At 36.0% G+C, this 72,089-nt stretch overlaps 1 protein-coding gene and 2 pseudogenes across 1 annotated transcript; 1 reads left to right on the top strand and 2 right to left on the bottom strand.

Annotated features, from left to right (window-relative positions):
- Positions 1 to 11,954: 11,954 nt before the first annotated feature.
- On the bottom strand, positions 11,955 to 12,808 carry LOC149826635 (uncharacterized protein At4g15970 pseudogene; annotated as a pseudogene).
- Positions 12,809 to 27,135: 14,327 nt separating this feature from the next.
- LOC149826634 (uncharacterized protein At4g15970-like) lies at positions 27,136 to 44,745 on the bottom strand (annotated as a pseudogene).
- Positions 44,746 to 55,788: 11,043 nt separating this feature from the next.
- Positions 55,789 to 68,862, top strand: LOC149826633 (cysteine-rich receptor-like protein kinase 25). Its single transcript, XM_090018917.1, has 7 exons — positions 55,789 to 56,680; positions 65,272 to 65,382; positions 65,511 to 65,680; positions 65,797 to 66,007; positions 66,089 to 66,326; positions 66,550 to 66,700; positions 68,328 to 68,862. Exons 1-7 carry the CDS (start codon positions 55,876 to 55,878, stop codon positions 68,631 to 68,633), a joined length of 1,992 nt encoding a protein of 663 aa, XP_089875043.1. The 5' UTR covers positions 55,789 to 55,875; the 3' UTR covers positions 68,634 to 68,862.
- Positions 68,863 to 72,089: the final 3,227 nt, after the last annotated feature.

Below are 72,089 nucleotides of genomic sequence, written 5' to 3'. Positions count from 1 at the left end.
GTTACAATTTCATCAAATGTCTATCATTTTCAAGCCTTCGGGTTACGATTTCATCAAATGTCTATCATTTTTAAGCCTTCGGGTTACAATTTCATCAAATGTCTATCATTGTCAAGCCTTCGGGTTACAATTTCATCAATGTATATCCTTTTCAAGCCTTCGGGTTACAACTTCATCAATGTATATCAAATTCAAGCCTTTGGGTTACAATTTCATCAAATATCCATCATTCTCAAACCTTCGGGTCACAACTCTATCAATGTCAATCATTCTTACAGTATCAAATCCTGCTTTCGAGCTGGTCGGTCAATCAAATCCTGCTTTCGAGCTGGTCGATCAATCAAAATCCTACTTTCGAGCTGGTCGGTCAATCAAATCTTGCTTTCGAGCTGGTCAGTCAATCAAATTCTAATTTTGAGCGGGTCGGTCAAACAAATCCTGCTTTCGAGCTGGTCGGTCAAATAAATCCTGCTTTCGATCCAGTTGGTCAAACAAATTCTGCTTTCGAGCTGGTCAGTCAAACAAATCCTGCTTTCGAGCTGGTCTATCAATCAAATTCCTGCTTTCGAGCTGGTCAATCAATCAAAATCCTGCTTTCGAGCTGGTCGGTCAATCAAATCCTGCTTTTGAGCTGGTCGGTCAATCAAATCCTGCTTTCGAGCTGGTCAGTCAAACAAATCTTGCTTTCGAGCTGATCGGTAAAAAAAAATCCTGCTTTCGAGCTGGTCGGTCAACCAAAATCCTGCTTTTGAGCTGGTCGGTCAAAACAAAAATCTAAATATTCTTCCCCAATTTCAACTCGAGGTCCTATCAAAATCTATATTAAGTGATTATTTCAGAAAGAATTCCCGAAAACTTTGCCAATTTGCTAAAAATATTTGTTGATTCCAATATTCTTACTACACAAAAGAATCACCTCAAATTACCTCTAGTATTCTTTCCAAAAAGGTGAAACTTTTTGCGAAAAAGGGATAAAATTCATAATCTTTTATCTGTTGATCAACCAAAAGGATGTAAGAAATATCCTCGGTATGATTAGCAAAAGAAATAGTCAATGATATTGAAAAGCCAGAAGTTAATTGATATTGATCATGGCTATGGCGCATGTTTAAAGACGGCTATCTGGCAATCAGGAAGTGGAAATATCTTAAGCTATAAAAGAATTCACCCAATCCATGTCTTCTTAACCATTTAAGTTGCAATCAAATATCTGCAAAAGGGATATCTCAATTGTCGTCAAGATGAAGACGAATATGTGAGCTAGACCCCCGGGGCCAAAGAAGATTTGGATCATCTCCAAGATGAAGGAGTTTGTGAAGGATCCTTCCAAGGAAAGTTCATATCACCGTCGAGATGAAGGCGAGTGTGATGAACCTACCGACAAACACTAAAAGATATTTGATTTCTGCTATCATCTAAAGACCCTTTGAGCCTATATCATTAATATAATGCTTGAGATAAAAGAAGGATTAGAACATCTCCGAGATGAAGGAGTTTGTGACGTACCCTTCCCTGAAAAAGAGTGAAAAGTCAAGACATCTCCAAATGAAGGATGATGTTAAAACCCGAGAAAGTTCAATGACTCAAAAAGAGTGCAAAAAGATCATCATGGGAAAACACCCAGAAATCAAACTGCCAAAGTTGCCAAAAAGTCATCTTTTCTTATGCAAAATTCTTTTATCAATATCTTTTCGCTACTTGCTTTTATGAAATTAAGAATATTTCTTCTCTTCTCATATCAGGGAAATGGATAGCTTCCTTGAAGAAAATCATCAACGCTAAAATTTTGAATTTGACTCTTAAAGACCGAGAAGTAAACCTCGTTGGAGAAAATACTCTAGGTAAAAGAGGGAATATCTTTTGCACATATTTTTAAAGAGGTTTACACGATTTTTGGAAACCCTTTGGAATTCCAAAGATCCTTCTAAAGGTATCTACACGAGTTTTGGGCAAGATTTGAAATTCCAAATGTTCATTTAAAGCCAACCCAAAAATGCGTGTAATATTTTGGGAAACGTTTTCAAAAAGGATTTAATGATTTTAATGAAACCATGAAAATCGTGTAGGGACCATTAGTTGGACGGTTTTGAAGGTCTAAGCTTTCCATTGAGTAATTAATGTAATTATGGAGGAGCACTTCATTCCAATTTCATTGATTCCCATAGAGATCCTTTACTAATTTCATAGATTGAATTAGCATTGATTAGATATTAATTAACTTAGAAAGTTGTGCAATAGTCTTAGTTTTTAGAAATCGTGTATTCCATTTAGGTAATATTTATTAGTGTAATTAACTTCCCTTTAGGTAGGTATAGTCTTTGCATTAATTGTAATTATGTTATTTCAGCTAAGGGTAGTTTATTTTAGCCTAGTAATTCAATTTGCTTTGTATTTAGTTAAGGGCATTATGGTCTTAATGATTGAGAATTTGTTTTTGGTATGATGCTAGCCTCTTTCCAATTCGAGATTTCAATTTAGGAAGGTCCTCATAAATGAAATCCAGCTGAATTACCAAGGAGTTACTTTTTCAAAGGTGGTTTGAATTCCAAAAGGTTTCTAAAACATAGTTACACGGTTTTGGCAAGATTTGACAATTTTAAATCACTTTCAAGGTTATCCAAAAACATGGATTGTGCTTTATGGAATGTTTTCAAATTGACTCTATTGTTTTTAATGAGAAAAAGGGTTGGACAGTTTTTGATATTGAAGACTTTCCAAATGAACAATTAAGGCAAGATATGGAGGAGGTGGCATATACCAAATTCGTGGATTCATCTTTTTAAGCCCTAGTTATGACTTACCTACGTTGACTAAGCATTAATTAGATACTAATTAATTTGGTAAGTATATTATTAGCTTTAGTTTGTAGAGGTCATGTAGATCTAATTAGGTAATTAACTAACCTTAGTTAGAAACTAACCTTAGTTAGAAACTAACCTAGTCGACTAACCATAGTTAAGCCTAACTGACCCCTACTAATTCTATCCAACTCTAGATAAACCCTAGTTGACCCTAGTAACCTTAATTATTTAGTCCTAACCATAGGTAGTTAATGACCCTAGTTAGTCCCTTAGCCGACCCTAGTGATTAATTAATTTTACTAACCCTAGTAGACTAAACTAAGGTGGCGTGAACCTATTCAATGCCCTATCCTAAACCGCCACCTAGATAACCCCTAACCCTAATTAATGTTAGTAACCGTAGTTAGATGCTTAACCTTTAGTTTATCCTATCCAACTCTAGTTAGGTTTAACCCTAGTTAGTTTTTAGCCTTAGTAGCCTAACCTTAACTGTACCCTAGTTCTAGTTAGACTAACCCCTAGATAGATAGTTATGTTAGTTGGAAGCTAACCCTAGTCGTAGTATTAGGATAATAGTTGTTTTAATTAAGTATTAGTAGTAATAATAGTTTAGTTAGTTAGTTAGTGACTTTAGGTTAGACTAGGTTTAACAAGTAGTCTAGATTAGAATTAATATTAGTTGTTTATGTTATTTCTTAGTTTTTATTTAAGTAATTTAATTGTTATTGTTTGCTGTAATATAACAGTATTTTAGAATATCTTAGAACTGTTTTGCAGTATTATTTAACATGTAAATGCATTTGTGGATTCAAATAGATGAATAGTGCACTGAACCAAAACCCTAATTTTTACCCGATCGTGCACTCGTCATTGCATGTGGATTTTTATCGAGTTTTCTGAAAATTATTTTTCTATTGTCGACATTGGTGTGTTAACTGTCTGCAGACTAAAATTCAGCTCGATCTGAGTTGATTTGGTCTGGTTTTTAAGCGTTTTATGAAAACAGCTTTTTCGGATTTTCAAATTTCGGGTCCTGCGATTTCCCAGATTATCCTGATTTTGAAACACTTAGATTTGGATATCCAGAATGTATTTATCAAATCTGTAAAATATGTCAATTTCTTGAATCTGTCTTTTACAGAATAGAAGTGATTTCATGAATTTTGGAAATCGTTTGATCCCTCAAATCTATAAATTGCGAAAAGCTGTCAGAGTCCATATTTGCCTTCTTTAGGGACAGAACAGTCATTTAGGTATTTGTTTAGTTTAATGTACTTTTCGTGTTTTCTAGCATTGTGGTTAGTGAATTAACAGTAGTTAGAGTAGTTAGATATAATTGTTTTAATGAGTTTAGTTAAAAGTTTTAATTGTAGTTTTCTTTATTCAATTAACTGTAATTTAATTTCTGAAATAGTTTAGAAATAGTTGTAGATGTAATTTAGATTAATTATTGATTTAGTTACTGACTTTGTGTTTTCATTGTGTAGGTTGATAAGTTAGAATAGGTTCACAGGTGTAATTCAATTATAATGTGCGACTGCACTTGCGGTGAAAAGACAGTTTTGCCCCTGGAGACCTGCTGAAGACTTACCCTCCTGCTTTAGTCATTTTCATAGTTTAGACTGTTCTTTAATGTTAAATTGTAATATTAACATAGATTGTAAACTTTGTGATATTAATAAAGTGTTATTTTAAAATTAATTCAGAAATATCCCGCTCCTTGTGGATTCGACCCGTACTCGCCTTTCTATGGAAAGTCGGATTTTTATATCTTTGGTTGACTTTTTAAAGAGGTTTACACGATTTTTGGAAACCCTTTGGAATTCCAAAGATCCTTCTAAAGGTATCTACACGAGTGAGAAATGAGCTCATTTCTGATGAAATGATCCCATTTTGGCAAGAATGGTCAGAAATGAAAATGGTTTGTTCATCATGAGCTCTAGTGAGCTTGAAATGATTGATATTCTGACTGGTCTGAACTGACCAATGAGCTTGGTTGACTCCGACTGATTGGGGGTCTGGGATGACTTTGCGGTAAAATGGTAATTTTCCTAATAAAAATGGGTAAAATGGTAATTTTCTGACTCAGACTTGGGGTTTGACTCCTACACTGACCTAACAGGGTTGGTACTGCACGAGGGGTGTGTTTGAGAATGGATGAGGAAAATTTGGGGTGTTTACAGATGCCCTCTTTGCTACTAAGCCGGTTTAGGGTCGAGCTTAGTGGCAAAGAAAAACACACCAAATTTGGGCTATAAAAATGCCCCAGTTAGAAGGATCTGACTGAGTATGAAGGAATTAGCCCTGGCAAAAATGGTAGATATGAAGTGGAGAATGAAGAAGAAACATTTGCTTCAAAAGAAGTGAGATTCAGGTTTTGCCCTAAACTTGGATGGGACGAGAAATACCTCATGTAAAAACGAGGCTCATGTTTAACCCTTAACCTGACCAAGAAATAAAATACCTCATCAGAATGAGGCTCAGGTTTGACCCTTAACCTGACCAGAAAATAAAATACCTCATCAAAATGAGGCTTAGGTTTAACCCTTAACCTGACCGGGAATGAAAATGATGGGGTTCTCGAAAAAAGAACCCATGATGGAACCTTCGGACTTCCGCACAATGAATCTGATAGGGGTTTTGCAAAAGGATGAAATTGGGGTCCCTAAAGCTTGAAAAGGGGTTTGATTTTGGGTGCCTTATTGCTGAGACTAAATAACTTTTGAAATTGATGACCTTTTGCGAGAAAATGATTGCTGGCTTAACCTCAAGCCGAAATTGGACTGTCTATGGTGGGACAGTGGGGACACAGGGAAGTGGGAATCTGAGAGCCCATGCGCTCAGATTATACCAAAGAAGGGAAGGAATCTTGAAAACTCCCGTTATCAAGTTCTAAAAGAGATAACAAATGGTGTCAGGATGCACCAAGGATGAACCTCTAGCTCTCGCTTCACGCCAGGATAGCTAGAAAATATTGTCAAAATGTTGAAAATTATTGTTGATTCAGAATAATTAAAAATGATGCACATTCATGCGAAAATATTTCCTCTTTTCTACCTGAAGTATTACCTCCGATTGGGCTTAACTCCATAGAATCAAGATTCAAATTCAAATTACTTGCCATTGGCTTTCTTTGAGGAAGCTATCAATTTCCTTGATATGAACGGAAAAGAAAGTATTCTTGATATTGTGAAAGCAATTGGTGAAAGAATATTGATAATAGAATTTCACAAAATTTAAAGCAGATTCTTGACATATTTGGCAGTTTGATATCCTGGGATTCTTTTCTCATGATGATCTTTCTGCACTCTTTTTTTTTTGGCAGAATTGAAGCTCTCTTGGGTTTTTGGGGATTACATCATCCTTCATTTTGGAGATGTCCTGACTTTTCTCTCTTTTTTTGGAAGGGTACTTTACAAACTCCTTCAACTCAGAGATGTTCTGATCCTTCTTTGCCTTAGGGATTATCTTGACGGTATTGGCTCATTGGTTGAAAATCTCTTGATGATAGCAGAAATTAAATATCTTTTAGGGTTTGTCAGGAGGCTCATCGCATTCGCCTTCAACTTGGCGGTGATATGAACTTTCCTTGAAAGGATCCGTCACAAACTCCTTCATCTTGGAGATGATCCAAATCTTTTTTGGTTTCGAGAGTCTAACTCGCATAATTCATCTTTAACTTGACGACAATTGAGAGATCCCTTTTGCAGATATTTAATTGCAGCTTGAGTGATTGAGGAGATATGGAAATTAAATGGATTTTTCTGTATCACCCAGTATATTTCGACTGCCTTATTTTTCAAGAATGATCTTTAAAAATGTGCCATTGACTGCGATCAATATCAATCACTTATGACTTTGCAACAACATTGAATTTTCTTTGCTGGCCATATCTAGAATTTATTCTTTATCCTTTTGGTCGGCCAATAGAAAGATTTTGAATTTTGAATCCTTCTTCTTGAAAGCTTTGTCCTTTCAAAAGTAATGCTAAAGGTATTCTGAGGTAAAGATTTCATGCAGTAAAATTTTTGAAATCAATAAGTATTTAATGACAAATTGGCAAAATGTTCTTGAAATCCTTGGTAAAAGCGAGCATTTGAAGTACAACTCAACGCATCCATGACAAAATTCTCCTCTCCTTTCCGCAAACGAGAAGATTCATAATTTGATAAAAGATCAACTCAAAAGTTGAGTTTTGACAAGAAAATTTGAGTCAGAACTTGGATCTCCAAAGGATAATCAGAATTTAAAGGAAAGAAAATTCGAGTCGGAACTCTAATAAAAAACATTATTGGTTCACTATGAACAACATGGATTCGGTAGGGATTCAGCCTGAGAACGACATTGGTTCACTAGGAACAACATGGGTTCGGTAGGGATTCAGCCTAAGAACGACATTGGTTCAATTGAGAACAGCATTGGTTCACTGAGAACAATATGGGTTCGATAGGGATTCGGCCTAAGAAACTTGGATCAGAAGGACTTCAACCTACCGATCACATTTATGAAAAACACTGATCCAAAAGGGGTTCAACCTAAGGACTGTAAAGAATATTGGATCAAGTGGACTTCAACCTACAGATCAAATTTTTGACAATGAGATTAGTTCCAAAGGAGTTCAACCTAAGAACCGGGGATCAGTAGGAATTCAACCCACAGATCGAATTTTTGAGAATGAGATTGGTTTGAAATGGGTTCAACCTAAGAACCACTGAGTTGAGGAGGACTTTTGGTTCACAAAGGGGTTCAACCTCTGAGCCGTATTGTTTTGACAGACGTTCAACCTACAAATCACATTGGTTTAGCAGGGATTCAGCCTACAAACTGTCAATTCCATAAGGATTTAACCTAAGGATCACATCGATTTCGCAGGGGTTCGACCTATGAATTGTCAACTCCATAGGGATTTAACCTAAGAATCACATTGGTTCCGTCGGGGTTCAACCTATGAACTATCAATTCCATAGGGATTTAACCTAAGGATCACATTGGTTCTGCAGGGGTTCGACCTACAAACTATCAATTCTATAGGGATTTAACCTAAGGATCACATTGGTTCCGCAAGGGTTTGACTTATGAACTATCAATTCCATAGGGATTTAACCTAAGGATCACATCAGTTCCGCAGAGGTTCGACCTACAAACTATCAATTCCATAGAAATTTAACCTAACGATCATATTGGTTCCACAGGGGTTCGACATACAAACTATCAATTCCACAGGGATTTACCCTAAGGATCACAGTTTAAGAAGAAAGGGTTCAACTTATGGGTTTTGAATTTGGGAAATGGAAATTTTTGATGAAAAATTCTTAGTTCATGATTTGAATGGACCATCATAGTTAGCTGCTCATTGCCTGTTTTCAGGATTAACCCCTTACCCTGAGCGGGAAATCTCAGGTTTATCCCTTAACCTGAAAGGAGAAAAGTTTGATGCAAATGTAAGTTTATGCAAATGAATGCATGCAAATGCAATGTATGCAAATGAATGTGAAATGATGTAAATGGGTGCACATGCATGCAAAATGGGAGATTTGTTTGATCCTGCCTGCATACAGAACATTTTGAAGAAAAACAAATTCTCAAGAAAAATGCCCCAGTGTAACTGGGGAATAAGATGTTGGACGAAAGAATAAGTAATTGATATTTGACGAGAATTCTATGAAGATAATGAGGTAAAAACTGACAATGAGCTTCTTGGTTGATCAGGGAGTGCGATCATCACAAAATTTTTCCTCTCTTGTATTCCTTCTCTTTTCCTTTCTAACCTCTATTTCCCCTTTTGAAGGGGAAATAAAAGATAGAGAAGAAGAGAGAAGAGAAAAGAAAGAAGAGAGAGAGGAACTCCTTTGCGAAGGTCTCACTTGACCTTAAAAAGATTTTGAAAATCACTCCCCTCTGTTTTGAAATATTTGCAGGAAAAAGGGAGAGACGGGATTCGCTCGTCGGTACGAGGTTCGACGGTTCCTGGCGCCTTTACCAGGGGTAATCGAACCAAGGATCGAATTTATGCCTTTTGCTTTGCCTAAATATTGTCTAAGAATTTATTCTACGTCTAAGAATGCACAAATAATCGTGCTTGTGCAAATGCAAAAAGATATATGCTTTTTAAGAAGAATCATTTTAGAATTTTTGCAATTATTTAAGTGATTTTGAAATGAATTTGAGAACATTTGTGAAGAAAATGACTTTTTGAAAGTTAAAGATGGACTTGGAGAAGTTAGATTTTTTAACTTGAGATTTAGAATAGATCTTGAGTTTTGAAATAATCAAAGATTGAGATGAACCTGAATTTGAAGAAGGGAGTTTAGAAAATAAGAATTGAAAGTTGAATATGGACTTTAAAAATGGAGTTTAGAATTGAAAGTCAAGATGAAATTAAAAAAAAATAGAGTGGAATTCTAGATTTAAAATTTGAAATCAGAATGAAAGGTGGTTGATATTTAAGAAATCTAGATGGGATTTGGAATTGGATTTTGAAATATGGAATTGGATTTGAGAAATCCAAATGATTTTTAAAAATAGAATTGGATTTTCGAGATCCCGATGGAACTTGGAATTGGATTTGGAAAATACAAATGAAATTTGAAGATAAAATTTGATTTTGGAAATTCAGATGAAACATGGAATTGGATCTGAGAGATCCTAAACCGACTTTTGAAATTTGAAAGGAAGGATAGAGAATGAAACTTGATTTTCAAACTTTTCATTTTTGAAGTCAGGAGATGAATGAGGAAATTTCAAAGTTGATTTGAACTTTGAAATTTGATTTTGAATATTAAATTGAATTTACAATTGAATCCTGATCCTGAAAACGAATTTGGAATTTCAAAGTTGAATTGAACTCTAAAATTTGATTTGAATTGGAATTTGGATTCTTTTGAATTTTGAAATTTCAAAGTTAAATTGAACTTTGAAATTGGGATATTGAATTTTGAAGTAATAATAGAATTGAAAATATGAAGATGAATTTGAATTTATGAATAAGAATTTGAAGATTAATTTTGAGAACTCAAGAAGATACTTGAAGGATTGTCTCAAAATCACTTGATTTTTTGAAAAAATTTGAAAATATGATGTGATTCTATCCTAAATGATGAATGAATTAAAAGAATTTAAATGTGGATATTTGAAAAGCATATTTCATTTTTTAAATGCAATGAAATAAGATTAAAGATATAATACATCTCTGACTATGGTCATAAGATGTATTATATAATAATTGTATTTAAATTCAAGTGAAGAATAAAACACATTTTTTGGTGCCTTCATAGAGTTTAAAATGAAATTAACTCTCAATATATCCTGACTATGGCCATTGATATATATTTTGAGTTAATTTTAAGTTAAACTCTTATAAAGGAAGAAAAATATTTAAAAAAATGTGATGATTTTTTAAAACGATCCAGTGTGGATCCAATGTTATTCCATAAAAGATAAAAATCCTAAGCATTGTCCACATTTTGACTATGGCTATCAATGTGGGTCATTTTCTTAGAATTAATTACCTCTTATTAGAATGGTGTACGTGCCATTCGTGTTCTCATTCGTGGATTTCTGATAAATAAAAGGAAAATAGTATGAAACAAGCAATTTTTTTTATATCTACAATGGTCATACTTTCTAATCTAATGCGAGAAATGTAAATTCTCATTATAATCTAGCTATTACAACTTGAATTGGATTTGAGATAAAAAAAAATTAATCTAGAAAAGGGAAATCAGACAATTTACATCTTTCCTGCAGAAAGAGGGTTAACTCCAAGTTAAAGATATATATACACAAAGAAAACATCATATTGCATGCAAATGATAGATTATTCATGTCTCTTTTCTGTACTCATGAAGGGTTTAATGCATCTAAGCTAGTTGGTAAACTGATGCCTAAACTAGAGGAAAGAATGAATATCATGATATACGGGATCGTGCATGTTTGTGATGCTCATATTAAACAGGAAATGCTTATGGAAGCATTAAAACATGGTGTCCATGGAAGGTGAATATACATACTGTGGGCGGAATATGTAAATATACCTACTGGAGATGGTAGCTACATGATGGACTAAGTGCAAGAGATACGCACGGATGGTGGGGGGGGGGGTACAGGTGCTAGGATGCTACAAGGTGAACCCAGCTAATGAGTGTTGACATTGTTGGTGGGGTGAAAAGGACATAAACTTGTAGTTACATAGAAATGTAGCAGCAGGTGAATGGTTCAATGACAGAGGAGTGGTAAGAAATGAAGGTGCTAGAGGTAAATGTATGCAAAGTTCAGCAAATATGCAGATGGACTGGTATGATGATGAAGCGGCAATATAGAGATGTGCTACAATGGACTTTAGCGTGAAGAAGGGACAAAGGTAAGCTGTGGTGAACAGGTATAGCAGCTGGAGGGTGGAGTACAATGAGTATTAGCATAGGTATGATGTTGTATGTTGGAGAAGATGTTAAGTGAAGATGCTGGGGCTGGGTAGTGGAGATGGATGTGATAGGTGTGATGAAACAGTGTAACGATGTTACACATGCTGTAGGTACAACAGTGTATTGCGTATATTGTGCACAATGAAATACATGCAGTGGAGTTGAGACAGCAAGGAGGATAGCTGTGAAGGAAGTGTGGATTGCAGGTGGTGGGCGACTGTAGCTGAAAAAGTGGTTGACAGCAAGGGATGGAGTTGAGCACAAATGCTGTTGTAGTTGACAATGGTAATGTATTATTTGCAAGTAGTGAATGAGTAACATGGTGCTGTGTAAGGAATGTGCCCAGGTGCAACTACTGTAGGTTGCAAAGGTGGTTGTAGTAGTGAGTTGTGAGGATGCTTATGCTGAAAGGGAAGGGATTGTGATACAGGTGGATTGTAGGTGACAATAGTGCAAGGTAGATGGATAGTGAAGCAAGTGTATGGGGTTGGTATGCGTGATGGTGATGTAGCTACTACAAACGGAACTGTAGAAGTGGAAGAAAGAGGTTGTGTGTTCCTTTCAACAACTGTACAAATCATAACTCTTGGAAGTAAGAAAATTTAAGCATCACTTTGTAGATTCCTCCTTTTAAATTTGGTATAGCATCTTTTTCTTCATTCTCTAAGCTTCGGACCATCACTCTGGTGACATGGGAACAACAGTTTGAATAGCAGAAATATGTACAACACAATTATACAAGTGCATCGGTGCTTTTCACATGCAACATAGTTGATGAGCTAACTGATCTCTGTGCTGAATGCAAACTGCAATTTTGAGGAACCCACCATGATGATAACTGGAGTCTTTTCTGTCTTGGTCGCAAAGACATGAATTTTCTCCAATCCTCTAACATTATTCTCATATCATGTAGGTTGCTACTAAGTCCCACACAACAATTTGCATGCATTGTACAGACTTTATTAAAATCTTTGCTTGGCTCAGAGAGACCACCAAAGTATGCGGTATCTAGAAACTTGATCTGTAGTCCTATTTCTTTAATAAATGGATCGTATTTAATGTAATTAAGCACATCCTGGTCATGATGTCCTGGGTAAACCTCTCTCGATGAATCCCAGAACTCATAAAATTTTATAGTTCTATCATTGGACTTCACAAAAGCAAACCCTCCATTAGGAATATTTTGAAAATTAAGTGAACTGCCAAAAAAAAGTGATCACAAGCTATCTGACAATCAGCATTTAAGTAAAAGTGTGGAAAAGGATCATGAAGCCAGAGGATATCAGCATTCGTGAAAAGAAAATTGTAGCCCATTTCAAGCACCAAATGCAAGAAATCAATCCTCCTCCACATCATCTTCAAGTAATCAGGACTCATAAAGAACTTCTATGCAGAAAAATCAACTCTTTCAGTGACCAGGGCAAGGCAACCCCAGGAACATGTGTTCCTTTCTCTGGGTATCGTACACCACCAACGAATTACAAAAGTAGAGGAAAACCAAGGCAGTTTGACAGAAAAATTGCAATCAGAAATATTGAATGAATGTCTGGAATAAGGTTCAGAGTCATGAGATATATTTCTGGCCATCTAGTATTGAATAAAATCAGCAGTGTTTTTTTTCAAAATTTCAGAGGTGCAAATAGAAAGGGTATGGATGGCAATTTCTTCAGGAATTGTACAACTCGACCTATAAACACTGCTAGGTTTTATGCATTTAGTGAATGTGTTCTTCAACTTATATTGTCTCTCCAATAAACCTGTTGGAAGAACTCATCATATCACTTACATAACCTTCTCAAGGCTACCTTGGGATGTTACTTTCACATAGAGTTGATGCAGATCTAGGGACTTTCCTCCCATAATAGGTACTGTGAACTTTATTCCCATTTTGTTGTGGGACTTCTCAAGTGTCTCCATGGAGAGGGCTCTATTCGCTATAACTTCTGAATAGGTTACAGATGGTAAGGGGTAGATATGAGCACTAGTTCATGCAACCTTGGATCCTAGACATATGTGAATTTAAACATGCATTTGAAAATAAAAAAAAAGTTGAACTGGAAGAGTCTCAGATATAATGAATAATCAAATGTAACAAGGAAGTGAACACAACACAATAAACAAGATGGATAAAAAGCAATTAGAAAGATGGTCAAGTGCAAACCAAAACAGGAAATCTAAAGTGAGTAAGAAATGAAAAAAAATAAAAATATTGTTGATGCTGGTAATAAATAGCCTGTGTTAATGCAAATGACACAATACTGTTGATGTTGTATGAACATGAAGTGGTTTAACAGAAATAAAGAGAGGAAAACAATGATTCTAATGCATGCCAATTGGTAAAATGGATTAACAGGGATAAATCTAGAACTAATGTGGAATACTAGATGAACAAGAGTTTAGCACCTGACCCAAGCAATGAGGAAATGGCATCAACGTCTGTATTTATGAAGATGGAGAGTGCAGGAGATGTGTCTATGCTTTTGTGCTACAAGTCTAGCACACGAATTTTAAAATCACATGCCTCTTATCCATCAGAGCCATCAATTACCTTAGCGTGGCTGAACGTAGGTGAGCTGGGACCCATTTGCTTGAGATGGATACCACAATCGTGGATCATGCCATTATGTCTGGATCTCATTTTGTAACAAGGTAAAAAAAAAAACCCTTTTACAGTAATAGTTGGCAGATGTTCATGGCAGATAAAGCTTTGTAACCAGTGAAACAGAAATTCGCAGTAAATGAAAATGAAAATTTACAATAAATCAAGTATGCATATCGATCCTTCAAATTTTATGCATTAAGCTAAGTAGAAGGTCAACCTCCAGTATCAAATCCTCACAATTCATAACAGTGGACTGATTCCTACTACTCAGGCGCACAGGGAAGTTCAAATTTACAATGAAAGATGTAGGAAACCAATTAATCCCGACAAAAGAAGATAGAATATAATTCCACGATGCTTTTTATCAAGTGAAGTTCGAATCTCCTCCATCATCCAGTGAAACCAAGAGAACTCGAATTCTTGGATGCTGTGTATATTGAGCCATACAACAACCAGATTTACAAGTGACAAATAGTATACATAACGGAGATAAAAAAAGGGGCGTGGACTAAAAGAGAAAACATAAAATCGAGAATATCGCTGATGATCGGGACTAATAGAAATGCAACAAGAAAACAACAGGAAATTAAAACAAAAAAAAATGGAAATCAGATGTTGGAATTGGAAAATTCCATTAATATTGCAATGAGCAGATTGATCTTGCTATATGTAGGTCGATCATGTCGTGGATGCATTTAAGATAAAGGAAAATAATAAAAAGGGAAAGAAACGAGAAGGGTACAAAACACAAAAGGAAAGAGAAAAAAAATGAAAGAATACAGCAAAGTCAGAAAGGAAATCTTCACAGAGGATTAAAGGGATGAAGAAGACGATCACTCACTTGCGATTATGCTGGAACTCTGGAGTTGGAAAGCAATTGGATCAGACTTCAACAGATTACTTGGAGCTCCTGCGGCAAGATCGACTTACTTCAGTCGACGGAGGAGAAGACCAAGGGAGGGAAGGAAAATGGGAGAAAGGAGAAAAGAGGGAGAAAGAGGGGAATTGGAGAAGAAGGAATGAAGAAGAATCGAGAAGGGGATGTGGGGAGGTGAAGAAGCGATTGATGCATGAAGAAGAGGGGTGCGGGGGTGAAGAGGCAGTCTTTAGGGCTTCCCTTCTGCGTTCATTTTATAGAGGGGAGAAGAAGGCTCGAGAAAGGGGAAGCTGTTGGAGATGAACGGGGAAGGAAGCAGAAGGCAAGCGATGGTCGATCGAGAGCTTCAGGGAGAGAGAGAGAAAGAGAGAGAGAGAGAGAGAGAGAGAGAGAGAAGTATCAAGCGCAACGGAAAACCGTTGCAGGTTTTTCAAAGGAGCCCCTTAGTTTTTTTTTCAATTTTTTTAATAAAATGCTCTTTCGAAAAGCTTTTCTCTAAAAGAGGTTTTTATGAAAAGGATGTGTTGTGAAAAATACCCGATTTTATTTTAAAAATGGGTTTCATAAATGGATCTGGATCCAGAAATTTTAATAAAACATTAGAATTCATATATCGAATTGAGATCGGACCTTCTATTGAGAAAAAACTCTGAGAAAATAAAAAAAAATTGATTTTTTTGAAAAATAAGAGATTCAGATTCAGAATTGGATTCGGATATCAAATCTGGATCCAGAATTGGGTCAAATACGGATATTAAGCATGGATTTTAGTGAATATGAGGAATGAGAGAATTTTGATCAAAAATTGACCCAGTTTATTCAGAGAGATGGAGCCAGGGGCAAAAAAAGGGAATTTTCTGGATTTTTGAAAAATTTGGGGTGTTTACAAATGGCCCTCTTTGCTGCTAAGCCGGTTGTAAGCCGAGCTTAGCGGCAAAGAAGACACGCCAAATTTTCTAAAAAATGCCCCAGTCAGAAGGTCTGAACTGGGTGTGGAAGAATTTGTTTTTGAGAAACATTATTCTCAGGTTTGGCACCTTATCCCGAGTGACTTTGGAAAGAAGAACAAAATCCTCGAGAATGAAATAATTGGATAGAAGGAAAATGAGGAAATCGTGATGGGACTTTGAGATGAAGATCACGAAATGATAAAAGGAGAGATTTTTTAAGAAGTCTCAAGGTTGAGACAAATATAAGAATTTTTTTTTTTTTGAAAAGACTCAGGTTTAGCCCTTAACCTGGATGGGACGAAGATATTTTTGAAAAAACACGATGGGACATTTTTTAAAAATATCTCGTGAGACGAGGTTCAGGTATAATCCTTTATTTGAATGGATATACAAAGCATGGATTCCTTGATGGAGAAAACCATGATGGGACTGGGAGAAATACCTCACCAGAATGAGGCGACTCTCTTTGAAAAATATAAACAACGCTAGGTTGCATCAAAATAGATATTGAGTATTTATTTCATTTTTGGATAACCAGAAAATTTTACCAATAAGATGAAATTGTAATTGATTCAAATGCTTGAAAGTGTGCACGTATGTACGAAAGATATTCCCTCTTTTTACCTAGAGTATTTCCTCCAAAATGAGGTTAACTTCCTGGATTCTATAGTCAGATTCAAATTTTTATGTTGTTGAGTTTCTTCAAGGAAGTTATTCATTTCCTTGATATGAATAGAGAAGAAATACTCTTAATTTCATAAAAGCAAGTAGTGAAAAGATATTGATGAAAGGATTTCGCATAAGAAAAGATGATTTCTGACAATTTTGGCAGTTTGATATCCTGGTGCTTTTCCCAAAATGATTTTTCTGGCACTCTTTTTGAGACATTAAGCTTTCTTGGGTTTTTTGTGAGGAGTTTATTACATTATCCTTCATTTTGGAGATGTCCCGGTTTTCTTTTCTTTTCTTCGGGGATGGGTACGTCACAAACTCCTTCATCTTGGAGATGCTCTGATCCTCCTTTTTCTCAGGAATCATACTGGTGATATTAGCTCTTTGGTAAAAAATCTCTTGATGATAGCATCAATCAAATATCTTTTAGGGTTTGTCGGGAGGTTCAACGCAATCGCCTTCATCTTGACGGTGATCTAAACTTTCCCTGGAAGGATCTGTCATAAACTCTTTCATCTCGAAGATGATCTAAATCTTCTTTAGCCTCGGGGTCTAGCTCGCATATTCGTCTTCATCTTGACGACAATTGAGAGATCCCTTTTGCAGATATTTGATTGCAGCTTAAATGAACGAGGAGATATGGATTGAGTGGATTCTTTTTATCGCTTAGGATATTTCCACTACCTGATTGCCAGAAAATCGTCTTTAAACATGCGCCATAGCTATGATCAATATCGATTCACTTTTGGCTTTTCAATATCATTGAATATTTCTTTCGCTAATCATACCAAGGATATTTCTTACATCCTTTTGGTTGATCAACAAAGAAAAGATTTGAATTTTATCTTTTTTCGCAAAAAGCTTCACCCTTTTGAAAGGGATACTAGAGGTAATCTGAGGTGATTCTTATGTGCAGTAAAATATTGAAATCAACACATTTTTAGCAGATTGACAAAGTTTTCAAGAAATCCTTTGTGAAATAATCACTCAATATAGATTTTGATAGGACCTTGAGCTGAAATTTGGAAGAAAACATTGGTTTTGATAAGAACAACATTAGCTCAATAGGGACTCAACCTAAGAGCCGCAAAGAATATTGGATCCATAGGGATTCATCTGAATTTTTGAAAAATGAGGTTGGTTCAATAGGAATTCAACCTAAGAACCATAAAAGAATATTAATCAGTAGGAATTCAATTTACAGATTGACTTTTTGAAAATGAATTTGGTTCAATAGGAATTTAACCTAAGAACTGCAAAAGAATATAGATCCGTAGGAATTCAACCTACAGATTGACTTTTTGAAAAATGAATTTGGCTCAAAAGGAATTCAACCTAAGAACCGCAAAAGAATATAGATCAGTAGGAATTCAACCTACAGATTGAATTTTTGAAGAATGAGTTTGGTTCAATAGGAATTCAACCTAAGAACCATAAAAGAATATTAATCAGTAGGAATTCAATTTACAGATTGACTTTTTGAAAATGAATTTGGTTCAATAGGAATTTAACCTAAGAACTACAAAAGAATATAGATCCGTAGGAATTCAACCTACAGATTGACTTTTTGAAAAATGAATTTGGCTCAATAGGAATTCAACCTAAGAACCGCAAAAGAATATAGATCAGTAGGAATTCAACCTACAGATTAAATTTTCGAAGAATGAGTTTGGTTCAATAGGAATTCAACCTAAGAACCGCAAAAGAACATAGATCAGTAGGAATTCAACCTACAGATTGTATTTTTGAAGAATGAGTTTGGTTTAATAGGAATTCAACCTAAGAACCGCAAAAGATGATAGATCAGTAGGAATTCAACCTACAGATTGAATTTTTGAAGAATGAGTTTAGTTTAATAGGAATTCAACCTAAGAACCGCAAAAGAATATAGATCAGTAGGAATTCAACCTACAAATTGACTTTTTGAAAAATGAATTTGGCTCAATAGAAATTCAACCTAAGAACCGCAAAAGAATATAGATCAGTAGAAATTCAACCTATAGATTGAATTTTTGAAGAATGAGTTTGGTTCAATAGGAATTCAACCTAAGAACCACAAAAGAATATAGATCAGTAGGAATTCAACCTACAAATTGAATTTTTGAAAAAATAAATTTGGTTCGATAGGAGTTCAACCTGAGAACTGACAAAAGAATATAGATCAGTAGGAATTCAACCTACAGATGGAATTTTTGAAAAATGAGATGGGTTAAGAAGGAGTTCAACCTAAAGATCGACTAAAGGAAAATTGGTCCAAAAGGAGTTCAACCTAAGGGCCTTGATCAACATAAATTCAACCTAAAGATCGACTTTGAATGATTCAAAAGAGGTTCAAAATGAGGACTACGAATCAAAAGGAGTTCAACCTAAAGATCGCGGATCAATAGGAGTTCGACCAAAAGATCAACTTGGAATGGTCTGAAAAGGGTTCAAAATGAGGACTGCGAATCAGTAGGAGTTCAACCTAAAGATCGCGGATCAGTAGGGGTTCAACCTAAAGATCGACTAGAGGAATGGTCCTAAAGGGGTTCAACCTAAGGACTACAGATCCGTAGAAGTTCAACCTAAAGATCGCGGATCAGTAGGGGTTCAACCTAAAGATCGACTTAAGGAATGGTCCTAAAGGGGTTCAACCTAAGGACTGCAAATCAGTAGGAGTTCAACCTAAAGATCGCGGATCAATAGGAGTTCAACCTAAAGATCAACTTGGAATGGTCTGAAAGGGGTTCAAAATGAGGACTACGAATCAGTAGGAGTTCAACCTAAAGATCGTTGATCAGTAGGAGTTCAACCTAAAGATCGACTAAAGGAATGGTCCTAAAGGAGTTCAACCTAAGGACTGCGGATCAGTAGGAGTTCAACCTAAAGATCGCGGATCAGTAGGAGTTCAACCTAAAGATTGACTGAAGGAATGGTCCTAAAGGGTTTCAACCTAAGGACTGAGGATCAATAGGAATTCAACCTAAAGATCGCAGATCAGTAGGAGTTCAACCTAAAGATCGACTGAAGGAATGATCCTAAAGGGGTTCAACCTAAGGACTGCGGATCAGTAGGAGTTCAACCTAAAGATCGCGGATCAGTAGGGGTTCAACCTAAAGATCGACTGATAGAATGGTCCTGAAGGGGTTCAACCTAAGGACTGCGGATCAGTAGGAGTTCAACCTAAAGATCGCGAATCAGTAGGGGTTCAACCTAAAGATTGAAATTTAAGAAGGAAGAGTTCAACTTGTGGATTGAAATAGACCATCATAGTTTAGCTGTATGTGACCTGATTTTCAGAATTAACCCCTTATCCTGAACGGGGAAGAATAAAATTTGAGAAGAACTGATGAAAAGAGATAGAAATTGATGAAAGATTTGACAAAAATAAAGAGAAAAATCAAGGAAATTGATGAAAATTGTCTTCTAAAAGAATTCTCACAGGTAGCATTGTTGCTCCTATGAGTGGTTTCAGGATTATCCCTTATCCTGAATGGGAAAAGAATAAAATTGGCAAATTTGACAAAATTGATAAAAGGTTGAAAAAGAATTGATAAAGAATCAATAAAATTGATAAAATTGATAAAAATGATAAAATTGATAAAGAATAAGAATTAATAAAGAATTGACAAAGATTGGCAAAGATCTAGTAAAAATTAATAAAATTTGGTAGAAAAACTAAGGATACTTGAAAGACGATGAAAGACTTTAGAATTATCCCTTATCCTGAAGGAAGAAGGACCTCGCAGGACGAGGTTCAGGTTTGTCCCTTATCTTGAGAGGGAAAATTCAGGTTTATCCCTTAACGTGAGTGGGAAATTAAAGAAGAAAGGAATACCTCATGGGAAAGAGGCATCAGGTTTATCCCTTAACCTGAAAGGGTAACTGAAAATAAGAATTGACAAGAAGAATTAATAAAATTGATGAAAAATCAATAAAATTGATAAAATTGATAAAGATGAATAAAAATTTGATAAGACTGATAAAGATTGACAAATGAAAAGAATTGATAAAAATTGAGGAAGAGAGTTTGTTTGATCATGCTTGCACGTGGGATCTTTAAAGTGAGATGATAAGGTTCATTTGAGTGAAAAATCATTTTTAGAAAGAGGATCAACTGCGAGGTTGATCTACACGAGAGCTGATCTTTGAAGAAGAATCAACACGAGGGTTGATTTTGAAGAGAGATCAACATGAGGGTTGATTTTTGAAAGACAATGGTTCGAAACCGATTTTGAAAAGGAAGATCAATGCGATGGTTGATTTTGGAAAAAGATTGGACCGAAATTTTGAACTTTTGGGATCATGCCGAAGATTTTGCAGAAAATTTCATGATTTTGAAAAACCCTCATAAGTAATTTCATTTCTCTCGTGGATGATGTCGGGATTGTCCCTCATCTTGAAAAGAATAGGAATTTGATGGCAAAAAAGATTTTGAAGTGTAAATGTAATTTTAACAATAAAAGATATCCCAATATGGCGAAAGAAATAAGAATTGAACATCAAAGATATGAAGGAGATTGACATTTCTTTTATAAGCAAAACTGATAACAAAGACTAAAATATTTACAAGCATCTTAACCAAAAAAGGTCGCAAAAGACTCGGGCTGACTTGCCCTTACAAGATGGTTGGTAAAAGAAATGGAGGAAAGCATAAAGACTCTAGCATCATCAGCTCTTTAAGTGATTTGGGAAAGGCTTGGTTAGGACAGTGGGCTGCTCTTCGTCTTCGTCCTCTATCAGAAGGTTTTTATCAATGCAGTCCTGGATGATATTTTTGAGAACGAAGCAGTGCTCTGTGTTGTGCCCCACTGCTCGGTGAAATTTGCAGAATTGTTCCTTGAATTTGCCCAAGATTACTGGAGGATCGGCAACTTTTGGCAGACGAATCATATTTTTTGTGAGCATATATTCCAGAACCTCCTCGAGTGTCTATTCCAAAAGGGTGAACTCATGGTCGGGACTCCAGTCCTTGCGCTTGGGTTTTTCCTGATCTTTCTCTCGCTGCTGAGAATTGGATTGAGAATGCTTATTATTGTTGAAAATCTTCCCCTTTTGACCTCTGAATCCTTCTGAATTATTGCCATGATCATTCTTGTTACCCTTGTTGTCGGATAAGGAACAAGCAGAAAGAGTGAAATGGGCTTTCTTCTTCGCATCTTGACTGCTCCTTGCCAGGGTGATACCGTCATAGACTCCATTATCCATTCCCATCTCGAGCCATTCAGCCCGTTCAATAAGTTCGATGAACGACTTTGATGGGTAGATAGAAATAAGGCTTCGGAGAGGTTGAGAGAAGTTGTTCAGGATAATCTGGAGTGCATGCTCCTCTGATATGGGGGTTTTCATTTTGTTGCATGTGTCTCTCCATCTGCGAATGAAATCTATGGCCTTTTCCTTGCCATCCTATTTCAGATTGTACAAATGATTGAGGGTGGGCAGTGCCTTAGTGTTGAACATGAATCGCTCCACAAACAGATTAACCACTTTGTCAAAATCTCGTAGCTCAACGGGGTTGACATGTTCCGCGTACCACTTAGCCGCTACGCCTTCGAGACTGCGCGAGAAGCACAAGAAAAGAGCAAGGTTGTCTTCACTAAATCTGGCACACTTCGCGAAGAACATTGCAAGATGGGCCTTTGGGTTGTCGGATCTATCAAATTTAATAAATTTTCTTGAGAGGTCTTCCAAGCTGTTGTTCCCATCTAGACCGAGGTAGAAGTCTTGCCTGGTATATACTTTCTTTCCCTTATCTCGGATTTGCAGATCCTTGACCATCTTAGTCAGTGCTTGAATTGAATCTTCTGTCGGGACCCCATCTCTAGGCTTGTTCACTGATTCAGGCTCTTCTGCCACCTTCTTGGGCTATCGTAGATGTCTTGGGACGAACACGAACTGCTCTTCTTCGGAGTCCTCTTCTGCCGATTTTGTACCTTCAGAGGTGTTGTCTTGTTGGATCCTCTTCTTGCTGATCTTGACATGCTTTTTCACCAGCTTTCTCTTGATCTTGTTTTTAGAGGATGTTTTCTTTAAACCTGCCCCAGCCTGTTCGGACATCATTTTTGCCATCATTTTTTGGAATATCTTGTACATTGTCCGGTCAACATCATCTTCCTCTAAATCATGTCTTCGGGATAATCTGAGAGAGTTCACTTCCTCCACTTCACTGTCATTGTCTTGCTGAGTTGCTCTCCTTCCTACTCTCGTTTGAACCATGATAGAAATCCTGATATTTTCGTAGAATAAAGGAAGGGTTCAGACCTTGGGGAATTTTTGAGAAAAAGAGAGACGATGAAGGAGATTTTAAAAGATTTGAGAAGAGATCTCTTAATAAAAGAGATCTTGGATGAAGAAATAAAATTTGAAGACGTATTTTGAAGATGGATGACAAGACCTTGAATATTTTGAAAAATGGCAGGCAAGATCAAAAGAATTGAATAAATCAGAAGAGAAAAGAAAAATATGCCTGGACTTTTGAAAGATAGAGGAAGACTTAAAAGAATGTCCAGGGTTTTAAAAATTTATGAAAGAATAAAGAATGAGAAATATACAATCCTGGATTTTAAAAAATAGAGAAAATTTTGAAACAAATATCCAAGGTTTTGAAAAGATGAAGGAAAATAGGATTTTACAAGATAATATCTACAAAAGAATCAAATTATACAAGCAATGATGCACAGAATAGCACTCCCTAGAAGCTGACTCTGAATGCAATATTTTGAAATGGCTCGTAGGACTTTAATCCTAACTCTATGGTTCAGATCATCTGATTTTGATCAAGGTACGCCAATATACTCAAGCCGAAGCTCGAAGTACGCGACATAGAAATATCTTTGGTTCTAAGGTAATGGCTTCCTAACATCCTTGAGCACCTACCAATATACCTCGGACTATGGCCCTTAGGTACGTGGTAGGGGGGCACTAACCCAAATAAGTGGTCCAGTTGTGAGGCTCTCTCCCGAACTATGGTTCAGTGAGACAGTCCAGCAACGTGAAGACCAGGACAATATAGGTAGGGATGTTTTTGAAAACATGTTCAACATGTAATAAAACCAGATGTTTCTAATGCAAGTCCTAAAGAGATAGAATTTAAATGAAGAGAAGCATACACTTGCATACATTGTTTGCATTCAATCCCTGGAATTGAGGAGAGTTGTATTTCAAACCTAAGTCTAAGTGAGCATAAAGAAATTCTCTTCAATATGGTCCTACCAAACCATACTTAGATCATATATGCATTATGTCAGCTAGGACAGAATCTAGGCTCCTAAGGTTGCATGGAAATGAAGCTGACATTTGTAGAATAAAGACATAGATAACATCAAAGCAAAGCAAAAAGGCATAAATTCGACCGGACGAAGACGAGTCCCATCACGGTCGCCAACTTCTGTGATCATCGCAAAAAATTTTCTCTCTTGTATTCCTTCTCTTTTCCTTTCTAACCTCTATTTCCCTTTTTGAAGGGGAAATAAAAGACAGAGAAGAAGAGAGAAGAGAAAAGAAAGAAGAGAGAGAGGAACTCTTTTGCGAAGGTCTCACATGACCTTAAAAAGATTTTGAAAATCACTCGCCTCCATTTTGAAATATTTGCGGGAAAAAGGGAGAGGCGGGATTCGCTCGTCGGTACGAGGTTCGACCGTTCCTGATGCCTTTACCAGGGGTATCAAACCAAGGATTGAATTTATGCCTTTTGCTTTGCCTAAATATTGTCTAAGAATTTATTCTATGTCTAAGAATGCACAAAGAATCATGCTTGTGCAAATGCAAAAAGATGTATGCTTTTTAAGAAGAATCATTTTAGAATTTTTGGATTTATTTAAGTGATTTTGAAATGAATTTGAAAACATTTGTGAAGAAAATGGTTTTTTGAAAGTTGAAGATGGACTTGGAGAAGTTAGATTTTCTAACTTGAGATTTAGAATAGATCTTGAGTTTTGAAATAATCAAAGATTGAGATGAACCTGAATTTGAAGATGGGAGTTTAGAAAATAAAAATTGAAAGTTGAATATGGACTTCAAAAATGGAGTTTAGAATTGAAAGTCAAGATGGAATTTGAAAAAAATAGAGTGGAATTCTAGATTTAAAATTTGAAATCATAATGAATGGTGGATGATATTTAAGAAATCTAGATGGGATTTGGAATTGGAATTTGAAATATGGAATTGGATTTGAGAAATCCAAATGGATTTTGAAAATAGAATTGGATTTTGGAGATCCCAATGGAACTTGGAATTGGATTTGGGAAATCCAAATAGAATTTGAAGATAGAATTTGATTTTAGAAATCCAGATGAAACCTAGAATTGGATCTGAGAGATCCTAAATCGACTTTTGAAATTTGAAAGGAAGGATAGAGAATGAAACTTGATTTTCAAACTTTGAATTTTTGAAGTCAGGAGATAAATCTGGAAATTTCAAAGTTGATTTGAACTTTGAAATTTGATTTTGAATATTAAATTGAATTTGGAATTGAATCCTGATTCTGGAAATGAATTTGGAATTTCAAAGTTGAATTGAACTCTGAAATTTGATTTGAGTTGGAATTTGGATTTTTTTGAATTTTGAAATTTCAAAGTTAAATTGAACTTTGAAATTGGGATATTGAATTTTGAAGTAATAATAGAATTGAAAATATAAAGATGAATTTGAATTTATGAATAAGAATTTGAAGATTAATTTTGAGAAATGAAGAAGATACTTGAAGGATTGTCTCAAAATCACTTGATTTTTGAAAAAATTTGAAATAATTTGAAAATATGATGTAATTTTATCCTAAATGATGAATGAATTAAAAGAATTTAAAATTGGATATTTGAAAAGCATATTTCATTCTTTAAATGAATTGAAATAAGATTGAAGATATAATACATCTCAGACTATGGTCATAAGATGTATTATATAATAATCGTATTTAAATTCAAGTGAAGAATAAAACACATTTTTGGTGCCTTCATAGAGTTTAAAATGAAATTAACTCTCAATATATCCTAACTATGGCCATTGATATATATTTTGAGTTATTTTTAAGTTAAACTCTGATAAAGGAAGAAAAATATTTAAAGAAATGTGATGATTTTTTGAAAAAGATCCAGTGTGGATCTAATGTTATTCCATAAAAGATAAAAATCCTAAGCATTGTCCACATTTTGACTATGGCCATCAATGTGGGTCATTTGCTTAGGATTAATTACCTCTTATTAGAATGGTGTATGTGCCATTCGTGTTCCCATTCATAGATTTCTGAGAAATAAAAGGAAAATAGTATGAAACAAGCATTTTTTTTTATATCTACAATGCTTATACTTTCTAATCTAATGCGAGAAATGTAAATTCTCATTATAATCTAGCTATTACAACTTGAATTGGATTTGAGATAAAAAAAAAATTAATCTAGAATAGGGAATTCAGACAATTTACATCTTTCCTGCAGAAAGAGGGTTAACTCCAAGTTAAAGATATATATACACAAAGAAAACATCATATTGCATGCAAATGATAGATTATTCATGTCTCTTTTCTGTACTCATGAAGGGTTTAATGCATCTAAGCTAGTTGGTAAATTGATGCCTAAACTAGAGGAAAGAATGAATATCATGATATACGAGATCGTGCATGTTTGTGATGCTCATATTAAACAGGAAATGCTTATGGAAGCATTAAAACATGGTGTCCATGGAAGGTGAATATACATACTGTGGGCGGGATATGTAAATATACCTACTGGAGATGGTAGCTACATGATGGACTAAGTGCAAGAGATATGCACGGATGGTGGGGGGGGTACAGGTGCTAGGATGCTACAAGGTGAACCCAGCTAATGAGTGTTGACACTGTTGGTGGGGTGAAAAGGACAGAAACTTGTGGTTACATAGGAATGTAGCAGCAGGTGAGTGGTTCAGCGACAGAGGAGTGGTAAGAAATGAAGGTACTGGAGGTAAATGTATGCAAAGTTCAGCAAATATGCAGATGGACTGGTATGATGATGAAGCAGCAGTATAGAGATGTGCTACAATGGAGTTTAGCGTGAAGAAGTGCCGAAGGTAGGCTGTGGTGAACAGGTATAGCAGCTGGAGGGTGGAGTACAATGAGTATTAGCATAGGTATGATGTTGTATGTTGGAGAAGATGTTAAGTGAAGATGCTGGGGCTGGGTAGTGGAGATGGATGTGATAGGTGTGATGAAACAGTGTAATGATGTTACACATGTTGTAGGTACAACAGTGTATTGCGTATATTGTGCACAATGAAATACATGCAGTGGAGTTGAGACAGCAAGGAGGATAGCTGTGAAGGAAGTGTGGATTGCAGGTGGTGGGCGACTGTAGCTGAAAAAGGGGTTGACAGCAAGGGCTGGAGTTGAGCACAAATGCTGCTGTAGTTGACAACGGTAATGTATTATTTGCAAGTAGTGAATGAGTAACATGGTGTTGTGTAAGGAATGTGCCCAGGTGCAACTACTGTAGGTTGCAAAGGTGGTTGTAGTAGTGAGTTGTGAGGATGCTTATGCTGAAAGGGAAGGGATTGTGATACAGGTGGATTGTAGGTGACAATAGTGCAAGGTAGATGGATAGTGAAGCAAGTGTATGGGGTTGGTATGCGTGCTGGTGATGTAGCTACTACAAACGGAACTGTAGAAGTGGAAGAAAGAGGTTGTGTGTTCCTTTCAACAACTGTACAAATCATAACTCTTGGAAGTAAAAAAATTTAAGCATCACTTTGTAGATTCCTCCTTTTAAATTTGGTATAGCATCTTTTTCTTCATTCTCTAAGCTTCGGACCATCACTCTGGTGACATGGGAACAACAGTTTGAATAGCAGAAATATGTACAACACAATTATACAAGTGCATCGGTGCTTTTCACATGCAACATAGTTGATGAGCTAACCGATCTCTGTGTTGAATGCAAACTGCAATTTTGAGGAACCCTCCATGATGATAACTGGAGTCTTTTCTCTCTTGGTACCAAAGACATGGATTTTCTCCAATCCTCCAACATTATTCTCAAATCATGTAGCTTGCTACTAAGGCCCACAAAACAATTTGCACGCATTGTACAGACTTTATTAAAATCTTTGCTTGGCTCACAAAGACCACCAAAGTATGCAGTATCCAGAAACCTCATCTGTAGTCCTATTTCTTTAATAAATGGATCATATTTAATGTAATTAAGCACATCCTGATCATGATGCCCTAGGTAAACCTCTCTCGACGAATCCCAGAACTCATAAAATTTTATAGTTCTATCATTGGACTTCACGAAAGCAAACCCTCCATTAGGAATATTTTGAAAATTAAGTGAACTGCCAAAAAAAAGTGATCACAAACTATCTGACAATCAACATTTAAGTAAAAGTGTGGAAAAGGATCACGAAGCCAGAGGATATCAGCATTCGTGAAAAGAAAATTGTAGCCCATTTCAAGCACCAAATGCAAGAAATCAATCCTCCTCCACATCATCTTCAAGTAATCATGACTCATAAAGAACTTCTTTCCAGAAAAATCAACTCCTTTAGTGACCAGAGCAAGGCAACCCCAGGAACATGTGTTCCTTTCTCTGGGTATCGTACACCACCAATGAATTACGAAAGTAGAGGAAAACCAAGGCAGTTTGACAGAAAAATTGCAATCAGAAATATTGAATGAATGTCTGGAATAAGGTTCAGAGTCATGAGATATATTTCTGGCCATCTAGACTTGAATAAAATCAGGAGTGTTTTTTTCAAAATTTCAGAGGTGCAAATAGAAAGGGTTTGGATGGCAATTTCTTCAGGAATTGTATAACTCGACCTATAAACATTGCTAGGTTTTATGCATTTAGCGAATGTGTAAGTCATCTTATATTGTCTCTCCAATAAACCTGTTGGAAGAACTCAGCATATCACTTATATAGCCTTCTCAAGGCTACCTTGGGATGTTACTTTCACATAGAGCCGATGCAGATCTAGGGACTTTCCTCCCATAATAGGTACTGTGAAATTTATTCCCATTTTGTTGTGGGACTTCTTAAGTGTCTCCATGGAGAGGGCTCTATTCGCTATAACTTCTGAATAAGTTACAGATGGTAAGGGGTAGATATGAGCACTAGTTCATGCAACCTTGGATCCTAGACATATGTGAATTTAAACATGCATTTGAAAATAAAAAAAAAAGTTGAACTGGAAGAGTCTCAGATATAATGAATAATCAAATGTAACAAGGAAGTGAACACAACACAATGAACAAGATGGATAAAAAGCAATTAGAAAGACGGTCAAGTGCAATCCAAAATAGGAAATCTAAAGTGAGTAAGAAATGAAAAAAAATAAAAATAAATGATAATGATAATGATAATAATAATAATAATAAATAAATAAAAATATAACCGACAATTGAAATAATCAAAGATTTGTAAAGGTAAATGCCATGGACAAGAACGTAACTAAGGGGAAATAGGTGAGAAACAATATTGAAATTGAAACCTTGATGATTGGGGAAATAAATCAATGTACAAAATAAGATGTCTAAATGATGGACCAACCTACTGAAGGTAAAATGCAGATGTGAAAATACAGAGATGATGCAATACCAAACAAAGGACTGCTGGTAATAAATAGCCTGTGTTAATGCAAATGACACAATACTGTTGATGTTGTATGAATGTGAAGTGGTTTAACAGGAATAAAGAGAGGAAAACAATGATTCTAATGCATGCCAATTGGTAAAATGGATTAACAGGGATAAAGCCAGAACTAATGTGGAATACTTGATAAACAAGAGTTTAGCACCTGACCCAAGCAATGAGGAAATGGCATCAGCGTCTATATTTATGAAGATGGAGAGTGCAGGAGATGCGTCTATGGTTCTGTGCTGCACGTCTAGCACACGAATTTTAAAATCACATGCCTCTTATCCATTAGAGCCATCAATTACCTTAGCGTGGTTGAACGTAGGTGAGCTGGGACCCATTTGCTTGAGATGGATACCACAATCGTGGATCATGCCAATATGTCTGGATCTCGTTTTGTAACAAGGTAAAAAAAAAAACTTTTACAGTAATAGTTGGCAAATGTTCACGGCAGATAAAGCTTTGCAACCAGTGAAACAGAAATTTGCAGTAAATGAAAATGAAAATTTACAATGAATCAAGTATGCATATCGATCCTTGAAATTTAATGCATTAAGCTAAGTAGCAGGTCAACCTCCAGTATCGAATCCTCACAATTCATAATAGTTGACTGATTCCTACTACTCAGGTGCACAGGGAAGTTCAAATTTATAATGAAAGATGCAGGAAACCAATTAATCCCGACAAAAGAAGATAGAATATAATTCCAGGATGCTTTTTATCAAGTGAAGTTCGAATCTTCTCCATCATCCAGTGAAAACAAGAGAACTCGGATTCTTGGATGTTGTGTATATTGAGCCATACAACAACCAGATTTGCAAGTGACAAATAGTATACATAACAGAGATAAAAAAAAAAGGGGCATGGACTAAAAGAGAAAACATAAAATCGAGAATATAGCTGATGATCGGGACTAATAGAAATGCAACAAGAAAACAACTGGAAATTAAAACAAAAAAAAATGGAAATCAGATGTTGGAATTGGAAAATTCCATTAATATTGGAACGAGCAGATTGATCTTGCTATATGTAGGTCGATCATGTCGTGGATGCATTTAAGATAAAGGAAAATAATAAAAAGGGAAAGAAACGAGAAGGGTACAAAACACAAATGGAAAGAGAAAAAAAATGAAAGAATTCGGCAAAGTAAGAAAGGAAATCTTCACAGAGGATTAAAGGGATGAAGAAGACGATCACTCACCTGCGATTATGCTGGAACTCTGGAGTTGGAAAGCAATTGGATCAGACTTCAACAGATTACTTGGAGCTCCTGCGGCAAGATCGACTTACTTCAGTCGACGGAGGAGAAGACCAAGGGAGGGAAGGAAAATGGGAGAAAGAAGAAAAGAGGGAGAAAGAGGGGAATTAGAGAAGAAGAAATGAAGAAGAATCGAGAAGGGCATGTGGGGAGGTGAAGAAGTGATCGATGCATGAAAAAGAGGGGTGCGGGGTTGAAGAGGCAGTCCTTAGGGCTTCCCTTCTGTGTTCATTTTATAGAGGGGAGAAGAAGGCTCCAGAAAGGGGAAGCTGTTGGAGATGAACGAGGAAGGAAGCAGAAGGCTGGTGATGGTCGATCGAGAGCTTCAGGGAGAGAGAGAGAGAGAGAAAGAGAGAGAGAGAGAGAAGTATCGAGCGCAACGGAAAACCGTTGCAGGTTTTTCAAAGGAGCTCCTTGGTTTTTTTTTTCCAAATTTTTCAACAAAAGGCTATTTCCAAAAGTTTTTCTCTAAAAGGGGTTTTTATGAAAAGGATATTTTGTGAAAAATATCTGATTTAATTTTAGAAATGGGTTTCAGAAATGGATCTGGATCCAGAAATTTTGATAAAACATTAGAATTCAGATCTCGAATTATGATCAGACCTTGTATTGAGAAAAACCTCTGAGAAAATACAAAAAAATTGATTTTTTTTGAAAAATAAGAGATTCAGATTAAGAATTGGATCTGGATATCAGATCTGGATCCAGGATTGGGTCAGATATGGACATTGAGCATGGATTTCAGTGAAATCGAGGAATGAAAGAATTTTGATCAAAAATTGACCCAGTTTATAAAGAGAGATGGAGCGAGGGGCAAAAAAATGAAATTTTCTGGATTTTTTGAAAAATTTGGGGTGTTTACAGGGAGGCACTCTGAAAAAGGTTACTCCTTGTAAGAAAACATTAAACATTTGTAAAGGAGGAATATAAAAGATGGCGCCAGACCACGAGGAAATTGACAAATTTATTAGTGCATTGAAGAATGAAATAACAGATTGATAGAAGAACTAGGACTGCATTGTCCCTTCAAAATGACAAAATCATGAAAGTGACAGTCACGACACTATCAATTTTTTAGAAAACTTGCTCAGGATGGTCGACTGGTGTCTTCCTCATCTTCAATAAGGATATTCTTGTCGATGCAATCTTGAATGACATTCTTCAGGACGAAACAATTATCAGTGTCATGCCCTACTGCCCGATGAAATTTGCAGAAATTTTCTTTGAATCTACCCATGATTGTTGCGAGATCAACTGCTTTGGGTAAACAGATTATATCTTTTGCAAGCATGTATTCCAGAACACTTTCGAGTGTCTGGTCCAGAGGGGTGAATTTTCGATCCGCACTCTAATCCTTGCACTTTGGTTTTTCTTGATCTTTCTCTTTATGTTGAGGACTAGATTGAAGAGGCTTATCATTGTTGGAGAACTTTCCTTTTTGGCCCTTAGATCCCTCTGAATAGTTATCATGATTTTTCTTATTGCTTTTGCTATCATTGGCAGAAAGAGTGAAGTGAGCCTTCTTCTTCTGATCATTCTGATTGTTGCCCTTTATAAAGATGAAGCCTTCATAAACTTTATTTTCCATGCTTAGCTCGATCCACTTGGCTCATTCTGTCAGTTCGATGAAGGTTTTTGACGGTGCAGTGGAAATGAGACCTCTAAAGGGTTGCAAAAAATTATTCAAGATCAGTGACAATGTATGCCCCTCTTGTAAGCTGACCTCCATCATTTGATAAAATCTCGAGCCTTCTCATCTTCTTTCTGCTTGAGGCCGTAGAGATGGTTGAGGGTTGGAAGTGCCTCAACATTAAATAGAAATCTTTCAATGAACATATTCACCACTTTGTCAAATTCTTTTAATTCAATCGTGTCAACATGCTCTAAATACCACTTAGCTGTGGTTCCCTCCAGACTGCAAGGGAAGCAAAGAAAATGAGCCCGATTTTCTCGCTTGAATTTGGCGTATTTAGCAAAGAACATGGCGAGATGTGCCTTAGGGTCGCCAGAACCATCAAATTTGATAAACTTTCTGGGGAGATTGTCCAGATTGTCGTCCCCATCTAGACCATCATAGAAGTCTTCACTGGTGAAGATTTTCTTGCCTTTGTCGAGGGCCTGTAAATCTCAAACTGTCCTGACCATATCTCTGAACTGTGGTTGGTCAGAATCATTGATAGACTGATCTTTAAACTTGTGGGTTGACCCTTGTCCCTGGGTTGATTTCCGAAATGCCTGCTGGATCTCAAATTCTTCATTTGTGTCTTCCACTGATTCCTCTTTATCAGTTGTATCAATATTCTGAATAAGCTTCTTAGACGACTTCAAAACCTTTTTTACTACCCGGCCTTTTGCCTTCTGCTTGACCTGGGTCTTTTCTGCACTGGCTTCAGCTTGTTCCGCCAACATCTCGCTCATCTTTTTAAACATGGCATACATCTGAGGATTGATGCCATCATCTGCTTGCTGACCCTGACTTTGATTGATCGGGGTGAATCCATTTCTTCTTCTAAAGCGGTTGAATATACAATGCCTTCAACTGGTGCAGTTTTCTTTCCTGACTTCATCTGAACCATTAAATATCATGAACGCTCTCTGCAGGGCAAAGTTGATGGTTAGGCTTTTGAGAGAGATTTTGATTAGAAGAAAATATTTGCTGAGAATTTTGGTAGACAATTGAAAGAGTATCCCATTACTAGGGATTGAGTCATCCCTGGGATCACGACAATTGCGTTGCCATTCTTTTGCAAAGAAAACAACTAAAAATTATGCCTTGTTACCTAGGTGAGGTCGTCAAACCAAGAATGAAGAATTTGAAAGATTTTTTTATTCATTGAAGGAAAAACATGATTGCATCAATAATAAACTTGAGAAAGATGGGGCGGACAGACAGTTTGCCACCACTCTTGATAATCAACAAAGACACGAGGACCGGGAAAAAGTGAAAGAGTAACAAAAGAGTCCTAGCCATATCTGGTAGAATAGTATGTTCTGGACCACTGTGTTGATGTAAGGTCAAACTCTGGCACAACTCCTAATAACAGCCGCATCTCCACATGCTTCTGTCTCTGAGAAAACTGTCGGACACACCACTCTGGATGATAGTAAGCGTAGAAGAATGGACCAAGTAGCTTGAACTGCTTGCCGTATGTATCTGGGAGGTGATAGCTCTCGATCAAAATAGTCCCACACCACTTCTTCTCCCTGCAGATGATCAATCAGGAACCAATACCATGCAACTGGCTAATCTTTCAACAATGCGAAAAATGACAAAGGCTATCCTTTCGAAGAGAAGGCTAATCTTTCAACAGTGTGAAAGATGACAAAGGCTATCCTTTCAGAGAGAAGGTTAATCTTTCAACAACGCGAAAGACGACAAAGGCTATCATTTTGGAGAGAAGGCTAATCTTTCAATGATGCAAAAGACGACAAAGGCTATCCTTTCGGAGAGAAGGCTAATCTTTCAACAACGCAAAAGATAACAAAGGCTATCCTTTCGGAGGGAAGGCTAATCTTTCAACGATGCGAAAGACGACAAAGGCTATCCTTTCGGAGAGAAGGCTAATCTTTCAACGACGCGAAAGATGACAAAGGCTATCCTTTTGGAGAGAAGGCTAATCTTTCAACGATGCGAAAGACGACAAAGGCTATCCTTTCGAAGAGAAGGCTAATCTTTCAACGACGCGAAAGATGACAAAGGCTATCCTTTCGGAGAGAAGGCTAATCTTTCAACAATGCAAAAGATGACAAAGGCTATCCTTTTGGAGAAAAGTGAGGCAAATCTTTCAACAACGCGAAAGATGATAAAGGCTATCCTTTCGAAGGAAAGGCTAATCTTTCAACAACACGAAAGAAGATGACAAAGGCTATCCTTTCGGAGAGAAGGTGAGGCGAATCTTTCAACAATGCGAAAGACAATAAAAGCTACTTTCACAAGGAGGCAAAAGGTGATGCTAGAATGTGTCAAGATGGGTATTGAGCTTTTTACTTCATCAGGATAGCTAGAAAATATTGCCAAAATGTTAAAAATTGTTTGTTGATTCAAAATGTATATTGGTATGAAAATATTTTCTCTTTTCTACCTAAAGTATTACCTCCAATTGGGCTAACTCCGTAGAATCAATATTTAAATCTAAATTGCTTGCAATTGGCTTTCTGCTAGAAAGCTATCAATTTCCTTGATATAAACAAAAAGAAAGATATTCTTGATATTGTGAAAGCGATTGATGAACAGATATTGATAAAAGAATTTCACAAAATTAAAGAAGATTCTTGGCAGATTTGGCAGTTTGATATCCTGAGACTTTTCCCATAATGATCTTTTTGTACTCTTTTTAAGATAGAATTTGAGCTCTCTTGAGGTTTAGCGAGAATTTTATCGCATCAACATACAACTTGGAGATGCTCTGATTTTCTCTAAAAGGACACGTCACAAAACCTTCAACTTGGAGATGATTTGAGTCTTCATTAGTCCCAAGGATTATATTGATAATATTGGTCTTTTTTTTATTAAAATCTCTTTTGATTATAGCATTGATCAAATATCTTTTAGGGATTGGCGGGAGGTTCATCGCATCCACCTTCAACTTGACGATGATCTAAACTTTTCCTGAAAGGACACATCATAAACTCTTCAACTTTGAGATGATTCGAGTATTCTTTGCCCTCAAGAACCTGACTCATCCATCGTCTTCAACTTGACGATAGTCGAGAGATCCCTTTTGCAGATATATAATTATAGCTTGATATTTATAAAGATATTGAAATTGAGTAGACTTTTCTTTATCGCTCAGGATATTTCCACTGCCTTATTACCATAAGAATGGTCTTTAAAAATGTGCCATTGACTGTGATCAATATCAATCACTTATGGCTTTGCGACAACATTGAATTTTTCTTACTGGCCATATCGAGGATCTGTTCTTCGTCCTTTTGGTTGGCTCATAGAAAGATTTTGAATTTTGAATCTTTTTTTGCAAAAGCTTTGTCCTTTTGGAGAGAATACTGAGGGTAATTTGAGGCAATTCTTTGTGCAATAAAGGTTTTGAGATCAACAACTATTTTTCATGACAAATTGGTAAAATATTCTTGAAATCTTTGGTGAAAGAAAATGCTTAATATCCGAGTTGACACATCAGTGGGATTCTGGATGAAAGTCCAACACGAACATGAACTCTGAAGGTAAATTCAATACGAAATTGGAATTCTGAAAATAAGTCCTAGCGCAATGCTGAATTTTGAAGATAAGTCCAACTCAAAGGTTGGTTTTGAAAGAACGACCGAGTCGAAACTTAGATCTTGTTAGGAAAACTGGAAAATTCGAGTCGGAACTCGAGTCTTGAAAGGAAAATTAGAAAGTTTGGTTTTGAAGGAAAGAAAATTTGAGTCAGAACTCAAATCTTCGAAGGAAAACTAGACCCATTCAGATTTAAAGGAAAGGAAATTCGAGTCGGAACTCAAATCTTTGAAGGAAAATATATCAATTGAAAGAAAGAAAATTTGAGTCGGAACTCGAATCACTGAAGGAAAAACTTATCCAATTCAGATTTAAAGGAAAAAAATTCAAGTCGGAACTCGAATCTCAAAGGAAAAACTTGGAAAATTCAAAAGGAAAGGAAATTCGAGTCGGAACTCGAACCCTAAAGGAAAAACTAGACCAGTTTGGTTTTTAAGGAAAGGAAATTCGAGTCGGAACTCGAATCTCTGAAGGAAAAACTAGACCAATTTGGTTTTCAAGAAAGGAAATTTGAGTCAAAACCTGAATCTCTGAAGGGAACACTAGACCAATTTGGTTTTAAAGAAAGAAAATTTGAGTCAGAACTTGAATCTCTGAAGAAAAAACTAGAAATTCAGAAGAAAAGGAAATTCGAGTCGAAACTCAAATCTTAAAGGAAAAACTTATCCAATTCAGATTTAAAGGAAAGGAAATTCGAGTCGGAACTCGAATCCTAAAGAAAAAACTTGGAAAATTCAGAAGGAAAGGAAATTCGAGTCAGAACTCGAACCCTAAAGGAAAAACTAGACCAGTTCAGTTTTTACGGAAAGGAAATTCGAGTCGAAAATCGAATCTTTGAACGAAAAACTAGACCAATTTGGTTTTAAGAAAAGGAAATTCAAATCGAAACTCAAATCTCTGAAGGAAAAACTGGAAATTTAGAAGGAAAGGAAATTCGAGTCGGAACTCAAACCCTAAAGGGAAAACTTGTGCAATTTGGATTTAAAGGAAAGAAAATTCCAGTCGGAACTTGAATCCTCAAGGAAAAACTGAAAAATTCAGAAGAAAAAGAAATTCGAGTCGGAACTCGAACCCTAAAGGAAAAACTTATCCAATTCAAATTCAAAGGAAAGGAAATTTGAGTCGGGTCTCGAATCCTAAAGGGAAAATTGAAAAATTCAGAAGGAAAGGAAATTTGAGTCGAAACTCAAACCCTAAAGGAAAAACTTATCCAATTCAGATTTAAAGAAAATAAAATTCGAGTCAGAACTCGAATCCCAAAGGAAAAACTAAACCAATGTGGTTTTAATGGAAAGGAAATTCTAGTCGAAACTCGAAGGAAAAAAACTGAACTAATGTGGACATTGAATTTTAAAATGCACTAGCACGAACACTGGGTTTTGAAAAATTATCAACACGAACATTGGGTTTTAAAAAATTACCAACACGAACACTGGGTTTTGAAAAATTACCAATTGATTGTGATGGAAAATTTTCAGCCTTCACCCTCACGATGACTTGGACAACTATCGGTGTCTCAGGATTTATCCCTTACCCTGAATGGGTAACTGATGGATAAGAATTTATTGGAAATTGATAAAGAATTGTTGGAGATTGATGAGAATGAATGAAATTTGATGAAAGATTGATAAAATTTGACAAAGATTGACGAAGACTTGGTGGAAAATTGATAATGCTTGAAAGACAATGAAAGATTTCAGAATTCTCCCTTATCCTGAATGGGGAAGCTCAGGTTTATCCCTTAACCTGAAGGAGAATTGGATTTGATGCAAATTGATGAAAATGAATGTGTGCAAATGCAAATGAACGCAAAATGATGTAAATGGGTGCACATGTGTGCAAAATGAAAGATTTGTGTGATCCTGCCTACATACAAAATGTTTTGAAAATAAATTTAAAAAAATGCCCCAGTGTAATGGGGGTAGAAGATTTTGAACAAAAGAATAAATGATTGTCATTCGAAGAACGCTCTCTGAAGGTGACAAGGCAACTGACTTTTGATTGATTCATGAGAGACTCTGAAGAGGGTCATTCCTCATGAAAGGATATTTTGCATAGAAGGAGAACAAAAGGTGGCACCAAGCTTGTGAGAAAAATTGACCATTTTATTGATGCATTTGAAGGAAAAATGACAAATTAAGGAAAGCTAAACGGGATTGCATCATCCCTTTTTAAAATAATAAAAGCGAGATGAAAAAATGGGAAAATGCTGGTATCGTCAGCTTTTTTTGAGTGATTGAGGAAAAGCTCAGTCAGGATGATTGGTCATCCTTTTCATTTTTAATGAGAAGATTCTTGTCAACGCAGTCTTGAACGATATTTTTGAAGACAAAACATCGCTCAGTATTGTACCCCATAGCTCAGTGGAATTTACAGAAGTAATCTTTCCATTTTCCTAGGGTGACCAGAGGATCAACAATTCTTGAAAGTGTAACCATTCCTTTGCTCAGCATGTATTCAAGGACCTTTTTGAGGGGCTGATCTAGAGGAGTGAACTTGCGGTCATAACCCCAACAGTCACGCTTTGACTTTTTTGAGTGCTTGCTTTCTGCCGAAAGCAGGATTGATAGGGTTTTGCCAGGACGGCCGACTGGTCTACCATTTTGTTCTCCCCAGAATATTCTTATCAACGTGATCCTGGGTGATGTTCTTGATGATGAAATAATCTTTTGTGTCGTGTCCTATTGCACGATGAAACTTGCAAAATTGTTCTTTGAATCTACTCATGATTGTCAGGGGATTAGCGACTTTTGGTAAATGAATCATGTCTTTTGCGAGCAAACATTCTGGAACAGTCTCGAGTTTCTGGTCCAGAGAGGTGAACTTTCGATTAGTGCTTCAATATTTGTGTTTTGGTTTTTCTTGATCTTTCTCTTTATGCTAGGGACTGGACTGGAGAGGTCGGGCATTCTGCTTGAAGTTGCTCCCCTTTTTGCCTTCATTGGTACTTCTGCTGAGCTTAGACCCTCTCATATTACTATTGTCATTGTTGCCTTTGATGTTCACCAGGAGTGCGAAAGATATCATCTCCTCGACTGGCTCCCTTTTTATGCTTGACTCAGGTAGCTCCAATAGCATCTTTGTCATCATCTTTTGAAACATTCTGTACATGACTGAATCAATGTCATCTTCACTTGTCTGGTCCTGCTTCTTGACTGATCTCGAGGAACTCATCTCTTCGACACTGCTTGGTGATGTTCTCTTTCTCGACCTTGTTTGAACCATGGTGAAATGCTAATGTTCTCTGCAGAATGCAGGGATGGTTTAGACTGAAGAATTTTTGGGAGAAAGATAAATGATGAAGGAGATATTGAGGATGATGAAAGAGATGAAAATCTTGAATAGAATTTGGAAGACATATATGAAGAAAAGAAGTTTGAAAATAGATGACAAGATTTGAACATTTGAAAAATTGCAAGCAGGATAACAATAAGGCTGAAAATTCGAGATCCAGAGGAAAGGTAGGAAAAGGGAAATCGCCTAGACTTTTTGAGGAAAAATATGAGGTTTTTGAAAATCGTCCAGGGTTTTAATAAAATTGTAGGAAAACTAAATGAGAAATGATGTAAAAGGCAAATAAAAGGGAAATTAGAAATAAAGGAGAATGTATTCAATCACATCATGCACAAACAATTATGCACATACAACATTCCCTAAGAAACTGACTCTAAATGCATCAATTTTCAAATGGCTGTAGGACCTTAATCCTGACTCTAGGCTCAGATCATCTGTGTCCAATCATGCTATGCCGATATACTTGAATTGAAACCCGAAGTACGTGGCATAAAAAATTCATCTCCTGTTCTAGGCTTGTGTTTTCCCAACATCCTTGAGCGTCTGCCGATATACGTTGGATTATGACCCTTGGTACATGGCAGGGGGGTGTCAACCCAAATAAGTGGCCCAGTTGTGAGGTTTTATCCCGAACTATGATTCTGGAAGAAAACCCAGCAACATGAAGACCAAGTAGAAATAGGTAAGGTGGTTTTTGAAATATGAGCACATGCAAACAAACAGAGGGCTCTAAAACCTAAAGAGATAGAGATTTTTGAAAATTTTGAAGAAGCAAACATTGTTTACATACAAATCCTAGATTGAAGAGGGTTATATTAGACCTAGGTCTATGTGAGCATAAAAATTTCTCCTTAATTTGGTCCTACCAAACCATGCCTAGTCCATATGCAGTCCATGTCAGCTGGGTTCAAGTCTAGGCTCCTAGGTTCACATGATATCAGAAAATAAAAGTTGACATTTTATAGAACACGATTTTGATAATTGAGCTAAATCAAAGCACACAGTTGATCAGGCAAAGACATGTCCCATCACAGTCGTCAAACCTGTTATCATTGTAAAAAAATTTCCTCTCTCTGTGAGAGCGAGAAATGATTCTGCGAGTCAAACTCGACCAAAGTTTTGAAATTTGGCTTTTAAAAATTACTCGCCTCTGTTTTGAAAATTTGCAGAAAAATTCTATGGAATGGGATCCGCCTATCGGTATGAGGTTCAACCGTTCATGGGGCCTTTACCAAGGGTAATCGAACCAAGGATCAAGAGTGTGCTTAGCTAGGTTCAAATATCTAAATCATGCTTTATTTCTTAAATGCACAGATAATCAGACATGTGCTATGAAATTTTTAAAATGCAAGTTTGAGAAAAATGATGTTTGCTTGGAATATTGAAATGTGCTTGGAAAATAATTGGGAAAGTGATGATTCTGAGAAAATCATGAATTTTATTGGAAAATAACTTTTGAATGAAAAATGGATTCTCAGGACAATTGGAACTTTGAGAAAATCGATTTTGAGATTTGGATTTGAAATTGAATTGATTTCTCAAGTAAATTTGGGAATTCTGGGAAAATCAGTTTAAGAAATAATTCAAAGATTTTGGGAAAATCAAATTTTGAGCTTTGAACCTTGGAAGTGAGAATATTAAAACATCGGAAAAATCATGATTTTAACTTGGAAAATGTTTGAAATATCATTTGAAAACTCAAAATTCTGAGAAAATCAATTTCTGAGAAAGACTTAGGAAATTTTGAGAAAATTGATTTCTCTGAAATGCAATTGGGAAATGAGTTTAAAAATGATTCTATTTGAATGAAATGAATGAATGAATGTGGATTTGAAAGATATTTTTTTGAGGAATTGAGAAAATCCTTTTGTACTTTTGAGAAATGCAGTGCATTTTTGAAGTTAGCCTATGAGTGTAGGCTGAATGTGGCTAATATGAAGATCACAAATCTGAGTTTCCTTCGTATTCTGACTATGACCATAAATACGAATTTCACCAAGTTTGTCAACTCTCTAAGAGCTTGTGCACGTTCCATTTGTGTCAACCATAGTGGATTAAAAAGAAAATGCATGAAACATACATCAGATATTGAAATTATATGAAAGCAAACTATATGCAATGCATTCTATTCTAAGCAGAAAATGTAAATTCTTATTCCAAATTATTACATATGATATTAAATTGAAATGAAATAAAAGAAAATAAATGTAAGGGCTAAGTCCTCCACTTGAATAATCCTGCAAAACTAGAAAACAAGTTAGCACAAAAATGTTGGTTTATCTAGATTTATCCAAAAATATTAGAAAATTATCAGATTTTATCCAGATGTAAACCTTAATTCATACCTCCTTGATATAAACATGAGAAATATATAATGAAAAATCAAAGAATAAGACTTGGAAATTCGAAATTTGAGTGTAAATGACCAAAATACCCCTAATAACAAGACTATGGCCTTGAAATCAGGATTTTTCAGAAAGATATTTAGTAAAAATAAGATTTTGAAATTCTAATGAAAATAAATCAAACATAAGATAATATGATATGATTAAAATATGAAAATTAAAGTTTGAAAATTTGAAATTGAGGAAAAATGACCAAAATGCCTCTGATAGCAAGACTATGGCCTTGAAATCAGGGTTTTCAAAAATAAATTTTGTAAAATAGGGATTTTGAAATTCAAATGCATGCAAATGACATGGAAATCAAATATAACATGATATGAGATGATGATATGCATGTTAAAATCTCAAAAATGTAAAAATATCACAAAACACTAAATTTTGCTTGAGTTTCGCTTCTATTTTGGCAATTTAACTAACATACATGGCAAATGAATTCCAAATTGCACCAAATTCGGTATGGACACCTAAATTAACTTTAAGAACAGAATAGAATCTGAAAACTATTTTTTTTGGTATTTTCCAATATAGAAATTCAACAAAAAATCCTAAATTACAAGGTTTTTGCCTAAAAGCCCAGACCTAGCCTAATGACAGCAGAGTTTTGGGTACTAACCTACCATGGAAATCTCACAAATTTCTTGGGTGACAGAGGATAGTTAGGCAAGAATTTTTGTCTTTTACAGATTTGGGATTTGACTTATGGTCGGAGATTTATAGCTCCGACAAGTTCAATCGGAATATGGTGACTCTAGAATTGGGGGTAGACGGACAAGTTTTCACACAAAATCGAGGAAAATTGACAAACAGTGGCCAAAACCTCTAAAATTTTAGGGGGAGGTCGCTGACACAAAGAGGAACAAATCCTATTTTGACAGTTTCATCATTAGACCTATGGATTGGGAGGACACAGAGGATTATCAGACCTCTAATTTTGATAAAATTGAATTAACAAGGAATTGATAGGCAGACTTCTAAAATCTAGAAAAAATAAAAATCTAAGTCTAAAAAGCTTAAAATTTTGGGAAATGACAGAGGAGTTTATGAGAAACAACTCCTCATTTGATGGTTTTGCCATTGGACCTATGGATTGATGTGCCGCAACAAATTAGGGTCGGTCTAAACCCTGACAAGGATATAACCAGATTTTCACAAGGGTCTGAGAAATCTGATTTTTGACAAAGAACAAGGGTTGTTACAAGGGGTGGTTGAAAGTTGTAATGTGTGAAAGAAGATGGCAAAAAGGAGCTGGGCGTGAGAAGGGAGAGAGAGGGAGTTAGGAGAGTGAGAAGCTAAGAGGGGAAGATAGGTTATGCGTAGATGATTAGTTAAAAAAAATAAAAACTTAGGTCTTAATAGAATTAGGGCTAGAATGGGTGTGAATTGGAAAGAAGAGCCCTCAGCCGTATGTGGTTATGGGATTTAGAAAGGTAGCAAGGAAGAAAAGGGAAAGAAGGAAGGGAAGGAAAAGGAAAGAAGAGGAGAAAGAAGGAAAAGGAAAGAAGAAGAAAAAGAAATAAAAAGAAGGGAACGAGAAAGAAAAAGAGAGGGAAGAGAAGAGGAAAGGAAGAACAAAAAAAGGAGGAAAAATGGAAAGAAAATGGAGGGGAAGAGTACAGGGGGTCGACCCCCTTGTGGGTCCCACCTCTTTTAAAAAATGAAATAAAAATAAAGATGAAAATAAGAGGGAATAAAAGAAACAAATTATTATTATTATTATTTTAATAAAAAAGAAATGCAAAATAAATGGTGATGCCACCTTGGTATGGATTTAATTTTGAAATTCATTTTGAAAATTAGAGGGGTAGAATGGTCTTTTAGAAAAAATTTGGATGAAATAAGCTATTTTTTGCAGTTTTTGTGAGCGCAGAATTTGAAGTTTCATACCCTGTTGCAGAGCAAATCCAATTTGGAATTTGAAAAATCAAGTTCGAAAAGAATCCGGATTATTTTCTTAGGAAAATATTTCCAAATTTAGAATCTTGGGGGTAAAAATGTAAATTTTGGAAACCCAGGGTTCGAAATTGGTTTTTGAAGAATTTAAAACTCAAATCTGGATTGAAATTTTCAAAACTGGAGTTCTGGATCTCGAAAATGAAATAAAATGTGATGAAATGTTATGAAATGATAAAAAATGATGAGAAATTATATGAAATGTCATGCAAAATGCTAACCCCGAATGAAGAAATTTGGATATTGGACCCTGATTGACAGTTATACCAGTTCAAAAAGTGATAATTTTGACAAAAATGGGCAAAATGGTGCAAGAAATGATTTTTTTCTCTGTCGGGCCACAATGACACTTAAAACTGTGGTTTGAACTGGTTTGAACTAAAATGAACTAGATTGAGTTGGGTTCTAGGGTTTCAGAACTCAAAGGGACTGACAAGACACTGACTCAACTGAACTCCTAGACTGAATTGTAAGAAAATATTGCCATTTTTAGAAAAATGGTGAGAAATGGTCACTGGAGTGAAGTGAGTTACAGACCAGAACTGGGTTTGAGCTGGAACAAAGGTCAGTAATACTGAGATGAACTAAAATTGAAGCTCAAACACTAGCTCAACTGACTAAATTTAGCTCAATTTCAGCTAAATGAGCTGAAATGGGCTCCTAAACACTTGGAAGTGGATTTGAACTGAAACTAGAGCACTTGAACTCCTGGTGAGCTTGGGCTAGACTTAGGGGAATATGATTGACTGGGAATGACTGACTCATAGATAATTGACTTGGATTTGAGTGAGAAATAAGCTCATTTCTGAAAAATGATCTCATTTTGGCAGGAATGGTCATAAATGAACATAGCATGCTCACTGTGAGCTCAGGTGAGCTAGAAATGAGTGACATTCTAACTGTTCTGAGCTTACCAATGAGCTTGGTTGACTTTGGCTGACAAGGGTTTAAGATGATCTAGGGGTAAAATGGTAATTTTCTTAGTGAAAATGGGTAAAATGATAATTTTCTAAGACAGACTCAGAGTTGGGCTCCTACACTGACTTATCAGGGTTGGCATTGCATGAGGGATGTGTCTAAAAATGGATGAGGAAAATTTGAGGTGTTTACACTATACTTCCTTATTTCAATTCATATCACTGCATCAATATTCACTGCTACACCTGTATGTGCATCTACCATCTACTAGAGCTTCGCTATGCTCCACCATTGCCTTCCTAAATCCTCTTACCACAACATCCTCTAAATGCTAACTATTGTTGGCGCAGGTATAGCTATCACCACTCCCATCAGCACTTTCACGCCTCCTTCACAGCACCACTTGTTGTATTCATCACAACAGTAGCCTCCAGCACACCTTACACAACTACATTCCCTGCAAGCAATCCAACATTTGCTACAACCCTTGGTGTGTCGAGCAGTCCTGTGTCTGGTATAACAACCTGTTCATTGTCTATTGCCACAAGCATTCTAGCATTTGGGGTTATAAACAGTCTTGCACCATTTGGTACCACAAGATCTTCATTGGATGTTATAGCTTGTGCAACAAGTAGTCCTACATTTAGCACAACAATTTGTTCATTACTTGGTGCCACAAGCATTTCATCATTTGAGTTTGCATACCCTCTTGGACTTGATATCATAAACTCCTCACTATGTGGTGCTATAAACAACTCTCCACCACCATCGAACCCCATCGCATTTCATGTGATCCATATTGTTTACCTTTTGTTGACATCCAATTTACTGTTGGTCATCCATAGTGTAAATTTTCTGTAATTACATTTCCGGTAACTACCACCACACTTTGCACTTACTACACTTGTCCACCCCCACTATGCTTTGCACAACACTTTCTCACATGCATTTACATTTCCAGCATTACCATGCTTACATTCTATTTGTTGTTTTCACAGCAGAACCTCTGTCACCTGTGTACCCCAATTCTCGCCAACACTACTTCACCACTTATCCTGTTGTGCCTGTGTATATAACACCTTCATTTCATGTGTTAACCAACATACCATTTCCTATATCCTTCACAGTAACACTTCTGGTGTCCAGTATCAGCAAAGCATTTCACTTGCTGCACTATGTAGCACATCACCTTCTCCTGCAATTACACTCACATTGTATATCTCTGCTACACCTTTGCTCTTTAGCATCACATTCACACCTCCTCGCCTGCACACCACTTGCAACACACCCTACGACACCTGCTGCATGACATCTCCCTGCCACACGCTGCACCTTCACTCAATATCCACCCAACACCTCACTACACTGCTACATCACCACCCACTTCACCCTTCACTTACCCACTCCACCTGCATGCATATGCTTTCCCCATCTCTTACAGCAGCATCACTTCACCTTCACTACAACCCTCCATTTGCCATTGTACCTTCAACCCTTTTTGCACAACATCTCAACTCACCTACTATCTCCAGCATATGCGTTTGCACACTTTCACTATCTTGATTTTCCAGCACTTGCACTTCACCAACACACAACATCTCCATGCTTTCTTGTGGCTTTTGCCTTCCACGGCAGTCCATGGATTACTACAACCCCTTATATACACACCTCTTCATAGGCATCTTTCATTTGCATAAGATATAACAGCTTAGGCAAATACATGTAGATTTGCATTTAGCCTAAGGCACTGCATCTGTCCTTCTCATATAGATATTCATTATACCCATGTACATTCTAACATTCATCTTCTTATTAGCTTAGGATATTATATATGCATTTTAATATCCATTTCATCATTAGCTTAGTGCATTAAAAATATATTCCAATATATATTTTTTTCATCAAACATGATGCATTGAACTTTTATTAGCATAAAGGTAGGTGCATGAACATTTCATGATTTGCATTCTAAATTCAACATGATATTTGTAATTTCTTTCTATATTCATCTGTTATCTTGTGCTAACTCAGTTTTTGTAGGAAATATGTAGAAAATGCTGCTTTTCTTCTTAGATTAGGGATTTTAATTTCAATTTAAAAGTTGTAATAATTAGATATTAATGAAAATTCTTTACTTTCCAGTTTAGAATAGAATGTATGAGCATGTAATTCTCATAAATTACTTGTTTCATCCCATTTCTACTTTTATTTCAAAAAACCACAATGGTGAGACACGAATGGCATGTGCACTTTTTCTAATAAGAGGTAAATAATTCTAAGTAAATGATTCACATTTATGGCCATAGTCAAAGTCAAAATGTGAACAATACTTAGGATTTTTATTTTTTATAGAATAACATTTGACCTCCACTTAGGTCTCTTTTGAAAATCATCATATTTTTCTGAAATATTCTTTCCTTTATCAGAATTTAATATGTGAATTAATTTGAGATATATTTGTGGCCATAGTCAGATATATATTAAAAGTTAATTTCATTTTAGATCCTATAAAGGCACCAAAATTTATTTTATTCTTTATTAGAATTCAAATATAGATTATATTATAATATGTTTGTGACCATAGTCATGAATGTATTATGATTTAATCTTATTTCAATTCTATTAAAGAATGAAATATGCTTTTTAATTCCAATCTTTAAATTCTTTCAAAGCATTCATCATTTAGGATAGAATTGCATTTCTTTTCAAATCATTTTTCAAATTATTTTCCAAATTCCAAGTGATTTCTAAGAAAAAAATTCAAATATATTTCTCATTTCTAAAATCATTTCAACCTTTATTTACCAATTCAAATTTATCTTTCATTCTCAAGTTCATTTAGCTTTAAATCTTATTTCAAAAATTCCAACTTTCAATTCTCATTTCTGAATTTCGCATTTTAAAATTCCAATTTCATTCAAATTCTTTATTTCTATTTCCATTTTCGAATTCTATTTCAAGTCCTGAATTTTAATTCAATTTTAAATCAAAGTTTTGAAATTCATTTTGAGATTCCAAATCAAATTTTGAGATTTACTTTGAAATTCAATCCAATTTCCAAAATTTCCTTTTGATTTCAAATTTCAAGTTTAAATTCAAGTTTTATTCTCCATTCCCATTTCAAACTTCAAAATCTCCAAATTCTATTTAAATTCTGAGTTTGATTCTCAATTCAATTCACTTTGAAATTCAAAATCAAGTTTTAAGATTGACTCCAAGTCTCAAAATCGATTTTTGCAAATTCAATCCTGATTTCAAGAAAAGTTTCAAAATCAATTCAGGATTTCCAAATTCAATTGAGTTTTTAAATTCAATTCTGATTTCAATTCCCAAGTCTGAATTCCATTCTTAAATCCAAGGCTCATTCTGAATTTTCAATTTCTAAATTCCTTCTTTAAATTTCAAATTTCAAAATTCAATTTCAATTTCAGATTCTAAATTTAATCTCAATTTCCAAATTCATTCCCAAATTCAATTTCAAAATCAATTCAATGTTCTAATTTCAAAGTTCAATTCAACTTTGAAATTCCCTTTTGATTTCAAATTCTATTTCTAAATCCAATTTCCAATTCTATTTCAAAGTTCAAATCTCAATTTCAGTATCAATTCTAAGTTCAACTCTTATTTTTCAAATTTCATTTTCGATTTCAAGTCTTCCTTCTTCAATTCAAATTTTAATCTATCTTTGATCTCAGTTATGATTTCAACTTCAGAATTCCAAGTTTTCTTATCATAATCTCAAATTCATTTTAAAATCCAAGTTTAAATCCAAAATTCAACTTTTCCAAATCAAGTTCAACTTTTTGAACCATTTCTCTAAAAAAGGTCTTCAAACTTATTTCAAAATCAGTTGGAAAAATCCAAGATTTCTGAAGCACTTCTCGAAAGCATATATCTTTACATTTTCATTGCACAAGTTTGATTTTTTGTGCATTTAGAATTTTAAAATAATTACTTAGACAAATTTAGGCAAAGCAAAATGCATGAATTTGATCATTGGTTTAATTACCCCTGGTAAAGGCGCCAAAAATGGTTGAATCTCGTACCGACGAGCGAATCCCGTCTCTCCATCATTTTCCCGCAAAATATTTCAAAAACAGAGGCGAGTTAATTTTTCAAAATATGTTTTAAATAAAGTTCAAGTGAGACCTTGCAAAAGAGTTTCTTTTCTCTCTCTCTCTTCTTTCTTTCTTCCTTTATCCCCTTCAAAAAGGGAAAAAGGGCTAAAAAGGAAAAAGAAAGAAAGAAAAAGGAAAAGAAATTTTTTTGCAACGATCACATGTTGCTCTCACATTCTCTGATATAAATTCTCTCATGCTCTTATGTTTATGTGTTTCAACAAATACATCCTTGTAAGACACAATGTCTCCTTTTTCTGCTTCTTGTAATGTTAAATGATAAAAAAATCAATTAATAAGTATGTAAAAATACTTACAAATTTGACAATATATATATATATATATATATATATATATATATATATATATTGATGTATTACCATTTTCTTCTGGTGGCTCCCAAAAGTCCTAGATCCACCTGTGTGTAGATGGGCATCGGGCATCGGGCATCGTCGCTCGGTTTTGTGCAGTCTTTGCTGAGCAGTTTCGAAATTCATTGCTCGCCCACTTGTCGCACATGCCCTCCTAATAATCTCTCCTGATAGTAGAAGACCCATGGCCCTTCCACTGCAGTGGATCATCTATCCCACCAGCTATTTTTTTTGTTGCAGTCTCCATATTATGCAGCATGTCGGCAAATCGATTGACAATCACCTTCTGTCACACTATCCTCGCGTCTTTCTTCTCGTTCGCAGTCGCGAAGCGATGAGAAGCCTACAAATACTTTCAGAAAGTTAGCACACATGAGTATAACAAAAAAATAAATATGAAATACATTAGTTATGATAAACGATTGCATACCATGAATGAGGACATTAATCTGTCCAACACCTCTGTCAAGTATTCTTTCTATTGCGCAATCAGTCCTAGAAGATGCTGCAGTAGTGACTTCCTAATTTCTCATATTACTTCTAGCTACTCGAACTTCGCACTGCACATGAATTGATACACATTAACAATCGATTGTCGATATACACTATTTATAAGATAAGTATTGGACAAGTGACAATTAAATACTTACGGTCGACTATCGATATACACTATTTGAATGAGTTGTCATGTGTCACACTGAGAAGACCCTACATCCGGCATTGTCTTGTGATGTGTATGAGTAGCTGGTGTAGGTGGGTCATGTGTAGGCGAAACATCACCTACAAAACAATGAGTTAGAAATTCACACAATGGACATTTAAACTAATCAAGTATATAATTATTTAAATAATATACTTATCGAAGCATTGCGTGAAGACGAAGGCTGAGACTGCCTATCACTGAGCTGGGATCCTATAAAGACGATTAACAAGTAATAATGTTTATATCAATATACAAGCAAAAATATAATGAATGCCTATATTTAAATATAACACAAAGACATTTACCTAATGATGTCCCACGGCCTCCACTTGGTCCTCGACCACTGTGACCTCCATGAACCATATTCTAATAAATAAAAATGTTATTTGGATCAGTTACATGATATGCAATTCCATGGATACATATTCAAATCGAAAATAACTTCATGCAAGTATGGATACAGTCACATCAAACATGACAATACATTCAAATCATTCATAGCATATCAATGTCAAATATGTACCTGCAACAAACATACTTCAATATCCCGCTAACTACTACCTCATAACTACTACCTCATCAAACATGACAATACATTCAAATCATTCATAGCACTCAAACATGTATTTTACTAGATCGAGTATGCTTCCTCATCAATTGTTTCACTTTCACATTCTTCTTCTTCCTCCTCCTCTTTGTCCTCTTCGTCTTCTTCTATATTGAGCGCCCATCCACTTGGTATATCATTTGGATCACATTCTTCCATACGTGTGCCATCGGACAATAGAGATGTGACATGCAGATCATGTGTGGCATCGTGATCATAAGAGAAGTCATACATATTATTCGATTGATAGTATTCAACCTCTTCAACAATCTTGTCTTCTTGTAACTGATCATACTTGGGGCATAGTTTAGACTTCACCATGCAAGCTGCTCACCATTCATTTCTATCTGACTTTCTTGTATTTAGATATAAAGTATAGTAAACTTATTGAGCTTGCGATGTTAATATGAATGGTTCATATGTTTTAAACCTTGATTTATGATTCACCTCCACAATGCCTGAGGCTTTGTCGACTCTTGTTGTTGTGGGATCAAACCAATGACACTTGAATAAAGTTAACCTGTTATTTATGCCTAAGTAAGTAAACTCCATTATTTCTTCTATAACACCGTAGTAGTCAAGTTCATTTTCATCGTAACTGCTACCCTTGACATACACACCACTATTCATCATTGACTTGTTCGCACCATAGTCGTTTGTATGAAATCGATAACCATTTACGATGTATCTGTTGTAACATTGCACAACTTTGTCAGACCATTTTATAAATCACATATACTTTGGTCATTAACACCACCATAGCTGACCTATAAGCATAAACAATGACTGTAAACACGACCAATTAAGTAACTTATTGTTGTTCACACAGAAAGAATGCATATCATCGTCCTTACCAACTCTTTTATCCATGCCACAAACTTATTTTCATGTTCTTTTTGTAATTCTGAATCAGTTAGATATGATAGTTCTCTTTGCAACTCTATATAAAATCGTTTGCATTTAACAAATAATTATATTACCAAAACATATACGTAGAGAACCAAGTGTAACATATTATGTATACTTACTCGATGTAGGGGTCGATCTCTGAGCAATTAAAAAGGATATAGATTTGTGATGCGTCTTGCTCTCGATCTTCCAAATATCTTGATCGGCAACTGCCAAAGGCCTTCCCAAGTAGTTTAAATATCGATAGTTTGTCAGCTACAATAACTTGTTCTCCATCATCATTATGAGGTGGGCAAGTGTAACGTGTTGGAATGTGAGGTTCAAAGTACATAGATGAGAAATTTAAAATCTCTTCTAAAGTATATGCCTCACAAATTGAACCCTCCACTCTTGCTTTATTTCGAATCTTTTTTTTTAGGTCAAACATGCATCTGTCAACAATATACATCTCGTAATACAATAAATTCTCAATAGCATTAGAGAGAAAAATACAAAATAAATTTTACCTTTCAAATGGGTACATCCACCGATATTGCATAGGACCACCAACCCTAAGTTCATATGGCAAGTGTATGATCACATGTTGCATAACGTCGAAAAATGCTGGAGGAAATATCTTCTCTAGCTGACAAATACTAGTGACGACAGAATCCTCGAGATTCTTTACCTCAGCTACTACAACTTCCAATGCACATAATGTTCTAAAAAACCGACTCAAGTCGGATAATACCCCTTATATAGGTTTGTATAACAAATCATGAAATGCTAGGGGAATCAATCGTTGCATGATAACATGGCAATCATGGCTCTTCAACCCATATAATTGGCCCTCGTCTATCTTCACAGCCCGAGCAATGTTAAAAACGTATCTATCCAGAAATCTCGACTGTCTCAACCATTGGTATACCTGCTTTACTTGATCTGGTTCAAGTACGTACCTTGCCTTTGGTTTCAATAATTTGCCATTGTACTCTTGGAGTTCCAATTCTGGTCTTTTACATATTACTTTTAAATCCATACGGGCCTTCAAATTATCGTTTGTCTTCCCTTTGACATTCATTACCGTATTGAACACATTATCAAACACATTTTTTTTCACATGCATCACGTCCAAATTATGTCGTATCAATAAGGTTGGCCAATATAGTAGTTCTCAAAATATAGATTTCTTTGTCCAATTGTGATCCTTTTCAAATCCAAGGAAGGGCCTTGCACTACGGGCATCTGTCAGTTCATATAGAAAGTATCACAATCGTCTTAAAATCTCTATGCTCGACAACCGTGCAGATGGACCTTTTATTTCAATTGTGCCTGCTCAAAACACATTCTTTTGTCGTCGAAACACATGATTGCAGGGTAGAAATTGACGGTGACAATCAAACCAACATGACTTTCTTCCATGCATCAATCTAAAAGATTTTGTATCCTCTATGCAGTACGGACATGCCAACCTTTTATGTGTGCTCCAACCAGATAACATACCATATGCAAGGAAGTCACTAATTGTCCATAGAACAACAGTCTTCATATTGAAGTTTTGTTTTTTGTGGGCATTGTACGTGAGAACACCGTCATCCCACAATATTTTTAGTTCATCAATCAATGACCTTAAATATACATCAAGATTTTAACCCGAAGAAGTCGGATCAGAGATCAATAGAGACAAGCAAAGATTTTGAAGATTCATACATAAGCTTGGAGGAAGGTTGTATGAGGTGACAAATACCGGCCAACACGAGTATGGGGTTAATCTACCCCCAAATAGATTAAATTCATCTGTACATAAACCAAGCCTAACATTTTTCACTTTCATTGCGAAGTTCTGATGAGTACGATCAAAGTGCCTCCAAGCTTCCGCGTCAACAGGATATGTGATCTTGTCTTCATCATGTCGAAGTTTATTTGTATGTCATATCATGTGTTTAGCTGTCCTCGAAGACATATACAGTCGTTGCAATCTAGGGGTGAGAGAGAAGTAGCAGAGTGACTTCAATGACACTTCTTTTGACCTCGTACTACCATTGCCTCTTGTCTTTGACTTGAACCAAGGATGCCCACACGACGAACATGATCTGCTATTTTCTTGATCTTTGAAATACAACATACAGTGATTTGGACAAACATCTATTTTTTGATAGCCCATACCTAAAGTGTTGACCATAACCTTCGCACAATAGAGATTTTCTGGCAATTTCTCATCTTTGGGCAACATACTCTTCACAATAGAGCACATACGGTCAAAACATGATTGACTCAAATTATACTCTGACTTCAAATTTAGTAGTTGAAGAACTGCATACAAGATAGTGTGACTCTCGCAATCATTCTACAGTGGCTCATCAGCATCTCTAAGTAAGTCATAAAATCTACTAGCTGCATCGTTTGTTGCTTCTTCCTCTACCTCAGTTGGTATATCACTAGGTCCCATAGTAGAACCCATTTATGGTTCTGCAATATCAAATATCAAATCCATATATGGATTATCGTGCACCATATCCACCCATGCATCAAAATTATTCCAAATTTCTTCACCATGAAGCATCCAATTCTGATAACCACTAACAAAACCCTTCCTGTATAGGTGATGTCTAACGCCATGAGGTTCTACAAATTGATTGTTCTTACACATTGTGTAGGGGCATCTGATTTGACCGATGAAATCCACTGTACTGACACTTGCCATTGCAAATTTAATAAAGTTGTCAATACCCTCCATATATTCATGTGACACCTCATTATCAACTATCCTACGGTATATCCATTCACAGTTTGCAGCCATTTTGTCTTATAATGTTACAGATATTATCATCACCAGTTAAAAGAGAATCATAATAATGCTATGATGAAAAAAATATCTAATTAATCTATTAATTCTTGTTTGGTGATTGTTTGTGAGCAATTTTTTTGTTTCAGTTAATGCATAAATTTTCTTCTCCTCTATACCAGAAACATGCTTAGCATAAAATGCAATTCCATGAACTATTATGCATGCATTGATAATTCAATATTTTTGTGTGTAACACCATCACATTATATTTATACACATCACGAGGATATTTAGAAATATGAAATCACATTTAATAAAATGATATATTCATTTGAAGCATGTTTTCATGATACAATTTTACATGAAAGGCATAATCAAATGAAAAATAACTTCATACAAGCATGGATACCGACACATCAAACATTGCAATATATTCAAATCATTCATATGAAAACAATGTCAAACATGTACCTGTAGCAAACACACTCTAATATCCCGCTAACTACTACCATGCCTAGCATGGAATAACCCTCCAAAAATAAGAACACTTCTGTTTTTATACATTAAAATCATTCTCAGCATGATCTTTAAACTTCATCAAAGCAGTCCTAGATATCTACAACTAAGTGTGTGTGTGAACAGAAAAGTGATGCATCCAAGAAATTAAATAACATGTGATGCACTTGCATCACTTACTCACCATAGGTATTTACCTGATTTGCATTGCTTTTGCCTTTGCATTTTTTTTATTTATTTTTGCATTGCATTTTTAGCCGCATGTGACGCTTAGTACTAAGCATCGCACAATTAGCTCAACAACGTATCTGCAAAGCACAAATATACAAAACAATACATGAAGGAGGTTTGACACCTCCCTGGCGAAAAAGGAAACAGGGAGGGGTCAGAGTCCCTCCCTCGCATCGCGTAAGACAGGGAGGGGGCTCGACCCCTCTCTGGTGAAAAAAAAAACATAGAGGGGGCTCGACCCCTCTCTTTCATCCCATAAGACAGGGAGATAGGGAGGAGGCTCGGCCCCTCCCTGGAGAAAAAAAAATAGGAAGGGGGCTCGGACCCTCCCTGGCAAAAAAAAATAGGGGACGGGGCCGAGCCCCTCTCTCGTATCCCGTAAGACAGAGAGACAAGGTGGGGGCTCGACCCGTCATTGGCGAAAAAAAAATAGGGAAGGGGGCCACGCCCCTCTCACGTATCCCGTAAGACAGGGAGACAAGGAGGGGGCTCAGCCCCTCCCTGGAGAAAAAAAAATAGGGGAGGGGGTTGAGCCCCTCTCGCGCATCCCATAAGACAGGGAGGGAGCTTAGCCCCTCCCTAGCAAAAAAACACAGGGAGGGGGTTGAGCCTCTCCCTCGCATCCCGTAAGACAGGGAGATAGGGAGGCTCGGCCCCTCCCTGACGAAAAATGAAACGGTCATCGAGAAAGGAAGGAGAGAGGGGAGTCAGGGGTTACCTGAGCCGAAGGGGGAGGTCGGCGGGCGACAGGCGGTGAGCGGTGGGCGACGAGCAACAAAAAGAGAAAGAAAGAGACTCAAATTAGGAATTTATGAGAAAATTAGCGACGAATTAGCAACAGAAAAATTTCATCGCTACTCCATCGCTACTTGACGATGGGGTAGCGATGAAAATTTTTTGTCGTTGGTCCGTCGCTAAGTTGTGATGGATCGTGAGACAGAATACATTATATTGCTAATCCATCGCTATTTAGCGACAGATTACCGATGAAATGTTTTCGGTCGATAATTTTGCAAATAAGTGAAATTTTAGCGACAAATAGCTTTCTTTCGCTAATTCGTCGCAAATTTGCGACAAAAAAAATCTGTTCGCTAATTAGCATTTTTCTTATAGTGTACACTCTTCCTTATGATTTATGAAAATGTGACTTTACCATATGAATCATTCAACCCCTTACCAATGAAAGAGTTAGAGTCAACCTAGAAATAGGCATATATATTCTAGAATTGAGAGAGAAAGAGTACACCTAGTAAATAGTAAAGTGTTGCATTTAATCAATAATGCATGATGGTGTAGGAAATTAATGAGAGGTGTTAGTTTAATGGAAGAAGGAAGAAGGGTGAGAGTGAACAAGGGGGTTGGCTAGTTTGGGGAGACAGAGGTTTGGAGAAGGAGATGGGTAGGCCAGATTGGGTTCGGTATGATTGAGATTTGATGTTTCACTTATTATTAAATTTGTGAGGCACACAAACCATTTCACGGTCGTTGTGTACAGTGAGGCGATTCTTTTGTCAATTTTCACTTCTTCATTCCGCCTTATCAATAATAGTCCACTTGTTCCCGGAGACAGATTTCATAAATCTGGCACTGTTTACTAGTCAAAGTAGTCATTTCTTTTTTTGAACATATCTGCAAATGACTAAATCATATACCACAAAAGCCACCCGAGAGAGAGAGAGAGAGAGATATGCATCCCTGCAGGATGATGGTGCTGCAATTGGCCTTGGCTGTCCTCCTAGCAGCCGGGATTCACTGCACCATGGCTCTTGAGCTCATCAACATCGACAATCTACATGTCAGATGCTCCACACAATCAAACTATACGGCCAACAGCACCTACCAACAGAACCTGAACACTCTGCTCCGATCCCTCACCTCCAACGCCTCACTCATCAGGACCGCTGCCGGCAAAAACCCCGACAAGGTCTACGGCCTAGTTCTCTGCCGCGGCGATGTCTCCAGCAAAGAATGCTGGAACTGCACATCGATCGCCGCCACCATGATCCAGGACATCTGTCCTGGCAGCAAATCAGCGATCATATGGCGATTGAAGTGCGAATTGCGCTATTCTAGTGACAATTTTCTTGGCACCGTGGACATCAACTTCTTCTCCATGAGCAACGTCAACAATGTATCCGATCCCACTTACTTTAACCAGAAGTTGATGCAGCTCCTGAGGAATCTCTCTTCTTCTGCAGCGGCCCATTCGATTTCCATGTACGCGAGCGGCCGCACACAGCTCACCGATTTTCAGACCCTGTATGGGATGGTGCAGTGCACAAGGGACCTCTCCGCGGCCAACTGCAGCACTTGCTTGGTTCAGGCAATGGGTTATATTCATGGTTGCTGCAATCAGAGACAAGGATCGGTGATTGTGAGTGCTACTTGCAGTCTAAGGTATGAAATATATCCATTCCTCTTAGGTTCAACAGCAGATGCGCCACTCCCATCCACATCCGATGCCCTTCCGCCGCCGGCTCCTAATGCAACCAGTGAGTTTCTCTCTCTCTCTCTCTCTCTCTCTCTCTCTCTCTCTCTCTCTTGTGTTTGTGTGAAGTTACGAAGATGACTGATGCACAAAATGGTGGTATTGGGGTGCAATGAAACCCGGTTCATACGCCCTCTAGGATTTCATTGATGCCACTTGTTTTGATCAAATCTGCTCGCAAGATGGAATCAGCATGATCGATTTAATAAGAATCGGCAGTGTTATTTAAAAAAAAAAAACATGATTTTTAAAATCCCAAACTTTTTTAATTTTTTAGAATCACCAAAACTCCTCCACACAAGTTGGATTTTAGCAATTCAAATGTTGATCTTCACAAAATGGATGACCTAGATCACACTTACAAGGTATGGTTTGATGAAAGCAACTCGCATCAATGAGATTCCACGGAGGGTATAACGATAAGGATGACTTCGGGGATGATTGAAGTGGCAGCCCACGTGATGTCGGAAGAGAGCATTTAATGCTTCCTTTTTAAAAAAAGAGAGAGAGACTTCGGGAATCATTTAAACTGAATCGGGTGCATAGGACCACAAAAGTGCTTATCCATCTTAAAGATGAGTAGCTTTAGTGAGGCTAAATTGTTAAGTATAATAGAAAAATGACTCCTGTATTTTTCCAGACCGTGTGTCCTAATAGAGTGTGGCTTTTGATATTTCATTAATAAAATATAGTTGAAAGCTCAAAAGACACCCGAATGGCTATGTGGGCACCTTTGGCACCTTTGGAAGTGAGAAAAAGACAAGAAAATTTTACATAAAATATGAAAAGCTGAGCCCTCCCACCTTGGGTTCAAGTTGGAGAATGTTTTTCGTCCATAAACTTTCTTGTTTTTTCTCTAATTTTCATGTCCATACATACTAAAAGTTATCCACCAAAATCAGTGGAGCAATGGTGGTGAAATCTCTCTCAGCCGTACGATCACATGCTTTTCATATGATAAGATTCAATTTTTATATCAAGTTTTTACCATTATCAAACTTGGTGATAAAGGTATAGAATTATTACAAATATGGCAATAAACCCAATTCCATGAAATATGACATGCTATTCGGATTGACGAATAGGTTCATTAGTGACCGACTCTAGTTTATATAAATATTATGTCAAGTAGGTTTCAAATGCATGTTTTTCATTTTTTTCATGTTCTTGTAAATTTTCTTGGTCTAAATCATCTAATCAATGCAGGTTCGGGTTCAAAGAAAAAAACTAGTGCCGCCATAATTGTTGTCTCTATATTGATTCTTTTACTCTTGGACTCTTGTTAAGAAGGAAATCAAAGAAGCAAACTTATAAAGGGATAAACAAGCTTAATTAAGAAATTGAGGACATGGAATCATTGATTTTTGACTTGGCATCATAAGAGATGTCACCAACGACTTCTCCGAAAAGAACAAGCTTGTGGAGGGTGGTATGGTCTCTTATAATCTTTAGGGTATTAGGGTTGTTTGGTAATCAAAATCCAAGGGTCAGAGCCTCAAAAATGACTTGTCTCTTGTTATAGTTGCAAAATTTTTGTTATTTTGCAAGTCAAAGGGACCTTTTAAAATTTTTTGAAAATAACTTGTCTCCGTTTTAAAATACGAAAAATTTTTGTAAAATGGGATTCGCTTATCGGTGCGAAGTTCAACCGTTATTGACGCTGTAATCAGGGGTAATCGAACCAAGGATCAATGTTATGCTTTCCTTTGTTCAATTGTCTAAACATTATTTTATTTCTTAAATGCATAAAGAATCAGGCATGTGCTATGAACTTTAGAAATTTTTGACAGAAAACATGATCTATGCATGAAATATTTTAGAATTTCTTGAAAAAAAGAGATGTTTTGAAAATCGTAAGTCAGACTTGGAAAACGCTTTGAAGAAAGAAAATTGATTTTCAAAAAGGGAAATACTTGAAAAATCGTGAGCCTCTGCTTTGAATATTGAAAACTCTTTGAAAATTGAATGTCTTGAGAAATTGATTTTGAAGAGAAGGCTTAGAAAACTGGGCATGTAGCCTTATGATGCACACTAACCTACATGATAATTGAATATGGTTTTTGTAAAAAAAAAATTTAAAAAAAAAAATTGAAAAATCATTGAGAAATTGCTTTTGTTTCAGAAGTTAATCTTTGTATAAAAGAAAAAGGGGTTTTATGTACCTTATAGAACTCGAACATGACGGATTCTCCATATATAACTGACTATGACAGCAAATATGTTTTGAATATATCTCATTGACTCCTATTAAGTCGGTTTTCAAAAAATATTTAGAAGTACTTTGAAATATGCAATGATTTTTTAAGACAGCCTAAGAGTGTAGGCTGACTGTAACTTAAGAGAGAATAATAAATCTGGATGTCTTTCGTATTTTGACTATGACAACAAATACAACCTCAAATGAGTTTATTAAGTTCCTAAAAGAAGGTGCACGTGTCATTTATATTGACCATTGTAATATTTGTAATATGTTCATGAATGACAAACAATAGCAGTTAATATCAAAATTAAACTATTTGTAAATGCATCCTAAGCTAATCAAGAAGAAAATTTATATTATTATTTTAATATTATAATTATAACTTATATTAAATAAGTGAATAAATAAAAGAAAATACAATCTTTTCTTTAAAATTAGCAAACTTGTTAGTGAAAAAATGTAGGTTTTTCTGGATTTATGTGACAATATCTAAAAAATGAAGGATATTTTTCAGAAATTAGCCCTTTCTTTGCTTCCATGAAATAAAAAATCATAAAGAAAGCTATAAATGGATGCATGATTTGATAAAATATGAAAATGAACTTGTTTTGGAAATTATAATTTTGAAATTAGAGGAAAATAACCAAAATACCCCTTAAAGCAAGACTATAGCCTTGAAATCAAGGTTTTTCGAAATAATTTTTTGAGAATATCTCCAATTTGGGTATTCCAAAATTGGTGAAATTGTTTGAGAAGCTTGTTGACATGATTGAGAATATAAATGAAATTTTGAAATATGAAAATAATGCCCAAATTTAAAAATATAAAATAAAAATAGCAATTTTACCCTTATTTTGGTGAAAATTAAGGTTTTGAAAAGACTAATTTTGGAAAATTGAATGAATGAGATGCCAAACGACTTTGGAAAAAATCTCAAATTTAGTTTGAAAACTCCTAATAGCCTTAGGAGCATCCTAGAATTGAAAATTTAGGAAAACTATTCAGGAAAAGTAGGAAGTTAGGTTTTGAAGGTAGATTTTGCAAAAATAAGACTATTTTTTACAAAAATAAAACAGTTAGAAAAACTAGTTGGGTTTTTTCATCCAGAAGAACTTCTAAAAGAACTCAATTTAAGCCCAAATTGAGTCCAAAGACTCAGTACATGTTTTAGAAACAAATCCTTTTTACAGAATTCAAAAATAATTTGTAAAACTTGAGTTATGATCAAATCATTTGAGTTAAAAAATTTTGAAACGGGAAATAGGGATTAAGAACAGGTTTCTGTATTTTGGGTGTTTCGGGAGGTAAAAAGATTCAATCTTTTCCAAATTTTTGGGATAAGATGCTTGAAAAATAAAAAAAGATACTCCAATTTATAGATTTCAAAAATCAATTTTGGTTAGGGCTGAGTGACTTCGGGAAGTTAGGGTTTCTGTTTTAGAAAATAGGCTTATTACAGAATCTAGATTTTGTAGCAATAATGATTTTTTATGAAAATAGGGTATCAAATCGACTCCAAAAATCATAAATTTTGGTGAAAAAATACTCGACAAATAAATAAAGAAATTTTTTTTTATCAATTTGGAAAATCATTTTCCGTTAGGGAGATATGACTCAGACAAGTTGGTCCTGATTCTGCAGTCGACCTGATAGTGTAGAAAAATAGGTTCCAACTTTGATTTTTGAAAATAAGGTTACAAAACTCAAAAAAATCTGATTTGTTTATTGGAAGTTGTAGACATATGCATGATTTTACCATAAAAATTTTAATTTTAAATAAGAAATATAAATAGGTAAAATAACTTCATCATGAGACGTTCATAATTCAAGACTGAGAAACTAAAATACCAAAGCAAAATATGCATTTCAACTATTAACATAAGTACAAATCATACATATATGCATTATAAAAAATTATACATGGATGCACATTTTGAAACCCCATTCTTATATATAAAATAAACATTATACCTTATAAAATCCATATGAGAAGTGTTTAGACCCTACCTTGAAGATGAACACAAGCATAATGCTAAGATATAAGAAATCTCTTTTTAGTCCATATAGAGTGGAGTTCCAATGGCACCGAACCCTACACTTTAGGAGAAAGGGGTGTCATTGCCTCTACACATGCCAAGCTTTAATGGTTATCAAAGAAAAATAATATGGACCAGGAGAGAGAGAATATGAGAGAATAGGAGAACGAGAGAGAGCCAAATATTAAAATAGGGAGGGGGATGCTTGACCCCCTACTCTAAAATCGAGTTTTCATAGAGCAAGATTAGGGTTGGACCAAGATGGAAGGTGGAGAGTGAATGTAGGAAGATGGAGAGAGGAGATGGTTCAAACCCACCTACTTTTTTAAGTTTCAAAGAGCGACTTTTCTTCTTTCAACAAAATGGAAAAAACAACTTTTTGAAATTTTGCTTTGTGTGATCCATTTATGGACAAATCTTGAGAAGTAAGGCTCCTTAGTATTTAAAAAATGAACTCTATTTTTTCAAATTCTTTTATTTTTATTATTTATTATATTTTTTTTTACTTAGTTCACTACACAAAAGTTGACTTCTATGTGGGCCCCACATTTGGATCCAAATTTGGTTGGGTACAATCAATCCCAACTTGGATCCAACTCCAAAAAGAAAAAAACCATATTTTTTATTTTTAAATACTTGAAAAATTATACATTACATTAAATTCCAAATTTAATTTATAAATCATATGTAATAATCCACTTAATGCTAATTAAGCATAGTTTCATCTAAATTCTAGTCAATTAGGAATTAAACTCTAATTTAATTATAATTAGTAAATGAATGCTTAATATTGACCAATTAAATGCTAATTAATTATAGTTAGCCAAGAAATTACTATGCCACTATAATTGACTAAAATTCTCAATTAATATAGATTGAACTATATAAAAAATTTCTTTATATTGATTAAAAAATCATAAAATTTATGGATCTTATAGATTGGCTGCTCCTTTAAGATCAAACACAAGGTTTTGATCGACTGCACGACAAACCTCATATGAGTCCTTGGCAGCACTTATAACGGGATTTTCTTGTTTTCTAGCTCATGATTTGCAAGGAAAAAGTTCCAAGATGATAGTAGGTACTTCTTCTATCAAGTGGCACACTTAATGCGGATTTTCTCCTAGATCAAATATTACATGGACTTTGAACTCCACACAGACTTTCAAGGTGGGAACCTGATATGGATCTGACATAAGTCTCCTTCTTTAGGGCTTCATGACCACATCTAAGCAAACTTCATTACCTTTATGTTTTGTCTCATCCCTGACCATATGATCTAATTCAAGGTGCTCTTTGTAAAGACCCCAGTAACATTTTTCTGAATAGAACTTTTTTTGCTCCTCTAGAAACAAGTGTATCCACCCGATGACTTTGCACCTTATGATAGATCTACATAGAATTTGGTGTTGTCACGCTCATGAGAGTATCATAGGAGAGGTTGTGAGGTGATTCCATTTTTGTGCCTTCAATAGTAGCTGATTCTTCGTTCGATAATGTCAAGTCACTAACTGATTTCTGAACAAGTTTATTGGTGGGCGGGTTTAACGTTGCTCATCATGGTGTTCTTAGCAGGCTGGGGTGTCTGGTCTGATTGGACATTCTCTCGATTCATGGTGCATTATTGTGACATCGGTGATAGCCTTGCTGAGAAAGGAATCACCACTTATGGCAAGTTTGTCAACAAAGTATTCAATTGTGTAGAACTGTCATGAAGGGATTGGAGCCTCCAATAGCAACTATTGTAGATATCGAATCTCTCTATGATTTTGTCATCAAAATCAACTCATATGAGCTTTCCATGTATGATGGCAATCAACTTATACCATCAAAGGTTGCCACATTCACGGGGGGCTACTTCTTCGACAACACATGCCTTTAGGAGTATATTATTGCAGATAAAAAAGCGCTTGAGTTTAAAGATCTACTATAACACATTCTCACCCTTAAAGGTATAGACTTCAAGGTGAGATTTCTTACCCATTCTTCAAGCAAACTAATGCAGTGGCTCCTAGGAATGAGTTCAATCAGGTGTGCCTTTTGACACTGTTGAAGTCGGCACCCTGATCAGTGCCATGCTTTCATTTGTGGAGAGAGTTCAACCGATCTCCTTGGGCTTCTACGACCCTCTCAATATGCTCCAAGCAGTTATTTTTTTGGCACTCTCTTGCCTTCATCAACACATCTCAAATTGGGTTCACTCCGCAATCCCTGGGCATTTTTGGCATGTCAGTGAATCTCTTCAACTTTATCATCACAGAGGGATTGAGATCACTCTTTGGTATGTTCTTTGCTTGGATACCACTTTGTTAGGTGCTTCTCAAGGACCGGTTTGATCGGTATGGAGTTTGGACCAAAAGTTTGCCCTGGGCTAGCAAGAGATAGGTACTCTAGTTTGAACCCAACACGAGAGATCAAACCAGAGGTTCTTGGCCCTGAGGCTGGGATGAATTTGTTTGAGGTGCAGTTCCTATTGGACATAATGGAGCAGTGGTCTAAGGGCAATCATAGTGAAGGTTTTGGGTGATTTTGGGAAAATCCCTATAGAAACGAGAAAAATGGGTAAGCTAAAAATGACCCTAGAGGATAATCAGAAGCGAGTGATAGAGTTAGGATAGACTAGATCAAAGGTTTGTTGGTCACCTAGGGATGTGTTAGGGTTAGAATAGACAGCTATAGGTTAGGAAATTGTAAAATAGGTCATTAGAAGGCTGGAAAGATCTAACAATAAAATCAAGGCCTTTCAGGTTAATCAGGTAGATGCGGTTTTGGTTCTAGGGCTATAAGAAACAAACTAATGCAATCTAGGGTTAAGTTATATGTCTAAAAAACTAATATCAGAGGGTTAGTGGACTAAATGCTTGAGTTAGGCTTCGAAGAGGGAGGTATAGCAGAACCATAGTTGTTGAGGCTTGAAATAGCTTTTTCGGATAATATAGCCTTCTTGAATTTCTGAAAGAAACTAGTGAAGGGCTTGAACCTTTTGTATAGGCCGAATCCACCACCTCACATGTGGTGCCAAATGAGATCAGAGGGATAGTTGAGAAGAAGACGTTAGAGAAGTAGGGATATCTAAGAGCGAGGAGAGAGAAAATAGGGCGTCTAAGGATTGGGATGCCAAAGAGACAGAAGGAAAAAAGAAGAAGAGGACTACAGGGCTTTATGAGAAAACTCAATGCATTAATCAATTATTCATATGATTTTACGAAATCTCCTTATATAGATGGAGCTTGGGTTAAGTCCTACTTACATAAAAAAAACTACATTAGTACTTCTTGCCAAATGACTACTCAAAAGAACCCAGCAACTAAAAGACCATCTTATAATTAATTAACTCTAATTAATTTTGTAGAACTAGGAGATGTCCTCTATGATTCTTTAGCATCACACGCCCCCTAGGTAGACCCTGCTCTTAATTATCATGTCTTGGGGTCTTGACAAGTGTTCCACTTCTGCTTTTTACTGAGACTCTAGATCTTTGACTTGTCAATCATTAGGCAAGCCATGTCAGTTGTCACGTCTTTATCCTGAGACACACTATGTTGGTTGACCCCATTAACCTTTGAAGGATCTGGATTCTAGGCACGAGATCTTCACTATCTTCTAAAATTCAAGCCGTAATCATTTTATTCCATTATAATGGGCCTAAATCACCCGGTTTTATTGTCATAACAAAAAGAAGAAATAAACCACCGGTCTTCAGCTGCAAACTCTATCAAGTGTCCTTAGAGGCATACACTTTTTGGTATACAAGTTTAAAACCTTTAGAGCATTATGTGCTCCATTTGACTTTTGCGTGGCATCTGTTTAGCACACTTGAAACCGAGCTCTTATAGGGAGAGAGACAAAATCTTAAACTGACTGATCAAGTGTGATCAAAATGCCCCAAGGGGGGTTGGGATAGTCGGGTGGGGCCTTTGCTGCTAGACGGGCCATCAAGGTTTAATTTTCATGGGCGTTACCTCTTTGTGCAAGTCAATGCATAGCATAAGCCCTGAAAGCAGGGTCCTAGCCTTGGAGTTTTATGCAGCTAACACAATGACTATAGGTATGGCAGGCTAGACAACGTGACTGGGTCTTTGTGTTGGGTGCGATTTCTTCGTGTTATAAATTAAAAAAATGTGTGATTGAAACCCAAGTGACTACAATTAGGACCTCAATTGATATATATAATTTCATATTCTTATTGCACCAATTTTGTGACCTGTATCTATTATTTTATAATCTAAAGTTGCTCATTCTGACTATCATAAATATTAGTAATGCCTTTACCTAACACTCACAAGAACATTAATTGTTCTCTCTTTTTTAAAAAAGAACTTCATTTGACAATATGATGACGGTTAACTGTCAATGCAGGGCATAAGTTGAGTTCCGTAACAATTGTTATTATCATCACCTCCGCAACGTGTGGACTTCTCTCTATAGCTTGTGCCATATTTGTGTTCCTCAAGAGGCAAAGACATATAGGTATTCAATGTTATTTGTATATTTGTAGCTTACTTTAACTTGTTCTATCTTGCTTTAGTTCTTAATGTCAATTTTATTCTCTTACTAAAAAGTAAGTGTCCCTATCTATAATCTTATTTATATGACAGAGAAGAGAAGATATAACAATGAGATCTCCCTACTTGATATCGGTAGCCCCAGTAAGCAGGAGAAAAGCCAGGAGCTACCACAAATCAGCCTAGGGACCATCCAAGATGCAACAAACAAATTCAGTGAGGAGAATAAGCTGGGACAAGGTGGATATGGACCTGTTTACAAGGTACATAAATGCATTACCCATGATTTTTTCATTTTCTTTTTTTTTCCTTTTTTTGAGGAAGGCTTTTTCCAATTTAACTCATGGGGCGGTATATAATGAGGCGGTACTTCAATCAGGGAAGGCTTCCTAATGGACAAGAGATTGCAGTGAAAAGGCTTTCACAAAGATCTGGGCAAGGATTAAAAGAGTTTAAGAATGAAGTCAACTTGATTGCAAAGCTTCAACACAAAAACTTAGTCAGGCTCCTGGGTTGCTGCATGGATAGGGGAGAGAAGCTGCTCATATATGAATATATGCCAAACAAAAGCCTTAATTTCTTTCTTTATGGTTGTATCTCTTGCTCTCATGCTCATACACACACACACACACACACAGGTCATTAAACAATTTTATTGAAATGATGTTTAGATCTAAAGAAGCGTACGCTGCTGGATTGGGGGAAGCGGTTCAATATCATCATGGGGATTGCCAGGGGCATGCTTTATCTCCATCAAGATTCTCGACTCAACATCATCCATAGGGATCTCAAAGCAGGGAACGTCTTGTTGGATGAGCAGTTGAATCCCAAAATATCTGACTTTGGAATGGCAAGGATTTTTAATGAAAATCAGGGTCAGGCAAATACCAACGTTATTGTGGGAACATAGTAAGTATAAGATTAATTACTTTGTGCAATTTATCCCTTCATTACAAGTTTTGGATTAAGATGCCATTATCAGGCGTGCTAAATGTCAAACAATATATTTATGCCTTTTCACAATTTGCTTTAACCTACAATTATATAACAATTTCTCTAAATCCAATAACATTTATTGCATGGCATAATTGCTAAGAAAATCAACCAATGGCGTTGCACCTTTTTCTTGTAGTGGATACATGGCACCAGAGTATGCTATGGACGGGCTATTCTCTATAAAATCTGACGTCTATAGCTTTGGTGTTCTACTATTGGAGATTGTTAGTGGCCAATTGAACAGGGGATTTCATCTGTCCGAACAATCTCACAGCCTTGTTAGACATGTAAGTTTACCACTACCAAGGACTCTCTCTCTCTCTCTGCTTTGTTTGGGTGATTTTTATACTAAAAGTCAACTGATGGCTTTTCACACCTAAGGGAGAAGATGATGTATAAAATCAAAAGCATTGTATAATGTTTTGAAGCCTTTTTACATGCTATTGTGTGAAGCAAGCACAGGGCTGTGTTATTATGTAGACTGAAGCTTATTACTGAGTCTGGGAACAAAATTCTCTTTGTCAAGGTTGACATACCTATCTTGAGTCAGCATTTTAGGCAAAAGCACCATACTACTGACCTAGGGCTTGTTTGCAATCCCTTGTGAGTCTTGGATCCATATGACAATCATAATACTTTCTTAGGGTTGGTGAAACATGAAAAGGTACAATGATTGTCCGCTGTGATTGTTCTTTCTTGTTTCTTGTGAAAGTTAGTCTTGTGACCAACAATCACAACTTACACTTTTTCAAGCTTTTACTTTCTCACCTGTGACCAAAGCAAACATGCACCTAGTCTCTCACCAGGATGGGCTATCTAATGCAATGGGGTCATTTCCATTCAAGGTTATGATCCTCATAGTGAACTATTGGTCGTACGTTGGTTACACTCAGGCAACATTGTTCAGGTAAATGCCACAAAGTTTGTCTTAGCACTACATAAGTAGGAGTTCCGCTTCCCAAACCCCCCGAAAGATGGACAAATAGGATCCATCCCAGAGAAAAGCCTTGCCTAGATTGAGGGCCCCCCTTCGCAACCCGGATATACACTCTTTACACCATGTTAAGATTTCAATGAACATTGTTAAGCATGAATCGTAGATATATATTAAGCAGATTTTGGATTAGGATAGACTTGTATCAGCTTCCCCTAAGTATGCTAAGTAGATTTTCTCAAAACATCCATCATAAACAGCAGTGATGATTCATGCGGCATGAGGCAAAACCTGAACATACATTGAAAATTCATCTTGTTCCTTCAGGCCATGCACACCTCTCAAATGTCCATCATATGATTTTGCAGAACTTTGTCCCCTCTTTTCAAATGCAGGACAAGTCTGGCGTCGGGTCCCTTTGTCCCACAGTTGGGCTTGTCCCAAGAATCAAATACGCTCTTGAGGAAATCATGAAATTAATACTTAACATATTTCTCATCACACGGGCATTTCACTCAGAATGTGCTTTTTTTGTTGACACAACACGACAGTGAACATGCCATGACACTTATTCAACCTTTGATGGGTGCCTTCAACATCATGTATCTATCTTTATTCTTGTATTTATAATATTCCTTTTTATGTTACAGTTACTTGCATCTCTTATTTCACAAGGTGCCATTAATTACATGTGTTTCAATTTTTAACTTTGATTTTTGTTGAATTTTTTATTGATGTGGCTTAAAATGGTCCTTCAAGCTGCATTGTACTGGATCAAAACTTTTGAATGCACATAATTAAACATAACACATACACACACGCACACACCCCTTCAACTTGGATACTTAATTTTGTCGTGGTTCCAGTTCTATTTTTAAATCAAATTACCTCAGCTTCAACTTGCATCTTGGTCGCTGCGTGCTGAACTTTATACACTAAACAAGAATCTCTGTTTATCTTAAAATGAAATTGACCAACAGGCGTGGAGTTTGTGGTGTCGAGGGGAAGGTATGGACTTTATGGATCCAATGCTTGGGGACTCTGCTCTGACAGGTGAAGTGCTAAAATGCATCCACATCGGTTTGCTATGCCTTCAAGATGATGCTGCACAAAGACCAACGATGCCATTCGTCATTCACATGCTTGGAAGCGAGTCTTTGCCACTCCAGGTACCCACAGAGCCCACATTCTCTACTCGAGCTATGACCAAGTCCAACCAACCGTCAACAAGTGGCAGCAATATTTCTGCCAATATGGTTACCAATACTGAAATTTTTCCAAGGTAAACTGTGCCCTCCTTGGGAAACAAATATTGCCTATTCAATCAAACCTTTTAGGAAATACATTTGGCACGGAAACTATTCAGATACTCTTACCCAAACCACCGCCTTGCAGATTGGAACAAGTCGTTTTTTTTTGTTGTTTTGTCGTTTGTTGTGGTGGTGATTATGGCATATGAAAGCATGTATATCTTCTGTCAATTAATTTTTACCAAGATACAGTACTTGAGATCGATGAATAAGCTCGAACAATGGATACTTTGAATGTAGCTGCTACAGTTTTAAATTAGCAAACGATGCAATGATTTGAGTAAAGTTCATTTGCTTGTTGAAATGGGATGTCTTTATTTGGTGTTCGAACTTTTGCAGTACATCTTGGGACAACTTGCGTGTGGTTGCATTCATGTAAAAGATCAAGATCATTCAAAACCCTGAATTCTGACAAATTAAGTAATTGTTTCCTGCACATCCAAAAATCCTGGTAACACGGAAACGCCAACTAATTTGGATGTGCGTTAACCATGTTGTAGTCCCACACAAACAATGAAACTTACTGGTGGATTTTTGAAGAAAGAAGCCCCAAATTACTATTCATGTTTGTAAATTTGACCATGTATGGTCTCAAGCAGGTTCCGTCGGCCTGGTATCAACACCTCAGTTTCTACTTGGTTTCTCATGATTTTATTCTCTCTAAATCAGATGCTTCACTTTTTATTTTTGAGCAGAGTCGTCTTATTATTTATGTTTTAGTCTATGTGAATGATATAGTCATCACAGGCAACTCCTCGACCAAAATCTCTTGTCTTATTTCGCGTTTTGGTGTGGCCTTCTCTATCAAGGATCTCGAGCGACTGAGTTATTTTCTTGACATCGAGTTGTTTTATTGTTTGCGGGCATGACTCTCTCTCAACGACTATATACTCTAACTTTACTTCAGCGGGCTCGTATGGCTGATGTCAAACTCGTTTTTATCCAATATGAGCTCATCCTCTAGGCTTTTCAAAGACAACACACAATTTTTTCAGAATCCTACACTCTATTGCAACATTGTTGGTGATATGCAATATCTCTCTCTTATTTGTCTAGACATCTCCTTTGCAGTCAACAAAGTATGCTAGTATATGCATCAACCGACTAATGCTCATTGGACGGCTGTCAAAAGAATCTTGCGGTACTTAAAGGAGACTTTGCATCATGGCCTACTCCTTCAATCCTTTCCCTCTCTTCGGCTCATGTTATCATTGCAAAATTTTACTTTTGCAAGTCAAACTGAACTTTGAAAAAGTTTTGAAATAACTCGCCTCCGTTTTAAAAAGTGAAAAAATTATGAGGAATGGGACTCGCCTTTCGGTACGAGGTTCAACCGTTCTTGGCGCCATAACCAGGGGTAATCGAACCAAGGATCAATTGTGTGCTTTACTATGCTCAATTCTCTAAACCGATGTTCTATTTCCTAAATGCACAAAGAATCATGCATGTGCTATGACTTAGAAGTTTTTTTATTGAAAACATGATGTATGCTTCAGAGATTTGAAATACTTGAAAAAATCTTGGAAAATAGTACACTTGAAAATCATGAACCATGTTTAGAGAACATTTCTGAAGAAAAGGAAACTGATTTATGAAGAAATCCTGATGTTTTGAGAAAATCGATTTCTGAGAAAATCTAATAGCTTTGAGAAGGTTGATTTCTCTGAATCTGAACTTGGAAATTGAGAAGTATTGATACTTGGAAAATCGTGAATTGAACTTAGAAAAGCATTTGGAAATTCCTTGAAAAACCATGGGTTTTTGAGAAAATCGATTTTAAGGAAAATCAGGGCAAATTTAAGAAAAATCGATTTTTCTGAAATGAAGTTGAGAAATAAATCAAAAGAAGGGGTGTGTAACCCTGTGAAACTTTTATTTTCATGATGCACTCTAACCTAAATGATGCATGAATGCTACTTGAGAAAATATTTTTCTGAAGAATTTTGAGAAAATTATTTAAAAAATGAAGTTTATGTGCCTTATAGAATTTCAATGAAATAAATCTGCCTCATATCCCTGACTATGGCCACAGATATGGATTAAATAATATCTCATTTGATTCTAAAAGAGAAAATATTTGTAAAAACTTTGAAATATGCAATGGTTTTTTAAGATAGCCTAAGAGTGTAGGCCGACTGTGGCTTAAAAGAAGATGATAAATCTGGATTTTGTTCGTATTCTGACTATGGCCATAAATACGAACTCAATCCAGTTTATCAACTCCCAAGAAGCTAGTGCATGAGCTCTTCTTGTAGACCATTGTGAGTTCGAATATGTATGAATCATTCGTCACATAATTAACATTTATATAAAGCAATAAACTATATGCAATGCAAACCCTAATCTAAGCAGGAAAAGTAAATTCTTATTCTAAATTTATAATTAATTTACATCACTAATTGAATTAAAATAAAAAATAAATAAAAGAAAATACAATCTTGAAGGTCCCTTGTTATCATCACAAAATTTTTCCCTCCCTCTGCAAGAGAGAGAAACGATTCCGCGAGTCAAACTCGACCAAAGTTTTGAAAATTGGTTTTGAAAATTACTCACCTCCGTTTTGAAAATTTGTGGGAAAATTTCATGGAATGGGATCCGCCTGTCAGTATGAGGTTCGATCGTTCTTGGCGCCTTTACCAGAGGTAACCGAACCAAGGGTCAAACGTGTGCTTTGATTAAGTTCAACTTTCTAAATTATGCTTTATTTTCCTAAAATGTACAGAAAATCAGGCATGTGCTATAGAATTTTGGAACGAATGCAAGTTTGAGAAATATTATGTTTACTTGGAAAATTAAAATGTGTTTAGAAAAGGAATTCCTGGGAAAGTCATGAATTTCATTAGAAATCAGGAATTGCATGGGAAAATAACTTTTGAAGGGAATTCTTAGGTAAATTGGAACTTTGAGAAAATCGATTTTTTTAGATTTGAATTGCTTTTCCGAGAAAATCAATTTCTAAGGTGGATTTGAGAATTCTGAGAAAATCAGTTTCAGAAATAATTCAAAGATTTTGAGAAAATCAATTTATGAACTTTGAACCTTGAAATTGAGAATGTTAAAACATTGGAAAATCAGGATTTGAACTTGGGAAACACTTGAAATATCATTTGACAACTCAGAGTTTTAAGAAAATCAATTCCTGAGAAAGACTTAGAAAATTATGAGAAAATCGATTTCTCTGAAATGAATTGAAAATTGAGTTAGAAGATGATGCAAATTTGAATGAAATGAATGAATGAATGAATATGGTTTTGAAAGATATTTTCTGAGAAATTGGGAAAATCATTTTGAGTTTTTGAGAAATGCAGTGCATTTTTTAAGTTAGCCTAAGAGTGTAGGTTGAATGTGACTAATACAAAGATCATAAATCTTAGTTTCATTCGTATTCTGATTATGACCATAAATACAAATTTCACCAAGTTTGTCAACTCC

The sequence above is a fragment of the Nuphar pumila genome, chromosome 10 (assembly GCF_984573655.1).
Source record: "Nuphar pumila chromosome 10, dmNupPumi1.hap1.1, whole genome shotgun sequence".
Lineage (NCBI taxonomy): Eukaryota > Viridiplantae > Streptophyta > Magnoliopsida > Nymphaeales > Nymphaeaceae > Nuphar > Nuphar pumila.
This window is presented reverse-complemented; position numbering and strand designations above follow the sequence as displayed.

What these genes read in the sequence shown, in the direction of transcription:
- LOC149826633 (XM_090018917.1), top strand. Translation starts at nt 55,876, where the DNA reads ATGCATCCCTGCAGGATGATGGTGCTGCAATTGGCCTTGGCTGTCCTC. An exon ending in CAAGAGGCAAAGACATATAG is followed by an intron (nt 65,383 to 65,510) that starts GTATTCAATGTT and finishes TTTATATGACAG; the next exon opens with AGAAGAGAAGATATAACAAT. An exon ending in AACGTTATTGTGGGAACATA is followed by an intron (nt 66,327 to 66,549) that starts GTAAGTATAAGA and finishes TTTTTCTTGTAG; the next exon opens with TGGATACATGGCACCAGAGT.